A 62676-nucleotide genomic window follows, 5' to 3' on the forward strand; every position below is an offset into this window, starting at 1 on the left:
TTTTACCAAATACTTCTTACTCGTTATTTCTTGTTACTTTTTTTTTTTTACTTGAGTAAAAACATTTGAAGTATTTCTACTCTACCAGTTTTTTTGTTCTCTGCTGCCTCTGCTCCTAAAACCTGGACCACTGTAACCTTGTGAAGGTCTTCAAGGTCAAACCAGCATCAAAGTCGACCCCATTTCTATTTTTTATTAATATAACTGAAACATTTGAATAGGCGGTGGGCTCACTTTCACTGACAGCTGAGCTACTTCTTGATCATTTCAAAAACATTTAGCAAAGTTAGCTTCCCCTAAATAAATGTTCAGATCTAATTTTATTTGTTGAGTAAAAATTTAGTTGAATAAAGTTTGATATCTGTGCTGGAAGTTGTATCGACTGTAGTCAAGCATTCACATATATGCTTTTATTTTGAAGTAGTTTAAGCAGCAGTTCAATTTCCTCTCATTTTTTTCAAAACTTAATTGAAAGAAATATAATCAATTCAAAGGTTATTTGTTTAGCCAAACTCAGTAATTATACAACTGAAACCATGAAATCTGTTTCAAAGAATCACTTCCTGAAGCGCAAACGTCCAGAAACAGCCGCAGTAACAGATTAGGCCCTGCTGAGGGCGATGCAACGTGGTGAGTATCAACATTGTTGAATGTAGCGCTTTAGCAACACTGATGTTTATGATCAGTGTTTTAAGGTTAGCATAGCTAGCCTTTTAGTTAGCGGTTCTCACCGCTGATTATAGTAAAATGAAAACCTTGGTTGCTGCTTCCTGTTAGCTGAAATCCTCCACTTCCTGTAAATTCTTGGTCGTTCCTGGAAGTCTCTCCAAAGTGTCTCACGACCAAGATGGCTTCTCCAGGACCTTCAGTCTTTACTGGGCAAAAGTTTTAGAACAGTTCAGATTTTTCAAGGTTTTTATATAAAGTGGTGCAGCTTAATGTCTCATTGCTCTGAAACAGAAGTAATTGTAGTTAGAAAAGAAATTGTAAAATCATCGAAGTAGCCGCCTTTGGCAGATATAAAAGCTAAACACATTCATGGTTTTGTCTTCAGAAGGTTGTTCCAGAAGTTCCCATCAATGTGTGGCACCTGAACGTTGCATTGGTTTCTTTCTCCTGTCCAGTTTACGTCTTATCCTTTCTCCTAATAAATGGTCAATGTTGTAAAGTCTAAACTCATTTCAAGGCTCTTGAAAAAAACCTTGAAATTAGTTTCAAGGTTTTTATATAAAAACCTTGAAATGAGTTTAAAGGCAACTCCAAGTTTCACCTCCAAGTTTTGGCATAACTTGGATGTGACTTTTGGGTCAATACTTGGTTTAGGATGAACCCTGACCATATGGCTCTGAAGAAGGCCGTGGCAGCCATTTTGGTTCTGGACGCCTTCCACTCTGAAAAGGTTCCAGAAACCGACTTCAGTCTCCGGTCTCTGTGTCCACAGGCGACATCGATACTTTTGAGGAGTGATTATCAGATGCACTGATGGATGCTGGCCAGTTTGATGACAGTTGGGCGCCTCGCCGATCCGCGGTCACGCTGCTCGACTTTCTGTTCGACTCTCAGTCTTTTCTCATCCAAAACATTTGATGTTCGGTGCTTTTCACCAAGCATCTTACCGTTTGACACCAGGCAGAACGTAAAAGTTGATCTTTGGTCGGATGTGACCGGCAGACATGAGCGGAGTGAAAAACAACGAATGTTAGAGCTGCATTGTTACAGAACAGATTTAAATTTTTAACTCGTTTTCTGCTCACTTTACCTTTTTAACCGCTGGTAGTTCAGCAGTTAGCGTCGTACCGATTCAAGTTATTCACTGGACTTGAATGATTTGAATTGAAATACAGAACAGGAGAGAATTGGAGAGTTATTATTATTTATTTTTTCACCTGTAACCTAAAAATGCCTCTTTATTGTTCTTGTCCTTGTTGGCTCAGAGGTCCAGAAACCTTCTTCCTTACGGTTCTGACCCAACACAAAGAGTCCACCAGGAGCCGGTTCTGTTCCCGGTTCAAACCCTCAGAGGATGAACTTTGACCCGATGGACTCCAGGCCTGGTTTCATCTCTTCATTCTAAGAATGATCAGATCCGTTCCAACCAGCTGGACTTCCTGATACCAGGACCGGTTCGCCTTCAGGGTCGGATTATTTACGCTCAGACTGAAGATGAAAACCTGCAGCTCCTGTTTGGATGACGCACAAACTCCTGCATGACTCAGTCTGCTCCCCTGAACAACGTGCCCAAGGCTCCATGCAACCTTTGACTGGACTGTCGACATTCATTGAGATTTGACCTTTTTGCAACTTTATTCTTGAAGGTTTGGTGACGATCCACATCGGTTCTGATCCAGGACGGATCAGTAAATTCAGTTTCACTTTAGGATCCGATTCTAATGGGGAAAATAAATATTCAACACACTTTATCAAGTTTCCCTTCTTATAAACCAGTTACATTTACTTAACTGTTTTAAAATAAAAATTTACTTTTAGGAGTATTTTTACCACTTTTTACTTTTACTTGAATAATTTTATTATGAAGTATTTCTACTCTTAGTTTAGTATAATTTTTGGATACTCTGCCTCCTCTGCAGTTCACCCAGCTCACCTGCTGGTGGCGCTGTTGAAGGCAGCCCGTCCAGGGCAGCTGAGGCTACCATGTAGCTCACCGCCACCAGCGGGGGAAAGGCCGACTTCATAAAACGATAAACGGATACAGGCCATTTCCCGTTTTTATGTAATCCAGAGAATCACAACGTTTGATTTGAAACTAATTATCATTATTTGGATGGAATAAGGCTGCGTTCCAGTTACTGTGGCAGGAGGAAGTCAGGGCTGGAGCCCACAGACTTTACCCAGTTTGGACTTGCAGTAAATGTGGCTGTGAAGAAACAAAGTGAAGAAACCTGAACAACTTTAGGTGAGTCCAAAGATGATGAGAGATTTATTGTTTTTGTTCTGGTTAATCCTAAATTAATTTCCCTTTGGGTCCCGATCGGCGCGGCTCCAGATCTGACGTCACTGCAGCTGACTGTGGTGAGTTTCTCTGGAAACGTCAGAAAACACGAGAGTTAAAGGTAAACCTAAACCTTAAGAAGAACAGAAACCAGGTGATGGGATAATATGTGCACTCAAGCGAAAAATCGTGTTTGACATGAAGACAGATGAGGAGGAAGAAGGAATAAGACAGAGAACTGAGCAAACACAAAAGACAAGGAAGGAAAACATCTTAAAATCTCCTTTTCATTGTGACATAACAGAATAAACACAGTGGTGTGATGGAGGGACGCAAACCTTTTACCTCCAGTCGTCCTGCCTCCGCATTCCGGGCGTACCACACGGCGTGCCGCGCGCCGCCGCGGTTCCTGCAGCACCGAAATGATCTCTGGGATGAACTTCGTTAACCCGGCACCAAGCGGACGGGCCAAACGGATCCTGACCCGCCCTGCTCACTGTGGCGTTCCGCAGGGCTCCGTTTTCAGCCCACTGACTTCTAACGATATTCCTGTCGTTGTTTTGCTGATGAGGTCCAGACGTTTTTCCCTCTTCTTCCAAATTAAATTTAAAAACTGCACATTTTGTCTGGATTCAATTATTGAAGGAAAAACAACGATAGAGATGAAGCAGATTCTCGGCTCTCTTGGTTATGTTAGTGAAATCTTTGGCTGAAAACCTTCAGCTCTGGGAAATCCTGCCTCCTCTCTGGTTCGTTCCTGTTTCCAAACTCAGCCTTATTGTCTGTTTTGTCCAGAAACGTAAATCTGACTCCAGGTTTTAGTTTCTTCTCGTCCAGATTAACCCTAACCCTATTCACTTCTTTTGTTTATATAAGCAGCTACATTTATTAACATTTATTGTAACTTCCAGGAGTTTCTCAGAGCTCCAGTGAGTCCAGAGGCTCCCTGGGATTAATTTCTACAGCAGGAAACCTGTGGGTGTTAAGCCTGAACTCTGAGATCCAGGCAGGGCAGTGGGCGATCATGATCAACTCCAACACCGCCTACACAGTCAAGGTCACAGGTGAAGAAATTCAGGTCTGCTCAGAGGCCTTAAATCTTTATTTTGTTATCCAAATCTGAGATTTTTTTTCTTTTTGTGTGAATGCATTAGGTCGAAGTTCCTTGAACTTTGTCTACAACCTCGTTGAACCACAAGAGGGCACCAATGGCAGCGTCATTCCCAAGGCAGGACGTCCCGGTCAGAACCCAAAATATCAGACATTAACGCTCCCGAAGCGACTCAGTCTCTGATCTCAGACATTAACGCTCCTGAAGCGACTCAGTCTCTGATCTCAGTGGCATCCAAATGAAACTCAGGATTAAAAGCTCATCACCTGTGTTAGCTAAGCCTCCATTCTCGATACCCACTTCATCTACTCAGAACGATTTGTTGAAACAAACTTGAAAAATAATTTGAAAACTAGATGCTGTCATGTTGTGTGTTTGTTAACTGGACCCAGATAAGGTGAGGCAGCAAGTCAATCCGAAGATTTTATCAATGCAGCAAACATGCAAAACCCTTCCAATCTTCAGATCTACAGTGAATAACATCTTTCTCCTACAAAACAAAAAAAACAATCAGATGACTTTATTTAGTGTATTTCAGTTTGGACACCTCTGTAAACTCTCTGAGTGACTCCATCTCTTCTCTCATCGTTAGGCGGTAACGTCACTCTGTGGGTCACCATCACAGGAAGTGACACAGCTACAGTCAGAGACGTCACTCTGTTCGACTTCTCCAGATCGACACAAGTCGATGGATCAGTCCAGGTATGCAACGTTCTCTTTGTAGATCAATTCACTTCTTCAAGAGATTAACTCCAGATTATGACCAAACTCTTTCAGGCTGCAGTAAAATCACAGAAATTAAATATCAATTCAGCAGGAAATAATCTTAATCTGGAATGCCTCAAGTAGGTAAATCTGGTAAAATTACAGAAGAGGATTAAGGCAATGGGAACACAATGTATTCTGGCTTTTTTCCTCAAATTTCTGACTTTTGATCTCAAAGGATTAAAGTCTGATTTCTGAGAAAAAAGCAAATATTGTGAGATTAACTTGAGATTTTTGTTTCTTTTCAGTGGCTCTAATTCTCTAATGTATAAGACACACAAAGCATAGTAAAAAGACTTTACTGTATGTAAATAATACAGTTTTTAATGCATAATTTGGTGGAAACACTGAATAGATTGGGAAGTGAATGAGGAACCAAGCTTTTGTGTTTTGTTTTTTGGACAGTCGATAGGAAAGAGCGACTATCTGGTGGCGTTCAGAGAAGTCCCGCCTGGGAGCTTCCTGGTTCGGCTGACAGGACAGGAGACGAACTCTTCCTCCACACCAAACAGCTTCCAGAGACAGGCTTCCACACAGATCAGAACCTCCAGTCTCTCTGTTACCGTCAGTACCTTTATGTTCACTCCGGTCTGAAAGGTGTGTCCACCACTGTGAAATATGCAAGAAGGGACAAACACCATGGTTATCTGAAGGATACACTCCCTGTAGGGCGGTTTTCTCAAACTGTGGTTCCCAGACCACTGGTGGTCTGTGAGCGTCCCCTAGTGGTCTGCGGGATACTACATGTAAACAACTGTTAATTTGTCGTGACTTGAGCTCAAAGTGCAACGCTACAGTTAGCTTACCAAATTACTGTTTAAAAATAGTAATGGATAAATGGCTTAAGACTGGGTCACAAAAAAAACAGAAGATTTCAGTGGAACGTTTCTCAGGGTGAGTTGCAGAGCTTTCGTTTTTGAACACTATTACGATACATAGTATGTCCTATGTATGCAGATCTAGGTCTGAATGCGATGTGATGGTGACGAGGCGGTGAACAGCGCTGCACCCCACGCTGACTAACTGCATTTTAAAATCTAAAATAAAGTTATTTATGTTGAGAAACATAAATAACATTGCTACCTGCGATGGGTGGCCCATCGCAGGTAGCAATGGGTCACCCCGCCTCTCGGCCATTGACATCTGGAGAGGCACCAGCACTCCTGGTGACCCCAATGGGATAAGGGTTTAAGAAAAAGGATGGATGGATGTTAGGCTACCTACTGACTGAAAGAAAATGTCTGTTTTTGCCAACTCTACTCAATCTATTTTTCTTTTATTATGCTTCTAAATTACAAATAACCCTAAAATGTTTTTAGTGCACACAACACTTAAAGAGTTTTTTTGACTTCCATGTGTTTTCTATCATTGGAAACCTTAGAATCCAAAACTTGTCATGGTTTTATTATGGCCAATCACACTTATGAAACAGCACCACCCTTCACACAAAGATAGTGAGTGACTTATACATTTCAGGTTGTATTAGGATGTTGTGTTATTGCGGGGACAATTTCAAGTTAGGTGGTCCATGAGTGTTAGTTAAATGGGGTAAGTGGTCTTTGGCCTGAAAGCTTTAGACATATAGCACTAGAAAAAAAGGTTTGGTTTAGTTACTTTTTTTAGTACATTTCCTAAAAGACAAAACAAAATAACACATATGTGCACCTATATAGTTTTACTCTGGAGTTTCATAAAATGGACAATGTAGAGCTGACTTCAGATGTGATCTGATTAAAGTGATTACTATGTTGAATCAGTGTTTGACTTTAGACTTGAATTTAATTGAATTGAATTGAATTGAAATCAGTCCTTTTATTGGTCGAATTGATTACTGTGGTTAGCCCAACAAAAGATGATTCAAGTTACCATTTTTAAGCAGAATTACTCCAACAATTTAAAACCAAACATTTTTATTCCTTTCCTTTATGCCAGGCTCAAGCTGACAGCCAGAGCATCGAACCTGGCTCCAACATCTCCATATCTTTCACCGTATCCTCAGAGGAAACTGGGACATTCACCTTACAAGCCAATAACGACCGCGGCTTTGCCACTGCATGTCCTTCTTCGGTGCGGATCGGTGCAGGTGATGGTGGTCGAGCCAGTGACATGGTGACCTTAATAGCTCCAGCTGATGCCGCTTCAGGAACAGATGTTTCCCTCACTATTGTTGCTGAGAACGCTGCTGGGACTGACATCAACTATGTTGTGCTCAGGTTTCCAGTAGCTACCAAGGTGAGACATGACAGAGCTGGGAATGTTCAGAAATCACAACAACTTGTGTTGAACACAACAACAAATTGGAGGGTTATCGGTTTTTACAATTATTTTTCCTTAACCTCGTTTACCTCCTTCTCTGTCCAGGTAACTGACCTGTCTGCTCCAGTGTGCCAGGTAGTCAGAATGTCAGGTGTTTGTCCGGCCTCTCCTCTCCTCTGTGCATCTGTCCAGTGGGAACTTGTTGTTAATTTCACAGATGGAATCACTGGGACTGGAATTGAAACAATTTCTCTCCGCCAAGGGAATGGTTCATTGAGTACCAGCAATGTGGTTGGAGTAGCGGGAGAGAATATAGTAGTAGTTTCTTACAGCTCCACCTGCTGTTCACGGAGTGTACAGCTAGCTGCTGTAGACAGAGTGGGAAATGTGGGCACATGTGCAGAAACCGCTATAGCCGTAACTACACCTGCCCCAAGTAGCATTCCTTCACGTGTGACTAACGTCAGTCACATAACCGCAATCATTCCTGTGCTCAACTCCACCTCTGCTTCTAAACCAACACTTATCACCAACAACACAGCAGTAGTCCCAGTAATGCACAAGACCAGCAATACTCCTGTAACGACAACAATACTAATGTCCAACACCACCCCTGTAACTACAACAATGCTCACGACCAACACCACTCCTGTAACTACAACAATGCTCACGACCAACACCACTCCTGTAACTACAACAATGCTCACGACCAACACCACTCCTGTAACTACACCAATTCTTGTGACCAACACCACTCCTGTAACTACACCAATTCTTGTGACCAACACCACTCCTGTAACTACACCAAAGCTCGTGACCAACACCACTAATGTAACTACACCAATTCTTGTGACCAACACCACTCCTGTAACTACACCAATTCTTGTGACCAACACCACCCCTGTAACTACAACAATGCTCACGACCAACACCACTCCTGTAACTACAACAATGCTCACGACCAACACCACTCCTGTAACTACAACAATGCTCACGACCAACACCACTCATGTAAATACAACAATGCTCACGACCAACACCACTCCTGTAACTACACCAATTCTTGTGACCAACACCACCCCTGTAACTACAACAATGCTCACGACCAACACCACTTCTGTACCTACACCAATTCTTGTGACCAACACCACCCCTGTAACTACAACAATGCTCACGACCAACACCATTCCTGTAACTACACCAATTCTTGTGACCAACACCACCCCTGTAACTACAACAATGCTCACGACCAACACCACTCCTGTAACTACACCAATGCTCATGACCAACACCACTAATGTAACTACAACAATTCTTGTGACCAACACCACTCCTGTAACTACACCAATGCTCACGACCAACACCACTCCTGTAACTACACCAATGCTCATGACCAACACCACTAATGTAACTACACCAATTCTCGTATCCAACACCACTCCTGTAACTACACCAATGCTCACGACCAACACGACTCCTGTAACTACACCAATTCTTGTGACCAACACCACTCCTGTAACTACACCAATTCTTGTGACCAACACCACTCCTGTAACTACACCAATTCTTGTGACCAACACCACTCCTGTAACTACAACAATGCTCACGACCAACACCACTCCTGTAACTACACCAATGCTCATGACCAACACCACTAATGTAACTACACCAATTCTTGTGACCAACACCACTCCTGTAACTACACCAATGCTCATGACCAACACCACTAATGTAACTACACCAATTCTTGTGACCAACACCACTCCTGTAACTACACCAATGCTCATGACCAACACCACTCCTGTAACTACAACAATGCTCACGACCAACACCACTCCTGTAACTACACCAATGCTCACGACCAACACCACTCCTGTAACTACACCAAAGCTCGTGACCAACACCACTCCTGTAACTACAACAATGCTCACGACCAACACCACTCCTGTAACTACACCAAAGCTCGTGACCAACACCACTCCTGTAACTACACCAATGCTCATGACCAACACCACTAATGTAACTACAACAATTCTTGTGACCAACACCACTCCTGTAACTACACCAATGCTCACGACCAACACCACTCCTGTAACTACACCAATGCTCATGACCAACACCACTAATGTAACTACACCAATTCTCGTATCCAACACCACTCCTGTAACTACACCAATGCTCACGACCAACACGACTCCTGTAACTACACCAATTCTCGTGACGAACTGCACTCCTGTAACTACACCAATGCTTGTGACCAACACCACTCCTGTAAATACAACAATGCTCACGACCAACACCACTCATGTAACTACAACAATGCTCACGACCAACACCACTCCTGTAACTACACCAATGCTCATGACCAACACCACTAATGTAACTACACCAATTCTCGTATCCAACACCACTCCTGTAACTACACCAATGCTCATGACCAACACCACTAATGTAACTACACCAATTCTTGTGACCAACACCACTCCTGTAACTACAACAATGCTCACGACCAACACCACTCCTGTAACTACACCAAAGCTCGTGACCAACACCACTCCTGTAACTACACCAATGCTCATGACCAACACCACTAATGTAACTACAACAATTCTTGTGACCAACACCACTCCTGTAACTACACCAATGCTCACGACCAACACCACTCCTGTAACTACACCAATGCTCATGACCAACACCACTAATGTAACTACACCAATTCTCGTATCCAACACCACTCCTGTAACTACACCAATGCTCACGACCAACACGACTCCTGTAACTACACCAATTCTCGTGACGAACTGCACTCCTGTAACTACACCAATGCTTGTGACCAACACCACTCCTGTAACTACAACAATGCTCACGACCAACACCACTCCTGTAAATACAACAATGCTCACGACCAACACCACTCATGTAACTACAACAATGCTCACGACCAACACCACTCCTGTAAATACAACAATGCTCACGACCAACACCACTCCTGTAAATACAACAATGCTCACGACCAACACCACTCATGTAAATACAACAATGCTCACGACCAACACAACTCCTGTAACTACAACAATTCTTGTGACCAACACCACTCCTATAACTACACCAATTCTTGTGACCAACACCACTCCTGTAAATACAACAATGCTCACGACCAACACCACTCCTGTAAATACAACAATGCTCACGACCAACACCACTCATGTAACTACAACAATGCTCACGACCAACACCACTCCTGTAAATACAACAATGCTCACGACCAACACCACTCCTGTAAATACAACAATGCTCACGACCAACACCACTCCTGTAACTACACCAATTCTTGTGACCAACACCACTCCTGTAACTACACCAATGCTCACGACCAACACCACTCCTGTAACTACAACAATGCTCACGACCAACACCACTCCTGTAACTACACCAATTCTTGTGACCAACACCACTCCTGTAACTACACCAATGCTCACGACCAACACGACTCCTGTAACTACAACAATGCTCACGACCAACACCACTCCTGTAACTACACCAAAGCTCGTGACCAACACCACTAATGTAACTACACCAATTCTTGTGACCAACACCACTCCTGTAACTACAACAATGCTCACGACCAACACCACTCCTGTAACTACAACAATGCTCACGACCAACACCACTCCTGTAACTACACCAATGCTCATGACCAACACCACTAATGTAACTACACCAATTCTTGTGACCAACACCACTCCTGTAACTACACCAATGCTCATGACCAACACCACTAATGTAACTACACCAATTCTTGTGACCAACACCACTCCTGTAACTACAACAATGCTCACGACCAACACCACTCCTGTAACTACACCAAAGCTCGTGACCAACACCACTCCTGTAACTACACCAATGCTCATGACCAACACCACTAATGTAACTACAACAATTCTTGTGACCAACACCACTCCTGTAACTACACCAATGCTCACGACCAACACCACTCCTGTAACTACACCAATGCTCATGACCAACACCACTAATGTAACTACACCAATTCTCGTATCCAACACCACTCCTGTAACTACACCAATGCTCACGACCAACACGACTCCTGTAACTACACCAATTCTCGTGACGAACTGCACTCCTGTAACTACACCAATGCTTGTGACCAACACCACTCCTGTAACTACAACAATGCTCACGACCAACACCACTCCTGTAAATACAACAATGCTCACGACCAACACCACTCCTGTAAATACAACAATGCTCACGACCAACACCACTCATGTAACTACAACAATGCTCACGACCAACACCACTCCTGTAACTACACCAAAGCTCGTGACCAACACCACTCCTGTAACTACACCAATGCTCACGACCAACACCACTCCTGTAACTACACCAATGCTCATGACCAACACCACTAATGTAACTACACCAATTCTCGTATCCAACACCACTCCTGTAACTACACCAATGCTCACGACCAACACGACTCCTGTAACTACACCAATTCTCGTGACGAACTGCACTCCTGTAACTACACCAATGCTTGTGACCAACACCACTCCTGTAACTACAACAATGCTCACGACCAACACCACTCCTGTAAATACAACAATGCTCACGACCAACACCACTCATGTAACTACAACAATGCTCACGACCAACACCACTCCTGTAAATACAACAATGCTCACGACCAACACCACTCCTGTAAATACAACAATGCTCACGACCAACACCACTCATGTAAATACAACAATGCTCACGACCAACACAACTCCTGTAACTACAACAATGCTCACGACCAACACCACTCCTGTAACTACACCAATTCTTGTGACCAACACCACTCCTGTAACTACACCAATGCTCACGACCAACACCACTCCTGTAACTACACCAATGCTCATGACCAACACCACTAATGTAACTACACCAATTCTCGTATCCAACACCACTCCTGTAACTACAACAATGCTCACGACCAACACCACTCCTGTAACTACACCAATTCTTGTGACCAACACCACTCCTGTAACTACACCAATGCTCACGACCAACACCACTCCTGTAACTACACCAATGCTCATGACCAACACCACTAATGTAACTACACCAATTCTCGTATCCAACACCACTCCTGTAACTACAACAATGCTCACGACCAACACCACTCATGTAACTACAACAATGCTCACGACCAACACCACTCCTGTAAATACAACAATGCTCACGACCAACACCACTCCTGTAAATACAACAATGCTCACGACCAACACCACTCATGTAAATACAACAATGCTCACGACCAACACAACTCCTGTAACTACAACAATTCTTGTGACCAACACCACTCCTATAACTACACCAATTCTTGTGACCAACACCACTCCTGTAAATACAACAATGCTCACGACCAACACCACTCATGTAACTACAACAATGCTCACGACCAACACCACTCCTGTAAATACAACAATGCTCACGACCAACACCACTCCTGTAAATACAACAATGCTCACGACCAACACAACTCCTGTAACTACAACAATTCTTGTGACCAACACCACTCCTATAACTACACCAATTCTTGTGACCAACACCACTCCTGTAAATACAACAATGCTCACGACCAACACCACTCATGTAAATACAACAATGCTCACGACCAACACAACTCCTGTAACTACAACAATTCTTGTGACCAACACCACTCCTATAACTACACCAATTCTTGTGACCAACACCACTCCTGTAAATACAACAATGCTCACGACCAACACCACTCATGTAACTACAACAATGCTCACGACCAACACCACTCCTGTAAATACAACAATGCTCACGACCAACACCACTCCTGTAAATACAACAATGCTCACGACCAACACAACTCCTGTAACTACAACAATTCTTGTGACCAACACCACTCCTATAACTACACCAATTCTTGTGACCAACACCACTCCTGTAAATACAACAATGCTCACGACCAACACCACTCATGTAACTACAACAATGCTCACGACCAACACCACTCCTGTAAATACAACAATGCTCACGACCAACACCACTCCTGTAAATACAACAATGCTCACGACCAACACAACTCCTGTAACTACAACAATTCTTGTGACCAACACCACTCATGTAACTACAACAATGCTCACGACCAACACCACTCCTGTAAATACAACAATGCTCACGACCAACACCACTCCTGTAAATACAACAATGCTCACGACCAACACCACTCATGTAAATACAACAATGCTCACGACCAACACAACTCCTGTAACTACAACAATTCTTGTGACCAACACCACTCCTATAACTACACCAATTCTTGTGACCAACACCACTCCTGTAAATACAACAATGCTCACGACCAACACCACTCATGTAAATACAACAATGCTCACGACCAACACAACTCCTGTAACTACAACAATGCTCACGACCAACACCACTCCTGTAACTACACCAATTCTTGTGACCAACACCACTCCTGTAACTACACCAATGCTCATGACCAACACCACTAATGTAACTACACCAATTCTCGTATCCAACACCACTCCTGTAACTACACCAATGCTCACGACCAACACGACTCCTGTAACTACACCAATTCTCGTGACGAACTGCACTCCTGTAACTACACCAATGCTTGTGACCAACACCACTCCTGTAACTACACCAATTCTTGTATCCAACACCACTCCTGTAACTACACCAATGCTTGTGACCAACACCACTCCTGTAACTACACCAATTCTTGTATCCAACACCACTCCTGTAACTACACCAATGCTTGTGACCAACACCACTCCTGTAACTACACCAATTCTCGTATCCAACTCCACTCCTGTAACTACACCAATTCTTGTATCCAACACCACTCCTGTAACTACACCAATTCTCGTATCCAACTCCACTCCTGTAACTACAACAATGCTGACGACCAACACCACTCCTGTAACTACAGAAGTAGCTGCAACCAACACCAGCCATGGAACTCCACTTGCTCCTGTTAGTAAACATGTCCTTCATAATTCAACTCCTGCCCAAACTACGAACAGCTCTGTCGTCACTACAGTTTTTGAAACTGCAGGTGTAACTAACTCAACATCCACTGGAGGGGAACCTGTATGCTTGTCCTATTTTCTGTCCATTGCAGCTATGTTTTGTTCAATCCAAGTATTATTCATTAATTAGGCAAATTGAAATGTATGTAATTGACTTCAATGTGTCTCTATAATGCGATTAAATTGACCAAATATTTGTATTGAATCACTTCTATATTAATTTAGAGAATGTAATTGATTTCTGTTTGGGAGTAAATCATTTGAGCAGATTTTAATTGTAGTTTACGAAGCACTGTTAAAATTGCATTTAATTTGTATTATTTTAGCTTCTGTTTAATATGCCTGCCTTTGTTGTTTGAGAGGTGGAGGGGGAATTCATGCAAGAACTGTTAAAGTGATACTGTCAACTAAATAAACAAATATACTTACAATTGAGAGTTTTCTTATTGAATCTTATTGTAGCAGGTGCCACTACTTGCAGTGCCTTGAATTAATAAATGCATTATGACCAAAAATCTCTCTCCTATTCTACTTTTAGAATGGGATAAAGCGTAACATTTTTACAAGTAACTAGTAACCATGATGGACTGGCCTCTTGTAATGGGCTTTGCCCTGACCTTTGACACCGTATGGCATGGTTTTATATTAGTTTGAACAACATGTGTAATTTTATTTTAGGTTTTATTGACTGCCTTTTCTGTTTTATGCATTTTATCTTTATACATTTTTATGGGTTGCACTTTGGTCCAGCATCATAATTTTAAGGACTATATGACTGAATCTTGATTGGATCATATTGGAGTTTTATTTTTGCATGACTGGAAAATAAATATAATTATTTTTTTTACCAGTTTGTGGCAGAAAGGGTCTGTTTTTATTTTTAATGACAGCAGCAGCTCAGCCCTGTACTGTGCAGTTCAGGGCTGAGCCCCCTGTGCTGCATAGTGTTAGGAACGCCCCTGGATAAAAAAATGTGAAAACTATGAATGTTATTTAGTTCCCAACTCTAATATGCCTCAATGTGTGCGTTAGTGCAGTGTTTACCAACCCTGGTCCTCAAGGCACACTGACCTGCATATTTTAGATGTTCCCCTGCTTCAACACATCCCATTCAGATTATTTCAATTCAGCAAAACCCTGCTGGTCAGCGATCAACTGAAATTTGTTCTGAAGCAGGAGATTGCCTAACATGCATGGCAGTGTGACTTTAGGACCAGTGCTGAAAAACACTGCGTTAGTGTGTGTGTAACCTATTCACACACACTCACACGCCTCAGGGTGTGCGTTAGTGTGTGTGCGCGCGCGTGCGTGCGCGCGCGTGGTTAAAAACTCTTCCTGGTTCTGCTCTTATCTCGTTGTCTTCACTTTGACTTTATCGTTTGATATCCTCCATGTTCAAAGCTCGTCATGCTAACTAGTCTTGTTAACCAATTCCCCTCCTGAGGCTCAGACTGCTGGTCAGTTCAAGTTAACAGCATTAAATAGTCGCTTAAGTTAGCCAAGGCAGACTGTTAGCGGTGGCTCTCCTGTCTCCAACAGGTAAGCATTTCGGTTTAAGCTTCTTTTTTTGTTATTAATCTGGGTTAAACGGTTAACTAGGTTACTTTAAAACCGCCCCGACTCTGATCTAAGTTAGTCTTCTTTATTGTTGTGAGTCGGTTTTCTTCTTCTTCGGTGTTTATAAACTTGTTTAATTAGCCTGGCGTTAGCCTGTTAGCAGCCTGGGGTAATTTCCAGACTCACCAGCCGGACTTCATTAAGAGAATACTCCATTAAATATTTTGTTCTTTCGGTGAAAAGTTTTCTCACGTAAAACGCACATACTGACTTAAGACTGATAAGATGCGGATATGTTATAATTCGGCTTAAATAAAACTTGAAATTAAGGTAAAACAATTAAATTGTTTGTATTAAGTTTCCTCCATCAGCTTTAGATGGATTTAAGTGTTGCATAATAATTGCCAAATAATGATAATCTTCGTTAAAATATCAAGCCGAATTTATCCAAGGACATTTTTGATTTCATTAGGTGTATTCGTTTTTAAAAGGTCTTGTCAAGTGTTCGGTTTCTGTTTAAAAAAATGAAAGTAAAAGTTTTCTCTGTGGTTTAGCGTGACGTCATCTGTAAACAAAACCAGTTTGTGGTAAAAAGGATCTGCTTTTATATTTAATGACAGCAGCAGTTTCAGCCTGTACGTTAATGAACGGGGAATTCCTGTAAAATCCCACTTCATTAATCTGTTTATATTGGGTTTCACAAAATCAGTATTAGTAAAAAAAAAAAAAAAAAAAAACTTATAAGGAATTATATAACCAATAAATAGAAGTGATACTTCAACTATGTAATATGGAATCCTGCCATTAAGTTATGTAAATAAATTCACATAAGAGATATCAATGTGCTTAATGGAAGTGATAAAGGTCTTTCAGCTGTAATAAAAGTCGTAGCTATAGTTGAAGTAAAATATTTTATCTCTCATAAATGAGTCCTGAGAGCAAATATTAAAGCAGAATCGCGTCCAAAGTTCAGCCTTATACTCCTTCAGGCTTCTCTGTAATCATCTAAAGGTTTTAGATTGATAGTTTCTAAACTTTCTGAAGTTTTTCTTTTTCTTTTTTCTTTGGCAACTAATTTGTTTGAAAGTTTTTTGTGTTTGACAAAAAGTTTGACTGACAAACAGTGAGATTCAAGCTCCTGTAACAAAACCAGGGACAGTAAAGTAATATATCTAAAGCATGACAGGGTCGCATTTGTCAGAATAAACAGAAACAATAGTAACTAAAAATTAACAGGTGGGGTCAGAGGTCAGACAATCTACTTATAAAGCACGGTAGAGGCTCTTCATGATTTGTGACATGTTTTGAATGCAGACGTGTAGAATCATGTTTTACTTTGGTTAGCATGAAGCTGGTTGATGCATTTCTTCTGTCACATGACCAAACAAATATCACACGACCCCCCATGACCTCTAGAAACAAACGGCAACAAGATGGAAATCAATATTGGTTGTTAACATTGACCCAGTTTCATTTATCGATGTGTATTGATCTGCTGCTTCAATGTGATTGGCTTTTTACACAAACATTTCTTCAATCCAGAGTCAGAAACTCTGGGTTTACCAATCCAGCATCAGTGGGTTTAGTTGAACCAGAACTCCTGAAGTAACTCTGGGATACACCAGACTTCGCATTGTTTAGCCTGCTTCATGCTCAGGATTCATAATGAAGGTGGTTGCCCCTAGTCCTAGTCAAAGCCTGTCGGAAGGGTTTCCCCTTGAAAACCTGTTAAGCTTGGTGGTTGGGGTGTAAGTGCAGTCCACCAGCGGCCCACCGTGTTTTTGAGTCAAAAAATGTTAAGTTACAAGAATTTGGATGTATGAAAGCAGGTATCATAATTTGTGAGTTAAGCCTGGCGGGGGATGGGGGTGGAGATTTGGGGGCGGGGGGGATTAAGCCTGGTGGCTCACCAGTCTGATAATGCTCTGAGGGAAACTGCGTTGGGATTGTTCCCACCTCGTTTTTGGTTCCTATGCAGCTGATGACACATTTCTGCTCAGGCTTCCTGTGTACAGAATAATGTGAGTGCTTCATGGTTCTGGACCAGGAGTCCGGTCCAGATCTATGACCTCCCGGGTCGGGCTAACAGTTCTGCTTGTCGTGGTCAGGATGTTTGCCTGCTGCTGTAACTGGCTCTGCATGGACACCACGGATGTGGACCCATCAGGCCGAGCTGACAGGAGACACCAGTCCTACACCAACTCGGCCTTCAACTCCCAACCGTCTCCGCCTCCACCTGACCACACCTGTAAGGCCTGCGGTGGCTCCTTCGACACACCTGCCAGGAAGGTAACTCCGCCCCCATCACTTGCAGTCTAGAGGGCTTTTCTCCTGAACCTCATGGACTCTCAATTCAGGAATTGATCCGATGAGTTCAGGAGGCGATCCGATGAGTTCAGGAGACGATCCGATGAGTTCAGGAGACGATCCGATGAGTTCAGGAGACGATCCGATGAGTTCAGGAGACGATCCGATGAGTTCAGGAGACGATCCGATGAGTTCAGGAGACGATCCGATGAGTTGAGGAGCCGATCCGATGAGTTCAGGAGACGATCCGATGAGTTGAGGAGCCGATCCGATGAGTTGAGGAGACGATCCGATGAGTTGAGGAGCCGATCCGATGAGTTGAGGAGCCGATCCGATGAGTTGAGGAGCCGATCCGATGAGTTGAGGAGCCGATCCGATGAGTTGAGGAGACGATCCGATGAGTTGAGGAGACGATCCGATGAGTTGAGGAGACGATCCGATGAGTTGAGGAGACGATCCGATGAGTTGAGGAGACGATCTGATGAGTTTGGTTAAACAGATTAAAGTTAGAAATGCAGGAAGTTCAGTTTGCTGTTCCAGCTGGTAAATGTCCTCTGTCTAAAGAGATGGAGGACAGAAGGTGTAAGCTGAAACTGACATTTAGTTGAGGTCAAACTGTGAAATGTTTCAGGTGAAATGGCGCCCTCTGGTGGAGCAGCCTCAGTTTGACAGTTCTGATTTTACTGATTTTTCATGTTAAACTGGCTGAGTTTCCTGCTGTCCACTTATGTCCCCACCTGTCTCCACCCATCCCCCAGCATGTGTGTGTTGACTGTAAGAAGAACTACTGCAGCGGCTGCTCCGCCCAGCAGGGGCTGCGGCCGCGCCTCTGCCACACCTGTCAGCGTTTCTATGGCAACCTGCTGGAGCGGGCGGAGCTGATGAAGCTGAAGGTGAAGGAGCTGAGAGACTACCTGCACCTGCATGAGGTCTCCACCCACCTGTGCAGAGAGAAGGTGACGTGTCATCGTGGTTTCAGCAGCAGCCAATCAGAGAGTGGCTGCAGGTGTTGTGGACGTGTTGGTTTCCTCCAGTTAAGCCAGTGCTTCCTGTCCCCCAGGAGGAGCTGGTGGAGCTGGTGCTGAGTCAGCAATCGTCCCCTTCTGGCAGCTCCGCCCCCGACACCCCTATCGTCCAGCCTCCCACCGTGACCTCTGACCCTCCGGACCCGACGCCTCACATCTCCGTTTCTGATTCGTCCTCTGATGCATCGAGTCCGGGCCCGCCCACTCCGGAGCCCGAAGCTCCGCCCCCAGACTCAGAGACTCCATCCTCTGATGCTGAGCTGGAGGAGGACGACCCGGTAAGTTCCGTAGAAGATCTGGACGACCGACCCGGTTCTGCTGACCGACACGGTTCCACTGACTGACCCGTGTCTTCCAGGCCTGGGACCCGGAGGAGGCGCCGGTGTCAGGGCGCCGGGCTTCGCTGTCGGACCTGAAGAGCGTGGACGACATCGAGGACCTGAGTGTCCGGCAGCTGAAGGAGATTCTGGCCCGGAATTTCGTGGATTACAAAGGCTGCTGTGAGAAATGGGAGCTGATGGAGCGAGTGACCCGGCTGTACCACGACCAGCAGAACCTGCTGGGTGAGGAGAGACCAACAAGTTTCACCATGTTTACAGGAACCATTAGAACATCTGGGTTCTAATGGTTCTGATCCAGTCAGACCAGTATCAGGTTCAGGTTATGTTCCAAACTGAGCAAGAAGTGTTTGATTGGTGATCTGCAGTGGCACACTTATGCTAACCCTCTGGTAGCAGAGCTAATGTTAGCTTAGCAATCAGCTAATGGTTAGCTCCTAAGATAATATTTCTGGATGAAAGCTGAGAATTAGCTCTGTAATAAAGGCAGAGCTAATTCCGTTTTTGCTTTATTTCGAGCACTTTACTTCCTCCAAGTCCATTTTTCTGGGTAAATTCTAATGCTCTCATTTTCTTGGCTTTTTTGTAAACTTTCAGTTGAATACAATTCAATATATATTTTGAAATTTTTATTGACTGTTAAGAATTCTTCAAGCAGCTAATCTTTTATATTCCTGCTCTTATTTTGAAGTGGATGAAGACTGTTTATACAGTTTCTCTCATTTTCCCCCAATAACTTTTGTATATCAAGAAACAAACAGTAACAAAATAAAATGGACAGTAGAGAACAAGATATAAATGTTATATGTAATTTTGCTATTATATGTAAATTATAATGGCAAAATTAAATTGCAGCTTGTTGTCTGTCGATGGCAGACATGTAATTTGAATTCAAGTTGGTGCTTTAGCATTAGCTTTCACTAAAATTAGCTTCTGCTAACCACTGTGTTAGTAGAGTGATTTAGCATTAGCTTCTGTTAAATACCATGGAAGTCCAGCGCATCATCGTTAGCAGAGCTGATGTTTTTCTGAATCGCTGAATCCCATTGGCTGCTTCTCTGATGATGTCATTGTTTTTCTGTTTCAGCGGCTAACTCTGTGAACGCTGCAGGTGAGTGTGATTCTGTGGGTCCGGGGAACCGCTGCATGGTTCCATGTCTGACTCTGTCCCGTCCTCCTGCAGGTGGCGGCGGGCCGGCGCCGGGCCAGGAGGAGAACCTCTGTAAGATCTGCATGGACTCGCCCATCGACTGCGTCCTGCTGGAGTGCGGTCACATGGTCACCTGCACCAAGTGCGGCAAGCGGATGAGCGAGTGTCCCATCTGCCGGCAGTACGTGATCCGGGCCGTGCACGTCTTCCGGTCCTGAGCCGCGGTTCTCCAGAACCAGCCCTCGCCTCCTCTTCAGAACCGACCGCCTTTAAAGCTGCAAACCAGAACCTGCTGAGGAGACTTGATGACTTCTTCCTCTTTTCTTCTGCTGTGATCGAAGCGTTTGGTACTAATGTGACACTGTGAGATTGGACCCGACCCGTTTTCAGGTCCTGGACCAGAAACCCAGAACAAATGGAGCAGGAATCCTGCAGCTCCTCAGACTCTCCGCTTTGCCTTAATCTGAATCACGTTTGGGTCACGATTGGACCCAACCGGGTCAGAACTCTGAGCTTTTTAATGTTTCTGGTTAATTCTTCCTTCAAAGTGCCTTTTGGGAATGGTTCCCACAGTCCAGGTGTAATGGACCAGCTACTGGACCCGGCCAGTGGAAGGGGGCGTCTCCATGGCAACAGAGACTGTAGCATGTGCTTCTGTCCGACCCGTTACTCACTGTGCCTCAGAACCATGAAGAAGAGTCTTTGAACCAGACAGGAAGTTGGACTTTACCTGAACAAACCAGCACTTTTTTTTCCAGAGTCAGTTTGTTTTCCAGATAGTTCACGGGTCAGAACTGTTCTGATGCTACGAGGGAATCGCCATGGCAACCAGTGGCTCGGCATTTCATTATGACACCCGTCACCAGGGGTGCTGGTAACTCCCAACAGAACTAACGGATGCAGGACCTTTTAAAAGTCTGTAATAAACTGATTCAGCTCTCAGGTAACGTAGTTCAGGTGTGCCGTGTAGCCCCGCCCCCAGCCTCAGATGATAGGCTCAACAAGAAGAGTCTGAATCTAACCAATCTGTTCTCATTATTTATGTTGAAATTATGGGATTTAAATTGTTTAAGTGAAGTTTCTGACCTCTTACAACTTTTAATGAATCACTGAACGAAAGGGAAACTAGAATCTGATCAGGTTTTCACTGCTGAGCCACCAGGGGGCAGCAGAGGTGGTCCTACAGCTGCTTAAAGGGAATAAAGTGAAGTTTTCTGGGAATGTTCAGAGCAGGTTCCTTCCTGCTCTGGACTTTTAGGAACTGGGAGGTTCTGTTGAATGTCTGAAGTCTAACAGATGATTTTATTATGTTTACCGGCAGCCTGTGTGAAGTTTTCTTCCGTTTGCACTAAAACCTTTTGATGCTGAATCACTTTAAACTTTCCTCTCTGGGGTTTTATTTTGCTCTTGATTTTTCTCTGATTGTGTTAAATCTATTGTTTCTGCCTGCTGGTTTTGGATCAGAACCGGACCCTCCTGCTGCAGAGTTAAACTGATCCAGCGTCCGGCCCTCACAGGGGCCCCAAGCCACAGGTTGAGAACCTCTGTAGATACTCCAAATGAAGCTGGAAGCTAAATAAACGTCCAGATTATCCTGGAATCAGAGGGATTATTTGTAACAGATTTTAGTTTATGGATTGAGCGCAGAATAAATTTGTAATGAAACAGATCTGAGTCGTCGTGTTTTCATTCAGGCAGCGTTTTAAAAATGATTAAAATAAAATTGAAGGTATTTTAGAGGATGTATTTTTTGAAATCTTTAATTCAATTTATTATTGATCCCAAAGGGAAATTAAAGGTAACTTATTAATTCAATAATCTTCAGAGTTAAATTAGATGCTGACGGTTGTTGGTAGGACATTTCCTGTAGCAGTCTCTGTTACAACTAGTTTGAAGAAACCTCTGACAGAAGACACTTTTTTCAGTAATTTCCTTAATTTTATGTAAAATGAGTCTTTACATTTTAATCCCCAAAGAGTCTACAGTCGTCCCTGAACAGAACCAGAACAGAACCAGCTTTCTTCATCAGATCGTTAAGCCTTTTCTGGGATTCAGAGTTTTTTCTTTTCCCTTTACCTTCCAGTTGCTGTTTGTTTCTTTTTTTGTTCCTCCCATTGCTGGATCCAACAACTCCCAGGACAATTTTCAGACCTACAGAAACAACCTTTATGATGAGACCTAAATGGATTTACCTGGGAATGCTGACCATAATTGAGAACTGTCCAGATGAGCTGCAGAAGGTGCCAGGAAGGGACGGGAGGAGGCGTAGCCTGCAGCTGCTGATGTGAGCTCAGAGTTTCAGCCTGAACAGACGGAGCATTTCCACGGACGGCTGCAGGTACGTTGATCTGAACTCCCTGAACACATGAAGATCTGTCTCTCTGCAGGTCTCTGTTTCCCTTCCTCAGCAGAGTTTTTCTCTCTTGTGTTGTTTGTGTCTATTTTCTGTGCTTGATGCTGCCTGGTAAAACTTTACAGGCTCTGGCTGCATTTCTGCAGCCTGTCAGCTCGCCATGTTGTTCAGGAACTGAACCATCTTGAACCATTTGTGAATGATTGGACTGAGAGAAAGTTATTTGATCAGGAAGAGATGGACAGCAGCGTTTGAGGGCTCACCAACTCGGGATCAGAGGACAGAAAACGCTGAAACCTGATCTTTATGCACCAACAATCTCTGCATGGGGGAAATCTCCACTCCTTCCTGAGTTAAACTAGTCAGTCAGAGCGTTACTGTAAGAAACGGAGCGTTTGGATGTTGGTTCAGGGATTCAGCCGTCAAGCAGAAACCAGAACATTTGTTCTGTTGGGTCATGACGAGTCTGGACTGGTTCTATCCCTAGATGCCTCAAGGCACTGGATCGCTGTCGTGTGATTGGCTGGTTTTTGTGTAACACCCTATCTTCCCTGGACTCCTGCCCAGGAGTCTCCTCCCAGGGAAAGCTGCCTAAAGCAACCAAGCAGAGGAGGCCTCCCAGTTCAGCACCTCAGCTGAACTCCCGCTTTAGAAAACATTGACATTTTTCATTCCATTGTTAGAACCTAATAATTTCTTCCTTCACATTCTTCATAACCCAGAACTGAAGCAACCAACATCAGCTCAGTAACTCAATATTCTGAAATTATCTTTTCAGATTCTGCTGTTTATCTACAAATCAGCAGCTGATAAAACTAGAAAGAGCAGCTTCTTCCATAGACCAGAGCAGTGAAAGAGCTAAGAAGGTATTTTGTAATCAAAAGGTTTCTCATTATATTCTGCCAATCTAGCGAAGATCACCAAACTTTGGGAGGAAAAAAACATCTCTTGGAGATGTACAGGAAGGCAGCCATTTTTGGTCAAAGGGTCATGTTTGGCCATTTTCATGTTTACTCACTTTCACAAACTCCTTGGATTTTGAGATATTGGCTTCATTTTCCATCAGTATACAGTTAAGGGATGGAAGATTTAAAGTTATCAAAATGTTGAGTTTTTGAGCACGATTATGGGGCTTTTCACATGCAGACTTTAGAATCACTCAGGACAGTCTTGAGGCATTGAGGATCAAAAATTATCAAAATCTTTTAGCTGCATCAGAGCAAAATCTGACCATAAAACATCAAGGTGGAAAAACTTCCACTGTGTGTCATTACCGACCTGCGCTGCTCACCTTCACATGGTCACTTGGTGACATCTCAATAGCCCCGCCCCCTTTAAACAGGAAGTCACCTGTTTTGCTGATGAATGTCTTCCTTTTACTCTTTGATTCATAAAGGTCACCAACTGACATAAAATAACATGATGCTGAGTCCTCTCATCATTAGCTGGTGGCTCAACCAGGGGGGCATGGCTGAACGGCGAATGCCGTATGCATACAGGTGGCTCTAAATTACACATGTATCATCCGAATGACACCAAACTGGATATCAATGACCTTTATTAACCTCTAAACAGGCCAATAGGATTATATTGAAATTTGGCTCCAGTGCGCCCCCTAGATTATTCCAACATCCATGTCTCCGATAAACAAACCAGTCCAATTTTTTGTGTGTCATCATCAGGAAGTACTGCTGAACACTTTGGTGTGGTGCATTAATGACACCTCTTAAGCCCCGCCCACTCAGATTATTTGGTGTCTCCTCCAGCACCTCCCTGCGGATGAATAACATTTAAAATGTATCCACTAACTCTTGAGAACAACCTTGACAACCACTCTTGACATGTTAAAAATCCTACAGGAATTTCTCATCTATCACTCACCATAAATCAGGAAGTGATAATAACTCCTGTCTTGGTTTCCAGCCTAATTTTAAAGTCTTGTTGCTGGACTCGTACTGACCTGGAATGAAGGCTATTTTGAAGGTTCGCCAAATTGCCTAGTCGAATATGGTGTGAGACGGTTCTACAGGAATGGGATGGCAGACCCGGTGCTCCGGCGGCCGCCATGAGGCGGGAGCGGCACTGAGCTGCCAGGGCCGTACGAGGCTGCTTCAGCTCTAATTGTTTTTGTTTCTTTCTGATTCACAGTTCAGATCTGTAATGAAAGCTGGAAACACAGACAGACAGAAACCAACATCTTCCTTTCAGAGCCTCTTGCTGAACATGGACCACACCCTGATGGCGCTCCTGCTGTGGCTCTGCTGTTCAGGTAGCTCATCAAACAATGTTTGGCTCAGTTAAACAAAATCATGGAAGACATGTCATCCAAAGTTCAGCCTCTGGCTGCAGCTGCACTGATAAAACCTGCTTTCCCTTTAGTCTTCTGTTGTTGCTAATGAGATGGGTTGTGCTGAAATGTACTGAGATAGGAGAGATTAATGACCAGAAAAGGAAAATCTCACTGTGGTTCAGATCCTGATCCTCTCATCTCTGATTCTCCTTCCTGACATTTGTCCTAGGTGTTCATGCAGATGAAACCCACAGCCTGAAAGGTTTGTTCAGTTCTAGACTTGAGTTCAAAATCAAACTTAGCTTGTTAAACAGTAAAATGATGAATCTTCTGTCTGGTTTCTGTTCAGAGTCCATCAGGTTGGTGGGAGGATCCAGACGCTGTGACGGTCAATGGGAGTTGAATCTGGGAGAATGGAGACCAGTTCACATCGAAGGTTTTAATAATGGCCTGAAAGAAACTTCAGTTATCTGCAGACAGCTGGACTGTGGCTCAGCTGTTTCAGCTAGATATCATGAGCCGTCACATTTAATCCCTGTATGGATGGTCACCTCAGAGTGTCTTCTGTCTGGATCTGATCTCAAGGACTGCGCAATAAAAGAAAAAACATTTGGTTCTGCATGGTTCACCTGCTCAGGTAAATCTGTCACAAACATCGAACTCTTCCTCACTGGTGAGTCTGACTGAGATGCTGAGCTATGTGAAGACTGGATCTGGGTCTCAGTTTAATCATTTAACCTTTGTTAAATGTAAAGAATCAAATTTCCTGACAAGTCAAATAAATCAGTAAACTAAAACTTCTCTTAGTTTTCAGACGTTCTAGTTCCGAAGAACTAGAACGTCTATGACGTTATGACCAGTGAATATGACCAGTGAATATGACCAGTTAATATGACCAGTGAATATGACCAGTGAATATGACCAGTGAATATGACCAGTTCTTCTTGTCTTGTTTTAACCTCAGAAGTGATGGCATCACTTTTACATCTTCACACTCCTGTGTGTCTCCTCCTGTCAGGTTGGTGATGTTTGGCGTTAGCTAAGAGCCTGTTCCAAAGTCCTGGTAGGGTTGGACGATATGGCGTTTCATATCGGTCAATATGGATAATTATTGATTTGTTTTTTCATTTAAAAAAAATCTGAAATACTACCTAACATTTCCTGTGACTTTTCCTGCTTCTTCCATGTTGTTTTTTTTATTTCAAGCAGTCATGAGGCGCAGTGGTGAAACCTGAAACTGCTGCTGCGCAATTTACTCAACAGGTTGTTTCTAGATAACCAAGGAGTGAGTGATGATTTCAGCAGCCTAGCTTAGCTAACTGTGAGACGTTGAGCAGCTAACGTCTTTCATCTGCCTACATTCCCCAGAATGCTGTGCGATTCTGGATCAGAGTTCAATGAAATTATTGAAAATTCTATCAGACTTATTATCTGTTGATAATAGATAATATGATCATGTACCTACCTCGATATATATTGTCATTGATTTATAGTCCAGCTCTTAATCCTGGTCTATTTTATCTCCAATTGTATAAAATTTGCATAATTCACCAGCAGTGTGGTTTGTTTGGCATGATGTGTAGTGCCATAACTCCTACAAAGATAATGTGAGTGTAACCGGATCCTTTTCTGCGTTGTGCTGGTTATTGAGTGAACAGGCCGTGACACAGTTTATCTTTTAAAAGATGATTCTCGGTTTATTTCTGACGAGAATACAGACAAAACAACCGTGTTAAAGGCTGCCCGCTCCAAGTCCTACACAAAACAAAAGTATATAACAAAAATTAACTTAATAGATCTATAAATAAACTGAATATTTAGATGGAAAAATAAAACGCACACACCTCTCCCGCAGGACAACATGACAAAAGGGGAGGGGCTAAGGGGCACAAACAATTTAAAGACAATACCACAGAAGAAGAAATAAAAGGGAGGGGCTTCAATCTTAAAGTAACACGGTTAAAACAATGACAGAGGTGTTTCAGTAAGATAAGGAACAAGACAAATAATCAAAAAAAGACATTTTGTGTAATTATAACAAAAGAGAATTACAACCAGGTTACATGAGTACAGTGTTGGAAACCCACCACAACCGCATGGAGAACAAGGACTGAACTGCACACAAAGAACCACGCAGACCAGTAGGGAACTGGGAATCCCTGAATTGTTACCATTGACCAATGGGCATCATGTGCTCCCATGAAGGAGGGATTTTCACACAGTTGGCGAGTCCCTGTAATGTCAAAGATTATGGTCCATTCACTTCCAGGCAAACAGCAGCACTGGAGTCGAGGACGATGGGATGGAATAGGGTTAGAGGTCAAGAGATTTGGATTTTGTCTGGATGGAGCGGTGGATCTCTGGGTGCCGGGTTTTGCTTGGCCGGCCCGGGTTCTCCCTGACTGCTGTCGCTTCATGGACCACCACTCTGTGGGTTTCCTGGGGGCTCTCTGAAGGCCCACACAGGTCTCAGCTCTTAAAACCAGAGACCTTCCGGGTTCCCTGACCTTGGTCAGCACAGTAAAGGTCTGCAGAAACCGTTCATGCACAACATTGTGGATAAAATATTTTCTTTGTCTCTGCAGAGTCTGTCAGATTGGTGAACGGGGGAGATGGCTGTTCAGGCAGACTGGAGGTGAAGGTCTCGCAGTCTAACCAGTTTAACCAGAGCTGGTCTTCAGTGTGTGAAGCTGACTTTGACCACCAGGATGCAGAGGTGGTGTGTAGGGGGTTCAACTGTGGGTCTCCTAAAGTCCTAAAGGGAGGGCTCTATGGAGAGGTGGAGGCTCCAACGTGGTCACCACAATTCCAGTGTGGAGGTAATGAGTCTTCTCTCCTGGACTGTAGAAGGTCCGACTCAGCCAGAAACTCCTGCTCACCTGGAAAAGCTGTTGGACTCACCTGCTCAGGTAGAGGAGGAGCCACAGATATGGTTGGTTTAATTTCTGCTCCATGTTTTGCTGATGACTTTCTGCTTTCTCTTTAGAACCGTTGAGGTTGGTGGGGGGACCCAGGCCTTGTGAAGGTAGACTGCAGATAAGACATGAGGGAAAATGGCGACTGGGGATGTTGTGGAACTTAGAGTCTTGGACCCTGAACCACACAGAGATTATCTGTAAATGGCTGGGCTGTGGCTCTGCTGTTTCAATGGAAAGAAACACAGAGACATTCCAGCAAGAAATGTCAAGGATCTATCCTTACTGCATTGAGCGAGTACCTTCTGCTAGGGAATGCATGTTTCCTACAGAACATTCAACTGAAGCCATCAAACTCAAGTGTTTAGGTGAGTCAAACAGTGACACTTCTTCTCTAACTGGGTCACAAGTTCTGCTGAGTAACATGAAAGTAAACATGAAGGATGAAAACTCATCTGGAGTCAGAAACCAGCCTGAACGTATCAGGCTGATAGAGGAACATAACAGGTTCCTCAAGCAGCCTTTAAAGGTTCGTTTTAATTTTCCTTCAGGTCAACAGTCTGTCAGTGCTAAATAAACCAGAGGTTGCTTTTTCTTCTGATTTCACAATCAATCAATCAATCAATCAAATTTATTTGTATAGTACATTTCAGCAACAAGGCAGTCGAAAATTCTTTAAATCATAAAAATACAAAAATACAAAGTCGTAAAGGGTTCCTCCAGCCAATAATCTCCCTTCGCTTCGTGTTTCCAGAACCAGACAGAGCCACAGATGGGAACCTTCGTCTCACAGGTGGTTATATGCAGAGGAGGAGAAGATCTGCTCCAGACTGAAGTGAATTAGCTGAAGTCACCTGCTAGCTCACTTGTTCTGATGATTTTCTGATTCTGGTTCACTTTCAGTTTTTACACCAGTTTTTATCTTCTGTCTGGTTCTCCTGCTGCTGTACTGAGCGTCACCTTCTTCATCTTCGCTCTTTGCTTCACCTACAAGGTATTCCTCGCTGCAGAGCTCCTGCTCATGTTGAGCTGTAGAAACCCCTCAGTAACTGTGCTGCCATGTCTCTGCAGCCCACCAGGTGGCAGCAGTCAGGCCAGTGAGCTGAAGATGCAGCAACGATGGACGAGTTCTCCTGATGGAGATGTTCGCTTCACCCTGACCTCAGAGGAAATGTTCAGTTTCCTGAACTCCTCTCCTCAGTCATAACACATATGGCTGCTTTTTAAATCAATTCAATTTTGTTTTTCACCTATAAAAAATATTTTCCTGTGCAAGTGGCAGTAATATGAGTTTTGATCTTTCATGTTATGATGTTATTCCTTTATAAAAAAAAACCTTCAGTGTTGGCTTGATAGATTCATGCATGTGTAACCGGATCCTTTTCTGCGTTGTGCTGGTTATTGAGTGAACAGGCCGTGACGGAGTTTATCTTTTAAAAGATGATTCTCGGTTTATTTCTGACGAGAATACAGACAAAACAACCGTGTTAAAGGCTGCCCGCTCCAAGTCCTACACAAAACAAAAGTATATAACAAAAATTAACTTAATAGATCTATAAATAAACTGAATGTATTTAGATGGAAAAATAAAACGCACACACCTCTCCCGCAGGACAACATGACAAAAGGGGAGGGGCTAAGGGGCACAAACAATTTAAAGACAATACCACAGAAGAAGAAATAAAAGGGAGGAGCTTCAATCTTAAAGTAACACGGTTAAAACAATGACAGAGGTGTTTCAGTAAGATAAGGAACAAGACAAATAATCAAAAAAAGACATTTTGTGTAATTATAACAAAAGAGAATTACAACCAGGTTACACATGTTAGATTAATCCTTTAATCTCCATGCCAACCATTCAGCTACAAAACCGTGCAGTACCAGCCGCTCTGCGGTACCGCTTCTCCTCATCTACGTTTTTCCCTTGGTGCTATATGTTGTGTGAATTTGATGTTCATTTTCACTGTCATGCTGATGAAACCCACCGCTACATCACCACTAATCTCTTGTCCATTCTTCTACCCAGACCCTTTCTGACTCCACCTCTGAAATAAAAACCTGGTTCACCCTAAATTTCCTTAAACTAAACAGCACCAAAACTGTCATCGTCTCTGCGATTCATTATCATCCCAACTCAAATATCAATTCACTCTGGCGTTTCAAATCACAACACATTTGTTGGCAATTGTTTATTCTATGAGTTGCATTTTGCTCTTTCTGTTCAAGTGATTTCATTATTTTTTTACTGTTGTTTCTTTTAATTGTAAAATGTCCTTGAGTGCAGAGAAAAGGGCCTCCAAATAAAATGTCTTTTTACTATTTGTAAGTTTGGATTCAAACGCTTTACGTTCAAAAGAAGTGTTTTTTCTACGTATTTGTATGATTTTCTTATTTAGTCTTTGGATTATCACAGTTTGCACATAAAATATATTTTTTTCTCCATCTGATGACATTATCAGATATTCAGCTCTTTTGCAAAGGTATAATGGGCTCTTTGCATCTCAGCTTCCGCGTTCGGGGTAAAGCGGCTCGATTGTTTCCGATCCAATACAAATATCATTTACATTAGCTGCTTTCAGGGCTTGGCCAAGGTTTGTACATCGATCCGAAGCCCCAACAAGTCAGCTGGAGAAAGGTTTTAAGATGTTCGCCTCGTTATACATTCACTGACACGAAGGTGAGTTTTACTTAAACTTTGTGGCTAACATTAACGTTAGCTTATGCTAGTAGGCAATATTCTCGGACATTGTTCTTGTAAAATGTGCTATTTAAGTATCTAAACATTCTAACGGAAAATGTATTTATCTTATTTTCAAGTATATTATGTGTGTTTATTGTCGTTAGTGTCAGAGACTAACGGGGAGGTTACGGTTCGGGCTTTTTACTTCCGAAGCCTGAAGAAGCTCAACAAGCCTCATAGCTTGACAGTAGCGCAGCTCTGGTGTCAGAGATCTGGTTCAGCTGTTCAGGTTCAAAGTTGCTGCTTTTAGAAAAATATGACCGTGTTGCTTCATGTCTCCGTGTTATTTCGTTTTATTACCTTTGCATGTTTCTTGTGAAGAGCTCAGATAGGACGGTGTTTACAGCAGGATGTACAGGCGGATCAGTTGCTCGGCTGTCTGGCTCTGGTCTGCTCTCTCGTTCCCATAAACTCTTTCAGGCTGAATATAGAAGTGATTCCATGGAAATAACTCAGGGAGGCTCCTTTATTTACCATCCGTGTCCCCGGTAGTTTTAGGCTGATCCGGAGTGAAGTGAAGGCTGCAAACTTTGCTGTTCGGCGTTAGCTGGTAGCGACAGATATTTACAAGCCATCTTCTTAATTCAGGATCGCTTGGAAATTAACGAAAACTTAAAAGCCCATTATATTAGGAAGACAACAATGTTAATAGTATTGTTTTTTTGCATCTGAAATACGACTTAGTCTTTTCTACCAGTCATGGTAACTCAAAGCGGAAAAAAGTGAGCCGCATTAGCTCCTGGAGATGTGACGTCAACGCCTTAGGTGCAAAGAGCCCATGAAGTACGGTAGTTGTTTGTTTTGGCACTTTAGCTATGATAGATTTTCATGAGTTTTAGAGATAAGGGAGTTTTTTCTTTATCCTCATTGGCTGGTAGTTTCACTTCCCTACTAGCTGATTGGCTGGCTGTTAATTCAGTGGGCGGGGTTCAGTTTGAACCACAATCCCGCCGCCTACATCGGTATCAAATTTCCTGCTGCCATCATGGCGACCAGCAGAAGCTTGTTGTGAACAAAACTTTCTGAACCAAGTGAGATTCATTTTGCGCTTTTGCTGGGCATTAAAAGCATTTCCGAGGCCGTTTTATTTATGTTTTTGTTTTCTTTTGAAAGTTTAGCCACTTGCCGGTATGGCTGATAGACCGGAGAGGAGGAGGCAGCCAGCGGGGCGGAAGAGCCGGCAGAGCCAGCCGAGGAAGAGCTCCAGCGCCCGGGTACAGTCTTGAGCTACAACTGTTAGCAGTTAGAACCGTTAGCTGGTGCTCAGAACAGTTTGAGATGTTCTAACTGTTCTGAGAAGCTAGAACCGAATTATCTTTTGAAAAAAAAGAAAGAAAAAGCTTTTGTCAATTGTCCGAGTTTTAAAAAAGTTTGTTAAATAGATTAATCGCAGCAACAAGGGAAAGTTAAGACAACAACACACAAGTAGGCCACCGGTGTTGCGTTAAATTCTGTCTCCCTCACATCCGAAGCCAGGTTCGGGTTCAGGATCCAGTTAAAGGGATGTTTCACTCTTTTCAAGCTGAGAGCAGCTTCGGTGTTTATATTTTCCACTGAAAGCATTTTTTTAAAACAGCTCCCATGTTTTAAACCCCAACAGTTCAAATCATTTCTATGCTTTCAGTTTATAACAACATCTGGGCTTCCTTCACCTTTCCACTTGCATCCACTGAACACAAAAGGTCTTTTAAAGCTTTGGAAATATTAGGTATCAATAGTTTTTTGTAAAATACTGTTGAGAGTTTCCATCCTAATCATGCAAGACAATTATTTATTCTGGAAAATTTAACCTCTTTAAAGCCAATTTAACAATTAAATCTTTTTTTTTCATTTAACTTTAAATTGGGATTATTTAGGCTCACTAATCTTAATCTCCATTTTATTTGCCTAAATTGGTAAATTAGTACATGGAGGTCAGCAATTGTTGCCTATTATAGACCCTAATAGTATCATTACAGTATCATCAGTTTTATAGTTGGTGTAATAAAATAATTAAATTTTTTTTTTACTTTGTGCGCTCAAGTATTTTTCAGGTCTGGAAAGGATGAAGAAAATATTTACAGATTTGATTCTTTATCTGAAGGTTGTTTTTCACCAAGTTGTAAATCCTTTTCAGTTTTTTTAATGTTTTGTATTTAAATCCTGACCCTGAGACGACGACTGTCATCAAATTCTTCTAGATGTTTGTTTTTAAGATCAAAAAGTAGCTAAAATGAGCAGCACCAGCAGGTGATGTGGATTAGCAGTTGTTCACGCCACTGTGAAATACATTTTCTGTGGTTTAGAACCGTTAGCTTAGCATGTCTCTGTAAACAGCGACAGTCTTCAGTCAGAGGCCTTTTTTGGATGGTTGCCGTTATCAGCAGGTTTAGATTCATGTGACGGTTTGTGACTTCAGACGGTGAACGGTTTGATCTTTAGCAGTCTTGTCTGTTTGCTTCAGGTGACTCTGGAAAAGGTTCTGGGGATCAGCCCGGTGGTCAGCAGCTTCCTGACCTCTGACCCTAACTCTGGCCGTATTGCCTATCCTGCAGGGTGAGTGCTGCGTCGGGTTCCACCTCCTCCTCAAACCATCTTCATCAAATCTGACTAAACTGGTGTCAAATGTTGGTGCAGCAAAAAGTTTTGTTTCCACTTTTGTGTTCAGTGGATGCAAGTGGAAAGTTTTGTGCCGCAGTAAAATGTCAAAGATGTTAAATGTTTCCAGAGGTCATTAAAGGTCAACCTCATCTAATTCACTTCAGACAAATTTGGTGCCAATCAATCAACTCGCCTCTGTTTGTGCTGCTTTTGAAAATATTGATCATGACCTCTCTAAACTTTATTAATAAATATCTTTAAGATGATAACGGCACAAACTGAAAGTTTTACTGCACAAACATTTGACACCAATTTAGTTTGATTTGAAGACGGGGGGGTGGGGGGGGGTCCAGCTTCACTCGGTACGGAGACATTCAGCCGCCACGCATTCTGTGACAGATGTGATGATGTTGCTGTTCCTCCTCCAGGTGTGTGGTGGTGCTGTTGAACCCACTGAACAACAAGCAGGATCACATCATCAACGCCTCCAGGAAGCCCTTCACCGCTCTGAGCTTCTCTCCTGACGGGAAGCACCTGGTGACCGGAGAGGTGAGGGACAAACCGCACGCCTCTTGGTGTTTGGGTTGTTTTGGTCTCCTCACGTCGCCCCCTGCTGTTCCAGAGCGGCCACATGCCCTGCGTCCGGGTGTGGGAGGTGGGCGGAGGCCAGGTGGCCGAGGTCCAGGCCCATAAGTACGGCGTGGCCTGTGTGGCGTTCTCCTGCAGCGGCTCCTACGTGGTCTCTGTGGGGTTCCAGCATGACCGGACCATCAGTGTGTGGGACTGGAGGGTGAGGAGACGCACACACACACACACACACACACACACAGGGCTCTGAATCCCTGCTGCTGGGTCCTGGCTGGTTTCACACTTAATGATCCTTTAAAGCCTGTAAAACATCCAGGGTAAAACTGGGAGTTAAATCTGTACGTTTGATTGGACAGATGAATTAAGTCACATTTTGACAAAACTACCGACAACCTGATTGTCTGATCCTGATGACAGGAAGTGAAAGAAACAGGTTCTCTAGGAAAATATCCCTCCAGAACAGACTTATCATAGTTTCTTCAGATATCCAGGAAGTCGGTGCATCTTTAAATTCTTGTATCTATAATTAAAGTCTTAAAATGTCTTTGATAAATTTTTTAAAAAGTGAGTTGCCATTAAATAAGTTTCACATGTTTTTTGCCTCAAGCTGATTGAAGCTGTCAGGAACCAGCTGCTGTTATACCTGTAAACGTCATTTGGAGAAATGATTCTCCAAATGAATCATTTCATTTGGAGAAATGAAATGATTCATTTCATAATGAATCATTTCGGATTTCATAATCCGGCCCGACGTAATCGGGCCGGATTATTTGCAAAATCCGGCCCGAGTGGCAAAACGGGCAGGACTCGAGGGCAGTGCGGCTTTTCACTTTATTTTCTGTTCATATAAATCTTACATTTCATTCATGATGGAGGTAAATATTCCTATATTTGAGTTACGCTAACAGAAGGTTCTGGATTGTTTTCTGCTGCATTATTATGTCATTGTTTATGTCTTCCCATCCCTGCTTGTTGCTAACATTCTGCCTTACCTTGACCTTTGACCCCGAGCAGAAAGGCTCCATCATCGCCACCAACAAGGTGTCCAGCAGAGTCTTCTCCGTCTCCTTCTCCCAGGACAGCAGCTACTTCGTTACCGCGGGAAACCGACATGTAAAGTTCTGGGACCTGGACGGCTCCAAGGACCGGCGGGTCAGCTGACGCCTCCTCAGCCAATCACAGCCCGGCTTCCTGCCGCTCGCCTGGCTCTCACCTGCTCCCTCTGTTCCCAGGTGAACAGCACCGTGCCACTGATTGGCCGGTCTGGGTTGCTAGGTGACCATAAGAACAGCGTGTTCTGCGGAGTGGCGTGTGGGCGGGGCCCAGCGGCGAGCAACACGTACTGCGTCACCGCCGCCGGGGTCCTGTGTCTGTTCAACAGCGGCCGGCAGCTGGAGGCCTGGGTGAACCTGAAGGTCAGAGGTCGTGGCGTTGGCATGTCGGGGGGGTTCCTGGGATAACTCCTCCTCTTCTCCTGCAGACGGCGGCGGCGAGCGGCCTGGCGGTCAGCGAGGACTGGGTGTTCTGCGGCTGCGCAGACGGAGTGATCCGAGTTTTCCGGCCGGCCAACCTGCAGTACGTGGGAACGCTGCCGCGGCCGCACCGCCTGGGCGTGGATCTGACCCGGAGCGTGCCGCACAGGTCGGAGCGCCGCCGCCGCGCCCTCTGACCCCGTGCCGTCACACCCGTTCTGACCTCTGACCTCCTGCTCCCCCAGCAGCCCGCCCCCTGCCGGCTCCGAGGCGGCGCATCCCGACACCCTGGCGCTGACCTTTGACCCCAGAGGGCGGCGGCTCAGCTGCGTGTACACGGACCACAGCGTGTACGTCTGGGACGTGGCGGACGTGAAGAACGCCGTGAGGCTGCACTCGGCTCTGTACCACAGCAGCTGCGTGTGGAACATCCAGGTCAGGAGCATCAATATTCTGATCGATCATCAATCATCAATCGGTAATCATCAATCGGTAATCATCAATCGGTAATCATCAATGATTACCGATTGATGATTACCAATCGGTAATCATCAATCGGTAATCATCAATCGGTAATCATCAATCGGTAATCATCAATGATTACTGATTGATGATTACCAATCGGTAATCATCAATCGGTAATCATCAATCGGTAATCATCAATCGGTAATCATCAATCGGTAATCATCAATGATTACTGATTGATGATTACCAATCGGTAATCATCAATCGGTAATCATCAATCGGTAATCATCAATCGGTAATCATCCTGTTGGTTTATATTCACTCTCATCTAAATCACCGATACGAAGGTCTGATGTCATAACTGCACAGAAAATGTTCAGATTTACCTGAAGAAGCTTTGGAAGCAGAGAAACCTGGACTGGACCAACCGGGTTGATCAAATATCAACGATATGAACTTATTAATAAATCAGGAAAGCAGAAGGACGATGTTTTCTTTTTAATCCAGTTACGGTTTGGAATGTTTTGTTTTCCAGGTTTATCCGGAGCTGCAGGATCCGTCTCAGGCCCGTCTGCCGCCATCGGCCTTCCTCACCTGTTCCTCTGATAACACCATCAGACTGTGGCACTCTGACGCCCCCATCAGGCAGAGGAACCAGTACAGCCAGGTGAGACCGGACCGGTTCAGGCTCAGCTCATCACAGTGGCTTCAGATGATTCCATGAATCAAAATTAATTCAAGCTAAAACACTGAAGGAAAGTCGAAGCTGAGCTGGACGTTTCTTTAGTTATGATACCCTTTTAAAGTCTTTATTTGGTATTTTTTATCTTTGTAAACTTCTTTAAAACATCAATTTGAAACTAAGAAGGCTTATTCTACTCTTTCATTTTAACCTCAACTTTGCAGTTTCGTGCCAGATGAATTTTAAAGAATATCAGTTTAATATAAAAAAAGTCCCAGGACTGTTGCAGCTCTCTGGGCTGCTAGCTGGGCTGCTAGCTGGGCTGCTAGCTAATGTTAGGCCTAAATCCTGGCTTGAGGGCTTGTTCCACTGCGGCGCGGTTCGCTGCAGTTCAGTTCATTTTCAGGAGCGTTTCCAGCGCTAACGGACTCAGCCTGGCAGAGCGGGTTGAACCCAAACGGCTAACGCTAACGCTGCATCATGCTAGTGTGACGTTTCTGTCCTCCAATCAGTGGACGGTGGTGTAGCTCCATTGGACCGATTCTAGGTCCAGCTGTGAAAATAAGTTTGTTCTACAACAATAAGAGAGTGAGCGGTTATTGAGTCACAGCAGTTATCAGAATAAATATTTATCCACCAACGAGCTTCTGTTTGGGTTTGGGTTTTATCCAGAAGACCCTGATGGGTTCTGGCCGGTAGGGAGTCGGCTGTGAACAAGAATTGGTTCTGCCTGACGCTCCGGTTCTGCCGGGTCCGGTCAGTGGACCTGGTGGTTCCTCCTAAGGCTGCAGCAGGTCGTTCTGTTTCCAGGACCTGCTGAAGATTCTGTATGTGGGGGAAGACGTGCAGCGCCTGCAGGCTGCGGGGGCCGAGGCTGATGGGCCGGACGGGAAGGCCGGGATCCGGGTGCTGGGAATCAGTCCGGACGGGAAGCACCTGGCGGCCGGAGACCGCTGTGGGAACCTGAGGTGAGAACCCGCAGCGCAGACCCTCAAGATGCAGAGCCTCATGTTTCTGATCAGAACCGGACGTTAGCCGTTAGCTAACAGAACCGGAGCGGCTTCAGATTCTGAAGGTTCAATCTTTACGTTCTCCTGAGGAGTCGGAGACTTTGTTCTGCAGCTTGGTGTTTATCAGGTTTCCTTCCTGTGGATCCGTTTTTGTAACTGAGTGGTGCCTCCTGTTTCCAGGATCTTTGATCTGGAGAGCCTCACTGAGCTGCTGAAGATTGAGGCTCACGACTCCGAGGTTCTCTGTTTGGAGTTTTCTCCTCTGTCCTCAGGTGAGATTCAAGCTGCTGCTCCACGTTGCCATGGTGATGTCTGAACGCAGAACTGGATCCTGTAGAAAGGCTGACTTCCTGTTTACTTCCTCTTTACTTCCTGCGACTGGTTCAGGAGTGAAGCTGCTGGCCTCAGCCAGCAGAGATCGGCTCATCCACGTCTTCAACCAGGAGAAGAACTACAACCTCCAGCAGACCCTGAACGACCACTCCGCCTCCATCACTGCCGTCAAGTTCACCGGTGAGGGTGGGGCCAGCAAGGCGCCTGCTCCTATTGGCTGCTCCGGTTCAATCCGCTCTAAGCCAACGATGCGTTCAGGGAACATTCAGCTTCTGCTTGTTTTGGGTTCAGGTCAGAGTCCAGAGGTCCAGCTGGTGAGCTGTGGAGCCGACAAGAGCATCTACGTTCAGACGGCTGAGCAGGTTGGACCCTGAACGCACCACAGCTGCATTTTACTGCATCTCACTGCATCTTACTGCATCTCCCTGCATCTTACTGCATCTCCCTGCATTTTACTGCATCTCCCTGCATTTTACTGCATCTTACTGCATCTTCCTGCATCTTACTGCATCTCCCTGCATTTTACTGCATCTCCCTGCATCTTACTGCATCTCCCTGCATTTTACTGCATCTCCCTGCATCTTACTGCATCTCCCTGCATCTTACTGCATCTCACTGCATCTTACTGCATCTCCCTGCATTTTACTGCATCTCCCTGCATTTTACTGCATCTCCCTGCATTTTACTGCGTGTTAGGAAGGCGTTGCTGTCTGAGTAGCAGGAACGCTGAGCTTCATGCTTCCAACCTCCACTTCCTGTTTCCTGCAGCCGGGCGCAGTGTCAGTCTGTTTTACTCAATCAAGTTGAACCAATAGAATAAATTTGATACAAATAGGGTAAAATAAATCAAATGACCAGGATAAGAATAACAATGCAATTCTTGGAAAGAAGCCGTAATGCTGAGAGGAAATAATGTGATAATAATAGAAGCACGCTGCTGAGACGTTGGGCATGTTGTCGTTGCTCCTCCGTCTGATTCTGGTTTTGGTTCTTTCCCAGACGCCGGACGGGTCGCTGTTCTCCCGGCGCCACCATGTGGTGGAGAAAACCACACTGTACGACATGGACCTGGACCCCACCGGTACGCGTGTCTCCGTGGCGTGTCAGGACAGAAACGTCAGGTAAAGACCGACTGGAGTGCTCTGTCTGTTTGACCTTTGACCCTCTGATTCAGTGCTGCCTCCTCAGAGTTTACAGTGTGGAGACGGGGAAGCTGGAGCGCAGCCTGAAGGGCTCGGCGAGCGACGAGGGAGCCCTGCTCAAGGTAACCGGGGTCCGGCCGACCTCGACCTCTGGCCGACCTCTGGCTGACCTCTGGCCGTCTGCAGGTTCACTCAGACCCGTCCGGATCGTTCTTCGCCACCAGCTGCTCTGATAAGAACATCACCATCTTTGAGGCAGAGACTGGAGAGTGCGTCGCCACGCTGTTCGGTCACTCAGGTGAAGGAAGAGGAAGATCAGCAAAGAAATGTTCTGACTGAAGCTTCTAGAACGGGGGGGGGGGCAGCTCCAGGCCTGGAGGGCCTCCTGCAACTTTAAGATGCGTCTCTACTTCAACACACCTGAGTCCAATAGCAGACCTGAGTCGTTAGCAGAACTCTGGAGAACCTGACTGCACTGAGGAGGAGATTCAGCTGTTGGATTCAGGTGTGTTGGACCAGGGAGACATTAAGAGCTGCAGGACTCCGGACCTCCAGGACCAGGATTGCCCACCCCGGTCTAGAAACTAGAGCTGCACCGATCAAAGCTTGTCTATGAACGAGAGGTCTCACTCCAACATAAACTGATGCATTTCTGACTAAAACATGTTATCCATTCAGTAAAGTTACTAGTTGCTACTTTATCCCACAGAATAACTGAACTGGTTTGTTTGCTGGGTTTCCATATTTAAAAAATGAGAATATGGTTAAAAAAAATTCCGTATTTTTTTACATATAGAGACGTTACACCGTGACGGAAAAGTTTCTAGTGATTCAGATGATTATGACCACAATATTACTAACAGGTTTCAGTGTATTCGTAGAAAGTTGAGTGGAAGGAAAAAGTGCCCAAACAGGATAGCTTCTAACTTCATTGCAGACAATGGCGGCTCCTGCTGACCTTTTGACCTCTGTGTGTTGCTCAGAGCTGGTCAGCTGCATGCGGTTCAGCCAGGACTGCAGACATCTGATCTCAGCGTCCGGAGACAGGTAACCTCTGACACGGCAGCCTGTCCGGCTGTGACCTCTGACCCCGCTCTGACCACCATCTGCTGTTCTGCAGCTGCGTGTTTGTGTGGCGCCTGGACCCCCAGATGAGCAGCACCATGAGGAAGAGGCGGGCCCCGGGGCCGAGCGGCCCCCGGCAGCCCAGCATCAGGTGGGTGGCGTTCCCAGAGGCGACAGCAGGGGGCGCCGGCCGCTTCAGCTGCTCTGTCTGTGTTCCAGGAGGGAGACCTTCATCACCGTCCCCGCCCCCCAGCTGCCTCTGGCGGAGGAGGAGGAGGATCAGCGGACCCCTGGGAGACCGGAGCCCCCTGCTGGTGAGTCTGAGCAGATCGACCAGAACCCAGGAGGCGGAATAACTTCATTTATTTATTTCCAACAAGTTTTTAAAATTAACAGAGGGATTAAAAAACTCAAATATCCCCCAGTGGTCAGGAGATAGAAATGGAGACTGGATCAAGAACGCTTTGTCATGTTGACCTGGTGGCGCTGCTGGCAGAGCAGGTTCTGGAGAATCTCTGCTCCCTCTGAGCTTCATCACGGAAACCTCCTAAAATATTTAGTTTTATCACGATGGTGGCTCTCTGCTTTACATCAGGGCTGGAGATTCATAACTGGAAGCATCAGGAAGATTTTGACTAAATGTTTGTTGGTGACTGTAAATCATTTAGATCATTTGGATCGTTTAGATCTGCCTCGAACGGTTCCATATTCATGAACTAAGCTTTGTTTTTCAGAGACGCTGCTGCTGGAGACCAACGGGAAGATGCCCATGTGGTTCCGGAAGCTGGTCGGTTCCCTCTGATCCCGACCGCATCGGACCGGTTCTGGATTCCGGGCTGGTTCTGTGTGGATTCTGTAACGTCGGGTTTTGTCTGCAGGCCGACGCCGAGGCCTCCTCCGTCGACCAATCGGAGGTGGAACCCAGCCAGGTGCGCAGCCGGTGGGCGGAGCCTCTGAACCCGCTGGCCTTCTGCTCCGGCCTGAACGCCAGCGGGAGCCATGAGGAAGAGGAGGAGGAGGAAGAGTTCCACCCTCAGAGCCTAGACAGCCTGCTGGGAGACGAAGAGGAGGAGGAGGTGGGCTGGACACCTGGGTGATGTCATCAGCTGTGTGTGATGTCATCAGCTGTGTGTGATGTCATCAGCTGTGTGTGATGTCATCAGCTGTGTGTGATGTCATCAGCTGTGTGTGATGTCATCAGCTGTGTGTGATGTCATCAGCTGTGTGTGATGTCATCAGCTGTGTGTGATGTCATCAGCTGTGTGTGATGTCATCAGCTGTGGGTGATGTCATCAGCTGTGGGTGATGTCATCAGCTGTGGGTGATGTCATCAGCTGTGGGTGATGTCATCAGCTGTGTGTGTGTGAACTCTGTGTGGCGTTCAGGTGCTGCAGGCATCCAGGGGAAACCAGACCTTCATCCTCCAATCAGATGGCAGCCCCTCCCTGTCCGACAGGTAAGCCCCGCCCCTTTGGCCCCAGCCTGGTGCTCCGGTTCTGTTTGGCTCTGAACCTGGACTTCCTGTTCCAGGGACTTCAAGGTGGAGGCTGGGGCCGATCCCGCGCTGGAGGTCAGAGGTCAGGGGGCGGAGCCTGTGTGGAGGACGCACCCCAGTCCGGACTCGGCCTGCTCCGAAGGGTCGACAGGAAGTCTGGAGCCGCAGCATGACACCGGTAAAGGGCGCCGGCGCCGGTCCATCTGCAGAGTTACAAACCAAAACCTGAAGATCCAAGAGACCTTGAGGTCAGAGGGCCCATGGGGGGGGTGGCCAGTCGGAGGCCCCATGGGGGTGGCCAGTCGGAGGCCCCATGGGGGGGACAGGGCCCTCAGCTGTGTCGCCAGTCGGAGGCCCCATGGGGGGGGTGGCCAGTCGGAGGCCCCATGGGGGGGTGGCCAGTCGGAGGCCCCATGGGGGGGGTGGCCAGTCGGAGGCCCCATGGGGGGGGTGGCCAGTCGGAGGCCCCATGGGGGGGGGGGCCAGTCGGAGGCCCCATGGGGAGCGTGGCCAGTCGGAGGCCCCATGGGGGGGGGGCCAGTCGGAGGCCCCATGGGGGGGACAGGGCCCTCAGCTGTGTCGCCAGTCGGAGGGATTGATTTGAATGATCTTGTGTGAAGCGTAGTGAGCATGTTGTGTGGGCCACAGCTAACCCGCTAAAGGAAACAGAATCTGTCGCCTTCCAAAGGATCCATCATGGCTGCCTGAAACAAAAAATAACCCGAAAGGTTCTGCAGAATTTAACGTTTGGATCTAAAATATAGGAGTTTAACTTGGGATTTCAATATAAAGGCGTCATGTTTAGAAGTAAAGTGCGTTTTGCTGCAGGATGTGTTCTGATCCGAACTGCTCCTCTCCGTCAGACACCGACTCCCTGAGCCAGGGCAGCTCTGTGGGCAGTTTGGGTCCGGAGGACGACGAGGACCGGAACTCTCTGAAGAACCACTTTGAGAGTTTGGCCTCCAGCCTGGCTGAAGGTAAGAACCTCCTGACCCGACCCGATTCCTGCTGCTGCTTCCCGCTCTGAGTGCCGTGCGGTTCTGCAGAACGCTTCGATACGGACCTGACGGCGCTGCGGCCGGCCCAGGAGAAGCCCTTCCTGAACCCGCGCCTCAGCATCTCCACCCGCTTCCTGTCCCGCTTCCAGGACCGACTGCGGTCCATTCCCCGCGGCCCGGCGCGGCCCGAGTGCCGCACTGATACCGACGTGGTTCTGGTGTGCTCCAGGGTCCGACCCGGCCGGATCACAGGCAGGATCTCTGAGGAGAGCAACTCGAACCTGAAGACCGGATCAGAACTCCAGATGAAATCTGAGCCCAGCGGCGCCATCGGGGTTCCGGGTTCGACTCGGGGAGAAAACAGTGATAGAGGTGAGTTCTGATCCGGTCCGGTCTCCGTTTATTACATGGGTTCCTATTTAACTGTCAGTAGACCTGAACATATTTACTAATCATAACCGGTTGAACGCAGATCGTTGTTTTAATGAATCCTCCATTTCCACATTTCGTTCATTCATGTGGTTTAAAGTGATTCAGTCTGAATCCTGGTTATTTTAGCTCCACGTTGTTTTACTGGTTTTGATGCCGTTTCTTTAAACCTCTAACCCCTTCGGCCATTTTGCTGGCTTGAAGGGGTTAGAGTTCAAGCCAATTGGCTAACGACGCAGAAACTTTTTATTCCATAATAAATAAAACCTGTCAACAGCAGATTTATCCATCCAGCCTCCACAGCTTGAAAGTGATTTAGCTAATGCTAACACTACGTCACTGACTGCGTTTGGATCATGTTTTCCCCAAGACAAAAACGATGCTGGACTGTTTACGTAATAATTTAAAACAAATGATTCGGTTCTGTCCTCAAGAAGCTAACAGCTAGCATACATTGCTAACGTTAGCAAAGGTATGATGCTACTGCTAGCAAAACAGCAGCCAGGACATCACAGACACAATAAATGAATGTCTAAAATATAGCTTGTCATTTTAACATCAGCAGCTTTTCGCTTTGCTTTGACTGAACCACTTTTAGCTTCCCTGAACTTGGATTACAAAATTACTGTAAGACATAAAAATGGCGGATTAAAGGAACATGTTAGTAGCAAATGTGATAGTTGAAAAAACGTAGAACAGACTGAAAGATGTGACCCGAACAAAATAAAACCGTATCTGAGCAGCTTCTGGAGAGACGAGATTCAACCTTCCTGCCCCCAAGGACTCAAATATACAGCAGAATGGATTTCAGGGTAACATAACAAAGAACCTGTAAATGTTACTCAGATGGCATTAGGACCTTTAACTCTCTGCTTGTGGTTCATAGTTTCTACAGAGAATTATAAAAACCAAGTGAGGGAAAGTTTTAGGATTTTCTGTTTAAACCTGATGTTGGTCATAAACCAGGCAGCAGGTCGGCTTGTTTGGATTCATGAGCTGAAGGCCAACCTCAGCTCGTCTGACCCAAACGGTCCGGTTCTGAACTCTGAGGGACCAGAGCCTCTTCAGGAACTCTTTTGTTTGGACGCAGGCAGCCGGACCGGCTGGACCGGTTCTGCTTCAGATCAGATGGAGGTTGACGTGCCTCCGCTCAGACCGGTTCTGAACACTCGGATCGTCCCCCCATGGTGCTGATACCGATCAGAACTGGAAGGCGCCGGTCGGGTTTAACGGATCAGTTTGTGGTCCGTCCAGCAGGGGGCCAGGAGCGCCTCCCTGAGGAACTCCAGATACATTCACATGTGCCGTTCGCCAACAGGGAGTGTTTGTGTGACCGCAGTGGGAGGTAGAGCGGTCCTGAGTAGCAGAGCTTCCTGTGGGATTTCCCATGAGCCCTGGCGGCGGGCGGCCCGCAGACGACACACGGTGCTGGTGCTGCGGTGCAAGAAGACGCTGGGAGGTGTGTGAGCGGCTCGCGGCGTGTCTCTCACGGTGCAGCTGAGGCTTCTGGGTGAAGGTTTCCCTCCTGATCAGCAGATGATTTCCAATCAGTCGCATCAGAACCAAATCGGTCTGATAATCATCTGACAGAGCACAACTTGGCCGTTTCCTCTCTGACTCACCTGAGTCAGGTTCACTGCCTCACCTGTTTCTGTTTCCACCAATCAGACGTCACGTCCAGGACGGCCAACAGCGACGCCGCATCTTCAGTAACGGAGGAGTCCCGCCTGGCGTACCTGGACATCTCCAAACCCGCCTGCTGCCCCCTGGAGGAGAACAAGGAGAACCAGCAGGCTCCGCCCGCGCCCCCACTGGCTCCGCCCGCGCCCCCACTGGCTCCGCCCGCGCCCCCACTGGCTCCGCCCGCGCCCCCACTGGCTCCGCCCGCGCCCCCACTGGCTCCGCCCGCGCCCCCACTGGCTCCGCCCGCACCCCCACTGGCTCCGCCCGCGCCCCCACTGGCTCCGCCCCGCTCCCAGCAGGAGCAGAGCAGCAGGTAGGAAGCTCCAGTCACCCAACATGGCAGCAGCCTCCAGATCCTCAGGTCAAGTCACATTTCACTTAGAGAAATTAATTTCTGCCATTTTCTAGAATAAAACTAGAAAACTGCTTCTAAAATTTTTTTTGTGTGCAAATTTTAGAAATTTGGAGCTCAAACATTTGAGATTATTTTTCATATTTAGTTTTAATTTGGGGTTTTTAACTCCTATTTTTTTCCATCTACGGCAGACCTGATTCGCCGTCATGTTAAACTCTGAGTCCATACAGGTCCTTGAAATCCTTGAAAATTATTTAGTTTCAGTTCAGTTTTTTCAAGGACTGAAAAGTGCTTCATATTCAAACTGCACAGTTTTGTAGTAAAGTTCAATGTAACGTTTGATTAAAGGCCTAAATTTGGAGAACATTTACAGTTGAAACCAGATGTTTTCGTTCACCTAACAGTTTTTTCTTGCTGTTGAAGTTGAAGCAGACAAAACTTTTCTCGTTTTAGGTTTTTTATATTTACCAAAATTATTTCAATTTGCTAAATTCTAAAAAATTGCCAAACATATTTTTTATTATTCCTATTCAGATTAAGATCTGCAGATATATTTCAGTTCATCCTGTCCCTGCTGCAGAATGTAGAAAACTCACAAGACATTACTAATAATTGATGAATATTAAACAGGGAATTAAAACTGTTTTTTTGTGTGTGTGTGTTTAATCTTCAAGGAATTTGAAAAGTGCTTGAAATTTCCTGTGTGAAAAGTGTCTGAACCCTGAATTTTAACTTTAAAAACATCGTTTTTAAAGTTAAACATTATTATTTATCAGTTTTGTCCTTTTCAGCCCGCAGATTCTGGCCACGCCCCCTGCAGTGACATCACGGCTTGCAGGAAGTGGGTGTAGCGCCGGCAGCCTCGACGAGACGCCGACCAATCCCAACAGGACACTAATCCAGAGCCCCGCCCCCCTAGCGCCACCTGGGGGATTGAAGGGGGCGGAGCCAGGAAGTCCGACTGATCCAGGTGAGCTTCTGTAGTTCAGTGATGTCAGTGCGGCCATTTTGTTTGGCCAGCGTCTTTTAAAGCTTTTATTGATTTAAACTTTTGAGTTCTGATCAACTGAAGGAGAGTTTGAGTAAAAGCCAGTTTTGTTTGTTTTTTGTCATTTCTAAAGTTTAAGAAAAAATTGAGGAAATAAAATGATTAAAGTTTTAACTTTGAAGCTGACCCTGGTTCGGTCCGATCCGGCTCGCCTGAATTCAGCCCCAGATTTTAGAAAATCTGAAATATTTTTAAACTGAAAAATGTTTTGAAAAAACCTGGATGAAGGCTGAGGTTACTTTATTTTATTTTTTTAGATATTTTTGCTGCACCTGATTCGTCGGTCTTTGCCCCGCCCACTTCCTCCTCCTCTCCCATGTCAGAGAGGCTCCGCCCCCAGGCAGACAGTGGCACCTGTCTGACAGGTGAGTCCTCGGATCGTCTCCATGGAGACGCTCTTCGCTCTGAAACGATAAAATCAGGTTTTTATTTTTGTTTTTCTGCTTCAGATGAAGAGGGGGCGGAGCCGGTCAGCCTGCAGCAGTGTCAGCAGGCCGCCATCGCTCTGCGCCAGGCAACACAGCGAGCCGTCCTCCTGTACCGCCAGGTTGGCATCGTTCTGACGGCGGCCATGTTTAGACCATTTGGATCACTCGTCTGATTTCTCTGATTCTCCGTTGACGTTTTTTCCCAGCAGGTTTGCGGCTCTGAGCGATCAGAAAGCTGCTCTGTCCTGCAGGAAGCTGCCGCCACGGCTCACAGGGAGCTGCAAGCTGTGCTGCCGGCGCCATGCTGCGGCGCCCCCTCTGGTCAGACGCAGGACGAGCAGACGATGTCGCTCCTGGAGAAATACTCTGAGCTTCTGGTTCAGATGACTCAAAACAAACTGAATAAAATCTGAACGGTACGAAGCCGACAAACCCCCGGACTGAAAGCACCTTATTGTTTTACCAGCAGTATTTTATTTTTACTTTTTAAATCACTGTTTTTGAAACTGAAACTGTCTTTTAAATTTGGAATAAACTGTGTTTTAATGAACATATTTCACTGAACTTTATCCTGTTAGAGCACATGTGTCAAACTCGAGGCCCGCGGTCCACATGTGACCCGCCATGTCATTTTATGTGGCCCTCCCACCGTTTTATAGAGCCAAGATTAACTTAAAATAGGTTTTGAGCACGAATTGACTACAAACTACATATCCCATAATGCATTCCGATTGTTACCAGCCAACATTACTGCTTCTCGCCACTAGAGAGCAGCAGAGTCACCTCAAGCTGCTTATTGTTTTCCCCAGCGAATAAAACATCGACAAGCTAACATCAAAACGGCCAAGAAAAGAAAAATCGATTTACAAGTAAGACTGTGAATGAAGATGTGTGAGTTGGTGTCAGGGCGGCAGGTGGCGCTAGACGTTATCTTGACTGACAACATAAAAAAAATCGGTCATGTACTATTTTTATCCGTGAAATTACAATCATATTAACATCGGATATTTAGCCGCATTTTATGCTGTTTAGTTAATATTCACCGTGAATCCAGATCCCATCATAAATTAAGCAGATAAATGTATCCACATTTTTCTCCGTAGTGACAAAATCCACTGACTGAGGCCCCAATAACTTTTAATAAATTAAATTAAGCGACTTCACTTAAATTAGCATCACTTCACCCGCTGGGGTCTGAACAACTTCCTCCTGGTTCCCATCTGCAGAAAAATCTGCACTAATTCATCAGTCAGTCGGATCTGTCTGATCCAAACAGATCAACTGAACTCTGTGTTTTACCCTGAGCGGTCCGGTGTGCGCTTTTACCAGGATTTTTTTTATTTTATATATATATACATATATTATTTTTTTGCGTGGTTTCGCTTCTCCTAAACGGACAGATGATGTTACGTCTGCAGCTCCTCCAGAGCGCCGCTCTCCTGGGTAACGTGAACCCAGAAGGATCCATTTGTTAAATCCGCTGGATGAGTTACTTCCAGAGGTTTCTAAGTCATCGCAGTCCGCAGTGGTTGAGCAGCGGACTGCGCATGTTACAGTCTAACTTCTGCATCGTCATTTATTTCCTCAAGATAAACTACCGGCTCCTCAAATGGATTAACACAACGTTTCATTCTCTTTAGTTTTCTCTGGTCTGGAATGGAGACTTGAATTTAACGGCCATTTCAATCAAAGGTTTTGAAAGCGCTTCCAGACGCTCCAAAGCTTATTTAACAATATGAGGTGTTAATTTATTTTTAACATTGTATTTCATACATTTATGCTGGGGTGCCCAAGTCTAGTTTTTCAGAGCTACCATCTGCAGCTTTAGATGGTTCCTTCTCTAACACACCTGGACCATTGACTCATTATAAGCCTCTGAATGATGGAAGTCAACCTTTTGTCTGGGTGTGTTTTAGCAGGGATGCATCTAAAAGTTGGAGTCTGGAGGACTGGACCTGGGGACTCCTGATTGGTTCCGTCAATGTGGCCCGTTGACGGTTACGAATATGCTGAAGTGGCCCTCGGTGAAACTGAGTTTGACACCCCGGTGTTAGAGGATTAAAAATTCAGATTTTACTCAGAAAACTGTAAACTGGATTTTGCTGCAGGTAGAAAACAAAACATCAGGCAGAGACGGACTTCATCGTTCTGTCAACCCAAAGCAGGAGGATGGTGACGATGAAGCACCGAGAAAAGAGCAGATTTCAGACGAACTAAAGGCGGTCCAAACCTAAATCTGTCCTAATTCATGCTTTTTCGCTTTTATCCCTTTTTTTGTTCTTTTTTTTCATTAATTATTTCCCCTTTTGGATTTATTTTTTCACATCGTTACCTTTCTAAAATAATAGCCAAAGGTTTCTTTTGTTTGTTTTGCCAAAAGGCTTTTATTTTGTCGTAATTAACATTATTTTAGGAAAGTGACCATATATCTTGTCCCTGTACTCAGAAAAAAAGAATTTGACGGATAAAGTTTTGGGGGCGTGGCCTTTTAGGGCAAATCAGGAAGAGGGCTCTGATTGGCTGGAATAAACTATCGTCCCGCCCCATTCAAGTGACGAATGTGAAAATAACAACAAAAAGTTGAAAAACAAAAATAAAGTTGAAGACGACAAACAGGAGAGAGGACCATGGAGGGGACCGGAGGAGCGGGGAGCCCCTGAGGACCAGGCCGGTGTGAGAGCGTCCCTCAGCGGGGAGCGGCATGAGGCGGCTCGGTCAGCGCGGATCATGGCGGCAGTGATACGGGATGGATCCTGGCGGGGCGTCGCGGCGAAGCAGCCGGTCCGCGGAGACCTGGAGAGGGCACATCATCCAGCAGCTGAAGCACCGGGACCGGATCCAGAGCGCCATGTTCCAGGACCTGATCCGGTTCTGTAAGAACCTCGGAGAACAGCTGGCTCCAGTCGGCGCCGAACTGCATTCAAAAAAAGGCCGATTTAACGGCGCACTCAAACGACTCGTTTTTGACCTTAAATCTGACTTTATCTCTACAGAGTCTGGTTCCGTTGCAGAACATGACCTGCAGCAGTCGAAAGAATTGAGAACCGAACCGAATCTCAAACAGAAAGTTCCACTATTTTGCCGACATTTGGTACAGGAAGTGGTTTAAAACCCAAACCACAGGCTGGTTCACTTCCTCTAACTAGGAAGTGACTCATGTGTGACAGATAATCTGCAGCTGGTTCATCATCTGCCCTGAGCAGCTGGTCACACAGAGGTTTACCTGGTGGAAATGGGTCTAAAATGGGCCGGATTCTGAATGAGGTTCGGTGCAGGCGGTGACAGGTGTTCCTGCAGTTTTCTATCGGTTAAGCTACTTTGAGCTAAAACTGGTCAAGTTCTGACCCAAGTCTGGTATCTTTTCAGACACTGGGCTGCTGGAGAAAACCAGTATGACCAAAGGGCTCCTCAGCAGCTCCGGCAGGTAACTCACCTGAGCTCCTACTGTTACTCAGTGTGCAGGTGTTTCAGTGCCTGACGGTGTGTTTGGTTTCTGCACCCAGACCTCCTGCTGAGGGCTGCGCCCGTTCCTCTCTGCAGCAGCTGAAGAAGACGACAGGCGAGGTGAGAAATGCTCCTCAGCTCACCTGCAGATAAAAGGAAACGCGTCATTATTTATCTAAGATAAACAAAATATAACGATCCTGTCGAGTTTGACAACTGAAGTTCGGCTTAAACTGGGATCAGAGGAAACCTGTGAATCTGAAGGCCGTCCGTCATTCTGACCGATTCAAATTCCCAGACCGGACAGGTGGTGCAGACATTTTAAATTTGATGGTCAGAATACAGAGCAGACTGAAGCTCTGGGTTTGGTGGATCAGGAAGCCTGGCCTCCAGAGAGTCTTCCCAACTTCTGATCAGGAAAATGTTCCCTGATTTCCAAACTTTGGCTTAAGTTTAATTTGTAATTCCAGTTTCCATTGTGGCAGCAGAGTCCAGAGACTGTTGCTTAAACACAAACAGGAGAACAATTCAGGTCCATGTGGACCAAGGATGAACGTTTGAGTTCAGACCAGAACCGGTGAACTGTTATAATTTAAACTGTGGATCAGCTCCAAGTCATACAGCAAGACGAAAACTTTCTGTTCAGTTTGAGGTTTCCTCTCTGGACTACATGCAGGAACACCTGAATGGATCATTTCCTGAATTTAACTCCATGTTTTAGTTCATCTGCTGCAGCAGAACAACCTGCAGGAGGAAATGAGAGATTTATTTAGTTTGGAGGCGACTGATGGGAGCTGAATTCAGACCGTTGGTGTCGTTGCAGCTGGCCTACAAGGTGGTGGAGCTGCAGCAGCAGATTAAAATCAAAGAGCGTGTCCTGCAGGAACTACAAACCAGGTGAGTCTCTCTCTCTCACACACACACACACACACACACACACACACACACACACACACACACACATGCACTGTCTTTCAGGGACTTTCCATTGACTTCCATTCATTTCTAACCCTAACCAAAACTCAATTTACACCTGAATCCTAAACCTGACCCCTGACCCAAACACAGCATTTCCTCTTGTTTGGACCAGGCTTTGGTCCTCACAACGTAATGTGTGTCAGGAAAATGGCCTCCACAATGCATCAAATACACACACACACACACACCTGAGCCCGCCTGCTCACCTGTTGCACCTGGACAGCCTGTTCTGACGGTGCAGCTGCTGCTGGTTCACCTCAACCACTTCAACCAACAACCTTTAATATAATTTTACTTTAGCTTGGTGCTGATTCTAATAACCTGATGCAGTTTTTCCTCTTAAACATTTAGCAAACACTCATGGATCCAAATAATACAATGTCTTGATTTAATAGAACCTGAAATGAAAATTTTAGTCTTTTAACTCACTTATTGTTGTCGTCTTTGTTCTTCCTAATGAAAAGAGTGCTGCTGTTTGGTAAATGTGAGTGGATGTGGAAAAACCACCAACAAGTCGACTCAAAGTGAATTCTAAGCCTGATAAGTATTTTATTTTAGGTGATAAGGTGCAGTTAGTCAGCGCGGGGCGCAGCGCTGTTCACCGCCTCGTCACAGTCCTGTTGCGTTCATCGCAGCCGCATGTCGGACTGGATGCTACGCATCATAACACTGTTTAAAAAAAGCAAAAGTTCTGCAACTCACCCGGAGAAACTGAAAAATATTCCTGCAGACATGGATTCCTCTGATCATATAACTCGTCCTGCCATTTTCTTTCCACTGTTACCTTTAGCTTTTCTTTGAGGGACCCAGTCTTAAAACATTTATTCACCATCATTTTTGAACACAGTCCTTTGGTATTTTAACTATGTGTCCCAATTTGAGCTCACATCACGTCAAATAAATGGTTGTTTACATGCAGTACCTCACGGACCACTGGGGGGCAACCACAGGCGAGAGAGAGATTGCTCTAAAGCAGGGGTGTCCAAAGTGGGTCCTGGAGGCCCGGCATCCTGCATGTTTTAGTTTTCTCCCTGGTTTTACACACCTGCATCAACTGATGGCTCGTTAGAAGGCCCAAGCAGAACACTGACTAGCTGAGGAGGTTGTTGCTACCACTAGGGACAGAACTGAAACGTGCAGGATGCCGGGCCTCCAGGACCCACTTTGGACACCCCTGCTCTGAAGGTTTACACTAGATGTTGGGGAGGGGGAGCTGTGTCATTGTTTCCTCCATCTTCGTCCTCGATGATGGGTGAGAACAGGAGGCTCTCAGGGTTCGTCCAGTTCAGTCCGTTTTACTAGATCGTCCTGTTGGTTTGGGCAGGTGTGCATGCGTAATCAAACCAAAAATCAAACTCTGGTCCGCCAAACCTCATCTGGGTTCGGTTGAAGTGAACTCTGGTTCGGTTTGAACGCATATGTGAATGCCAAGGGGACCGGAGACCGCTCCAAAAGCAAGAACTGGACTACAGCAGAAGGCATTCTGGGTAAATACAACCAAAGCTAACATGCTAGCCTAGTGCTAGCAGGAGAAACGGCTCCTGGTCTTTAGCCTAAAGAGAAATCCTCCAACACTAAAATCTGACGCCTCCATCTTGTTTCCATCTGGTGAAGAAGGAAGTTGCTCTCAGTGTCTTCAGAGGTTTTTGTGTTGTTTCCTTCAGTGGCTCTTGGTGCAGCGCCCCCACAGGCCAGGAGGGGAACAGGTTGGTTTGACTCGGAGCAGAGAGAGACAGAACCACAGCAGCTATAGGAAGTTCTGGTTCCGGTAGAACCGAGTCGACTGGACCATCAGGAGGAAATCAGCCTAAAGACGCTTCTCCTCCTCTGTTCTCAGACTACAGAAGGAGGGCGGTCGGCTAGCAGAGGCGTCCGAAGCTAAACGGGCTCTGGGGGATGAGGTGGAGCAGGTCAGACAGAAGAACAAGACGCTGAAGGCGGCGTACGATGCGCTGCTGCAGCGTCAGAGGGAGGCGGAGTCCAAACTCAGGGAAGAGAAGGAGAAAGAGGAGCGCGTCCTGGAGGACATGATGCACCAGAAGAAGCAGGCCGCCGCCCGCATGAACCACCGCAACGAACGCCGCTCCAGGTTGGAAACGCTCCCGCTCCACGCCTGCTGCAGCAAGAAAAGGCTTTAAGAGATTTTTTAATGATTGTTTCCATCAGAGCTCGACAGGCAACCGTGCAGAAGCAGCTGCAGACGGCTGCCAGGTCAAAGGTCATCGTCGACAGGTGAGAACTTCACTAAACGATAAATGAGGTTTAGAGGTTTAACAGGATGAAAATCACCTCAGAGCGTTGTCTTCCCGTTCGTCCAGCGCTCCGACTTCCAGGTCCACGTCTCCGAAGCCGGAGGATCAGGACAAGTCCGGCGGCCGAGGAGCGACTCGCCTCTTCAGGTCGACCCGCTCCGCTGCTCCGCTTCCAACCGCGACCTTTCAGCTTTCACATCGCAGAATGATTTACATCATTAGTTCAGCCCAGACTGAGAGAAAACACACAGAAAGTTTAATGTCTTCATTCAGTGTTTCATAGGAAAACTGTAACATTTAGAGGAAAACTGAGTCAAATTGAAAAGTCAAATTTTTAATCAAGCCTTTGGAGTATTGAACCTCTTTAAAGATGTTAGAAAACAGATTTCTTTTTATTTTACGGTTAAATTTTTCATATATTTCTGCTTCTTTGCATCTGATTGTGTAAAGTCTCACTAATCCAAACCTCTGCTGCCTTCCTGATGTGGAGACTTTAGCAACAAGCTAACGCTAGCCCTGCTCCTCAGGTCGGCGTCGGCCTCCTCGCCCAGGTTCTTCTCCTCCATCAGAGAGATGTTTGAGTGAGTTTTTTGGGTTTGGGTTGTTTGCGTTTGGTTGATGTGTCTCTGATGGAAAGTTCTTGACCTCAGCAGGAAGAGAAGGGGTCACTCGGTCCGCAGCCTGGAGGAGGATCTGCTGTTTCCCGTTGGAATCTGTCTATCAGCCAGAGTTCCTGTCAGACCGCTGCAAGTCCTGGTAAAACTCCAGTCCCCATGATGCATTTCTGTCCTAACCTGCTGACCTCCATGTTGGTCTCCATCCCTGAACGCTTTTTCCTGACTTTACTGTCGGCCTGAACATTTTCTGTAGATGTTTCCAGTTGACTTCAACACCAAACCCTAAAAATGTTTGTTTCAAGTGAAATAATCTGCCAGTGGAACAAGAACCTTTTAAAATCAGAATTAGGATAATTATTTACTTAAAACAAGCTTCTATATCCTTGTAAGTTGGTTTTGTCTTGTTTCAAGTGTAGTAAGGTATTTGTAGTGGAAACTAGACCAAAAATACTTGGTCATATTTTGTGTTTTTGCAGTACAGGGTCGACTGAATGAACCCAGTTAAAGCCTCTCGTTGCTGGTCAACATGTCCACTCATATTAATGACTGAAGCAATGAGGCAGGGCGTCGACGTGACGTATCCCACTTTCTGACGCCAAACTGTGACGCTGAAATACTGGGGCAGGATGACCTCATCAGTTGGTCAAAAACTAAAATGTAAATTATTCGAGGCTAATTGACCAACTAGCTCATCAAACTTCCTACCATCCATTCAGATTGTGAGAAATGAAGGAACCATCAGTTTTCAGACAGCTGAAGTTGTAGTGTCTTTTTAAGGTTGGACATTTCAGGACAGAATAAATATGTTCCTCATTGTCTCTTTAAACAAGTGAAATCTAACCTGATAAGCATCATCTCATTTTATTAACATTTTATCTCATTTTATTCAGGGCTGAACAGTAAAACACAAATATTACTGTTTGTTTTTACAGTAAAATCTCACTCTGTCATCCCATGAATCACTGAAAGAAAAAATTAAAGCCACAAACAATTTTTCCAAATTAGAAAAATCCTTTATTGTTCTGCAAACGTAAATTCAGAAACATTTACATCGATCAGGTTCAAGTGGCGTCATTACGTCTAATATTTAATAACATTAAGTTAAAGGAACAGGCAGAATCTGAGTCTGACATTTGTCTCCATCTGGTGGTGGAAGGAAGAACTGCAGGAACCAATTATATTTTCTAACCATTTAACCAGCAGTTCCCTCTGATTGGACCTCGTTGGGTCTCTGTGGTTGGATCTCTCTGAGTGTTTCTGCGCCCCATAAGGAGCTCCTCTATCTTCAGCTGTATCCCAGCATGCCCCTCTCCGACCTTTATGCATTTGCATGCTGACTGGTGGGTGTTGCCGTAGTAATACCTGCATCCTCCATAGGAAGCCCATGAGCAAGGCATCAACGCGGTGCGGTTCAGCTTCGGCTCGGACCTGCTGGCCACCGGCGGGACGGACCGGGTCATCAAGCTGTGGGACGTCCGGGCAGGTAAGGCGGCTCCGGTTGGGTCAGCTGACCGACCCAGGTCTGTTTCTCGTTTCCTGTGGTTGTGACCTGGCTGATGATGTCACCAGGCTCGCTGACTCACAGAGCCACGCTGGACGGCAGCACGGAGGGGATCACCTGCGTGGAGTTCGACCACATGGTGAGCGGACGCCTCAGCCGGAGCTCACCTGGCGCCACCAGAGGGCTGCTGACGCCTGTTTGTGTCCGCAGGGCCGCAGGATCCTGGCGGCGTCGCACAACAAGTCCGCCCTGCTGTGGCGCCTGGATGACTCTGTCCCCAAGGTAACCTACCAAAATGAAACCCGCCACAGCGGCCTGGTAAAGGTGGAAACCCAAACGTGTGTTTGTGGGTCAGGTGACTCTGACGGGTCACAGCAGGAAGGTGACGGCGGCCAGGTTCACCTGCGTCCCCCACCAGGTGGTGACAGGAAGCACCGACCGGACCGTCCGGCTCTGGGACCTGAACAGAGCCGCCTGTGAGTGTCCGTCTGTTCTCTCCTCTGATTGGCCGAGCTGCTGCAGATGTACCGGGGTGTTTAAGGCGGACGCTGTGTCTGCAGGTGTGCAGCAGGGGGAGGTGGCGTCGTTCTGCAGCGACCTGGTCTGTTCTGACAGCAGCATCATCAGCGGACATTTTGACTGCAAGATCAGAGTCTGGGACAGCAGGTTCCTCTTCCTCATCTTCATATTCCTATAAGCCATTTCCAACATGGCCTCCGTTTTTTAAACCGATTATTGTCATAAAACGTTACAGATTTTATGGATAAACTTTGCCGCATTACGTCTTTTTGACTTTGCTCATCTGTTTCATGCAACATTTTGATTTTAATCATCAACTGGAAGGAGATGAAGATGAGAGACAAACGGAGAGAGAGAGAGAGAGAGAGAGAGAGAGAGAGAGAGAGAGAGACGGGCATCTTAATAGTTAGCATTAGCTTCCGCTAATTTCTTTCTGTGTGTAGCCGTTTAGCGTTAGCTCTCACAAATCCTTTTATACTTGGCTGTTTAGTCTTCGCATCTGCAAAATTTTTGTTTAGTGGTTTAACATTAGTGTAGCTAAATGGTCTGGTCCGGTTTCGGTTCTGACCCGATTCTGGTCCGGTTTCGGTTCTGACCATCAGGACAGTGAACTGCGTTCAGGAGCTTCCCTCTCAGGGCAGAGTCACCTCGCTGGACCTGAGCTCCGACCGGCGCCAGCTGCTCAGCTGTTGTCGTGACGACTGCCTCCAGCTGCTGGACCTGCGCTGGACCAACGACCGGATGTGCTTCAGGTAGAGCCGGCCCGGTTCTGCTCCAAAGTTCTGTTGGGCTGGCTTCCTGTTGGTGACGCAGGCTGTGTCTGTTTCAGAGCCGACGGCTTCAAGTGCGGCGGCGACAGCACCAAGGCGGTCATCAGGTCAGTCCTGCGCCAGCCATCAGTCCAATACCCGACCTGGGCCTGAAACGGTACCAGAGTATCACCAGGCTTTAGTTAGATGGAACCAGAACCACCAGACAGCAAGTTCTGATCACAGTTTGTGTTCAACACCGAACTGTGTGATTTTTCTGCTGTTTCCATGACAACAGCAGCAGCTCCATGCTGGTTCTGCAGGTTCTAACCGTCATGTTTGGCCTCCACAGCCCAGATGGATGCTACCTGGCGGCCGGGTCCACTGACGGAGCCGTTTACATCTGGAACGTCTCCACCGGGGGCCTGGAGGCCCGCCTCCCCGACCAGCACAGGTGATCAGCTGGCTGATGATGTCATCAGGTCGGGTTCTGCTCGCTGCCTGGGTCCAGATCGGTCATCCGAGCCGATCTGGTTCAGGATGGCTCCTGGAATCCAACAGGAACCATCAGTATCCATGATGGTTTCCATGGAGAATTCAGAGCAAAGCTGATGCTTCACGCAAAATAATGTTAATGCTAATGTTTAGCAAGCTAGCTTGAAAAACGGCGCTTGTTTTTCAAGCTAAATATTTAGTTTGCTAACTAAATTAACTTCCAGCTAAAGGCTTAGCTTGCTAACTGAATATTTAGTTTAGATAAACTAAATGTTTATCTTAAGGTTCAGTATTCAGCAGCAGCTAACATCAGTGTGATTAGCTTCCTGACGTTAACGTCTCCTTTTCGTCGTCCGTCCTCCTGCAGCTCGTCCATCACCGCCGTGTCCTGGTCTCTCTCTGGAGAACACTTCGTCAGCGTGGACAGGAGCCGGCGGGCCGTCCTCTGGAGTGACATCTGAACCGGCCAATCACACGAGACTTCCTGTGGACACGCATCTGAACCGGCCAATCCAGCAGCAGTTCACGGCCTGAGGATGATGGGTCTGAGAAATGATTCAGGGAACGTTTCCCCTCATCCCTTGGTAATGAGGAGAAAAAGGGAAGTTTGGAGTTTTTAAATATTTTCTAACAGACCTTTGCTGCAGTAACATTTTAACAAGGGAACGTCGACTTTTTACTAACTTTCAGCTTTTTAAACATGAAAACCGTTAAACTTTGAGATGTAGAACAAACTCCCAGGATGGAAAATACCAGCAGGTTTTAATGACATTTGAGCGAATGTGTTGATTGGTGCTTCGTCTGAAGTCAGTGGACCAGACGGACATCAGGAGCGTTCACTGGACAGGTGTGCTCACCTGACACAGGTAAAACTCACTCAGCTGTTTAAACTTGAAGTCTCTGAAAGTCAGAGATGAGTGGAAATCAGGCAGAAGAATGTTTCGTCTTCTGCAGCACTTTACGGACAGAACCTTCCAAGGAACTAAAAGTTCCCCCAGATTGAACTGGTTCTTTAATTTAAGGGATAAAAATGGCGGAGCATCAGCCAGCGTTCAGACTTCAGGGTTACGGAGCAGACGGTCAGTTTGCTCTGATTGGTGCTGAAGGAATCTGATTAACAGCCAGAGCTGCAGGTGGGTACCATGTGGTTCTCCTGAGATCGGACCAGGTTATGACACGATCAGACCGGACTCACCAGCTGCAGCTGATGGAGTTCATCTGACATGAGAGACGATGAGGAGCAATTCCTGATTGATTGTGACCAACAATTACAGCTCCAAAAACCCGATAAACATCAGATAAACTGCAAACCAAAACCCTGTCCACACGGATCTGCCGTTTCCAGAAACAATATTTTTTGAATCGGAGCTCCAGAATGGTTTTGGCTGCCAACTGTCGCGTATTTTTAGCCCAATTGTCCCGGACTTTGACTGCAGTCTGCAGTTTGTATTGTCAAACACTAGATGGCACTGTTCTCCTTCAGTAAGTAGAAAGCAGCGAAGCTCTGAGTCTCAGAATGAGTCCTCCAGTCAGGCGTCACTGCTAACTATAACAGTTTATTTTATAAAACATAAGAGACTAAATCTACAAAACAATCCGTGAGTTTAATGTGAGTGAAGCTCCTGACATGGAGAAGAGAACAATTTCTCAGCTGTTTTAATCACGTCTAATTATAAATAAGTAAAATGCGTTTCAGAAAAATGCAGATTTGTATTTAGTTTTAAATTGTATTTGCATAATGAAGGCAGCTTGAAGTTGCAGTTTTACCGCCAGCAGGAGGCGGAAGGAAAAGAAACATTGTGTTGATTAAATCCGTCGTTTCAAACCGTCATGAAAATAACGAGATTAAATCCTGTTTACTTGGATGCGACTCAAATGTTGGGGAAATGATAAATACTGCAGGATGATGATGAATTAACGGAGCTGACCCGTTTCCGGTTCTGAGCTCAGCTCCCCACATGCGCATCACTCACAAACATGGCGCCGTTCGCTGCTTCATGGCTTCGGTGGCAGCGCTACAGCGCCACTCAGTGGCCAGGCAGACATACTACACCATTTTATACGGAGCCGCTGCGTCTTGTAGCCTGTTAATTGTTTTACGGCGTTTGTTTACCGCGTCTAAATTCAACCGGTAATCTTTAATTTCCTGGAATCCAACAGGAGCCTGCAGCGCCCCCTGCTGCTGGGTTTTAAAATATACTAAATAGCTTTTTCTTTAACAAAATAATTTTGAGTTGTGCAGTTGCGGCGTCCTGCCAGCAGAGGGCGCTGCTCCAAAGCGTTCAGCTTTCCCTGCCGGCTGAAACCGGTTCTGCTGGTTTTACTCTGAAACGGACCAGAACATTCGGTTCGGATCAGAACTGGACCGGGTTTGGGTTTCATGAAGCTTCAACTCAAAGCTAATTGGTTCTGCAGGTGCTGCAGAACAGGTTCTGGTTCTAGTTCAGATCTTGGCTTGGAAATCGGGTAGGTTCTACAGAACCAGGTCTCGACCGATTAAGGAAAACTTGAGAGGTTCTGAAGCCAACCCAGTTCTGTTCTGGAACTACTTTCTGGCCGGTTTCATCATTTGTGTTTGTTAAACTGGATCTGGATCAGAACCAGCTGTGGAGATCAAAACTGGTTCTTCATCCGGTCTGGACTCTCAGGTTCTCAGATTAAACGTCTCTGGTTCCGGTTCTGGTTCTGTTCTTATGATGTTTGGTTGAAAAGGGAAGATGATGTGAAATATTTGTATTTTTGCTGCTCTGCCTTTTGTTCGGTTCTGTTGGACCTTCCGGGTTTAAAGGGAACATTTGGATCATCTGGTTTTATCCTTCATTTATTTATACAGCTTATTAACTGGACTGTATGGCAAGCCGTTTTCAACTTAATGAGTCCTGAAAGTTGAAACTTCCTCGGAAATAAAGAAATAAATCCAGAATTTAACCCACAGATTGTTTCTACTGATCTGGTTCTTCTTTCCGCTCTCTGTTGGACCAGCGATAAAGTGATCATGAGTCCATGAGTCGCTTGGAGAAACTTGTACGACAGCCAGGAAACCATGCGCAGTTTAAAGCATTTAAACGCCTCATCTGGTCCAAACCCATCGTGTTCGATACCTGATGGATCCATCTCAGAGTAACCCAAACTGACAGCAGCAGCAGATAATGGCGCCGTTCGCTTTTTCTGTCAAGACTTGAACAAATCTTCCTCTTCATTAATCAGTAAGTCCATCTTCTTATGGTGTAAAAACGGAGCAAATGGCAAAACACAAAATAATACAAACTCAAAAACAAATGCAACAAAAAATGTTGCAACCACAGGAACCAGGAGAAATGCTGCAGTTCTAGTGAAACCAGCAGAAACATTAACTTCCAAGCATGAATAAAAGGTTGATTACCGGCTCCAGACTCCGCCTAGAGGCCTGGAGGACTTCAGTGGATCGAGTTTTCTGTCTGCCGCTGTTTGTGGATTTTCCTGTTGCTTCGGTTTTCTGTTTGCATCGTTCATGTTTGCGGTTTGTTTTGTCTGCTGGTTTCAAACGAGTCGAAACAAAAAACACGATGCTTAAAAAACGACAGAAATAATATTTAAACAAAACCACAACCTGAAAAAAGTCAAAGATTATTATACTTTAAAATTTTCATACGTAAAGCATAATTAAAATCCAGAATCTTTCTGCTTTTCTAAAACATCTCCAAGGGAAAACTCATTTCTGTCTAAATCTTTCTTTAAAATAAAAACTCATTCTTCCTCTAAATATGGCGTCCATTCGTTCTTCTCCAGTGGATCATAAAGCGGCTGTTATTCCTCTGCGGTTTTCTGTCCAATTAAAATGAAAAATGATTTTAATAAGTCTGAACTGATTTCTGTTCTTCGTCCTTTCGCTCGTCTTCGCCTCCGGGACAAAACTGCTGAAGTCGGCTTAGAAAAGCACCAGGTGATGATGATGATGAGCTTCGGCCCTGCAGGCTGCTTCACACCGACATCGTTAATGAGGGACCAGCTGCTGCCTCCAAACAGATGACCTTTGACCTGCAGGCGATCGACGCGCCTTAATTTACTGCAAACTGTTCCTCCGTTCGCACCAGCAGCTTCATCTGTCGACTTTTATTCTTTGAAATCAGTTTGGTTGTGAAAATGTTTTCAGTTCTGCTCAGAAGTTTCCATCATCCAGAGCTTCACAGCGAGCGATGGGTGAGGAAGAGGAGCAGCAGGAGGAAGAGGAGCAGCAGGAGGAAGAGGTCAACCCGTCACTGAAAATCATCCAAACGCAACGAATTTTAAAACAAGGATTGTTTTTCACATAAACTAGATTAATTTGTACTGAAATCTACATGTTTTTTTTAACAGTATATCCTCTGAATTTAAGGTAAATCAGCCTGAAAATTATAGATTTATAATATTTCAGGTGCAAAAACAGCAAAGAGCCAAACAAATGGAAACAGATTCAAACTAAAAATATGAAAACATACAAGAGAAAAAATATACTTTATTAAATGTCTGAACAGAATCATTTAAAATATAAATAAATTGAATTAAATTTCTATATTTGCAGCAGCTGAAGCTTTCATGGCATCTCAGGAGAAAATCACAAAATGAAGAGATTATCTGCATAAAAACTGGATTTTATTTTTTAATTTAAATCTTTATTTAAAACACTAACATTTCACCTTAATTCCTGCATCATGTCGTCATGTCGGAGGAACTTCCGTAATAAACAACGTGAGGTCCTGACACCCAGCCCTGCGGTTCTCCGCAGATCTTTCCTCAGGGTGGATGGATCTGAACAGAAAAAACTTCAAAATAATAAATGATTAATAAAATGATCCCTTTGTTCAGTGAATTTTGACCTGATCGTTTTTCCTGTTTCTCTCCCTGATCTAATTGATGCTAATCAGTTTTCAGCAGGTCGCTGCAGCTGGAGACACAAATAAAACGAGACCTCTGGGTGTCTCATGTTTTAACACCGTCCTGCTAATGAGGCTGACAGGAGGAGGAGGAGGAGGAGGAGGAAGAGCAGCGTCTCTCAGACATCAGAAGGTTTTTTTCCTCCTCTGATCTGACGGCGGCTTCCTGTGAGACGTCCTCCCCTCTGTTTCCACGGTGACGGCATCCCCCCCCCTCCTCTTCCTCCTGCTGCTCCTCTTCCTCGCCCATCGCTCGCTGTCCGGCTCCGTCGGCTCGTCGGTGTCGTCAGGATGGGAGATAAAGGAACCAGGTGGGATTTGTTCCGTTTCTCTGTATCGGTTCTGCTCCGGTTCTGTTCGGGCGCGCGCGGTGCCGTGGTGTTACGTAACGGATCGGAACCTGCAGGAGAGTGACGTCTACGTGATATTTTTCTAATTTCTGCGTCTCATTTTGACGGCTGGCGGTGAGACGGGAAGCTGAAGGACAGGTTCGGTTCGGTTCGGTGAATCCGCGCTGCTGTGTCACCGCTGGACCTTTAACTCTGAATGCATGAGCGCACGCGGTTCCGGAACAGAGCCGAGGCTTTGATTTGAATGGATCA

At 45.5% G+C, this 62676-nt stretch overlaps 4 protein-coding genes and 2 long non-coding RNA genes across 13 annotated transcripts; 4 read left to right on the top strand and 2 right to left on the bottom strand.

Moving 5' to 3' along the window:
* The first annotated feature begins 15459 nt into the window (after positions 1 to 15459).
* rffl (ring finger and FYVE-like domain containing E3 ubiquitin protein ligase) lies at positions 15460 to 22225 on the top strand. Its single transcript, XM_015006907.2, has 7 exons — positions 15460 to 15718; positions 17845 to 18025; positions 18802 to 18999; positions 19104 to 19346; positions 19427 to 19631; positions 20494 to 20517; positions 20590 to 22225. The coding sequence occupies exons 2-7, from the start codon at positions 17846 to 17848 to the stop codon at positions 20772 to 20774; spliced, it is 1035 nt and encodes a 344-aa protein (XP_014862393.2). The 5' UTR covers positions 15460 to 15718; position 17845; the 3' UTR covers positions 20775 to 22225.
* A 394-nt stretch (positions 22226 to 22619) lies between these two features.
* On the top strand, positions 22620 to 30440 carry LOC106929768 (CD5 antigen-like). The gene is made up of 9 exons (XM_015006896.2): positions 22620 to 22894; positions 25058 to 25178; positions 25429 to 25461; positions 25549 to 25836; positions 27785 to 28108; positions 28186 to 28482; positions 28869 to 28907; positions 29018 to 29108; positions 29186 to 30440. The coding sequence occupies exons 2-8, from the start codon at positions 25070 to 25072 to the stop codon at positions 29065 to 29067; spliced, it is 1140 nt and encodes a 379-aa protein (XP_014862382.2). The 5' UTR covers positions 22620 to 22894; positions 25058 to 25069; the 3' UTR covers positions 29068 to 29108; positions 29186 to 30440.
* LOC148155702 (uncharacterized) lies at positions 26870 to 27214 on the bottom strand. The gene is made up of 2 exons (XR_015765027.1): positions 27044 to 27214; positions 26870 to 26954 (listed from the first exon to the last, which is right to left on the bottom strand). It is a non-coding gene; the product is annotated as an uncharacterized LOC148155702 (long non-coding RNA).
* A 1347-nt stretch (positions 30441 to 31787) lies between the features above and the next one.
* wdr62 (WD repeat domain 62) lies at positions 31788 to 47177 on the top strand. 7 transcript variants are annotated; one of them, XM_015006888.2, is made up of 32 exons: positions 31788 to 31885; positions 31968 to 32068; positions 33298 to 33389; positions 33863 to 33983; positions 34057 to 34224; positions 35037 to 35174; positions 35255 to 35437; positions 35503 to 35663; positions 35740 to 35929; positions 36495 to 36626; positions 37452 to 37609; positions 37832 to 37923; positions 38039 to 38164; positions 38276 to 38346; positions 38984 to 39105; positions 39173 to 39248; positions 39313 to 39424; positions 40110 to 40173; positions 40247 to 40342; positions 40411 to 40505; positions 40926 to 40978; positions 41070 to 41267; positions 41577 to 41647; positions 41722 to 41864; positions 42550 to 42663; positions 42733 to 43056; positions 44432 to 44572; positions 44782 to 45109; positions 45943 to 46121; positions 46457 to 46564; positions 46649 to 46746; positions 46834 to 47177. In XM_015006888.2, exons 2-32 carry the CDS (start codon positions 31985 to 31987, stop codon positions 47038 to 47040), a joined length of 4245 nt encoding a protein of 1414 aa, XP_014862374.2. In that variant the 5' UTR covers positions 31788 to 31885; positions 31968 to 31984; the 3' UTR covers positions 47041 to 47177. The 7 variants fall into 7 exon arrangements, with proteins under 7 accessions (XP_014862374.2, XP_014862376.2, XP_014862378.2 ...); XM_015006890.2 differs by having other exon boundaries at positions 46837 to 47177; XM_015006892.2 differs by having other exon boundaries at positions 44453 to 44572.
* A 1805-nt stretch (positions 47178 to 48982) lies between these two features.
* Positions 48983 to 50153, bottom strand: LOC148155703 (uncharacterized). The gene is made up of 2 exons (XR_015765028.1): positions 50061 to 50153; positions 48983 to 49541 (listed from the first exon to the last, which is right to left on the bottom strand). It is a non-coding gene; the product is annotated as an uncharacterized LOC148155703 (long non-coding RNA).
* Positions 49359 to 60116, top strand: atg16l2 (autophagy related 16 like 2). 2 transcript variants are annotated; one of them, XM_015006886.2, is made up of 18 exons: positions 49359 to 49500; positions 49994 to 50051; positions 50131 to 50191; positions 50895 to 50968; positions 52887 to 53138; positions 53216 to 53281; positions 53368 to 53448; positions 53829 to 53882; positions 53952 to 54057; positions 55296 to 55401; positions 55488 to 55558; positions 55630 to 55701; positions 55775 to 55895; positions 55980 to 56085; positions 56541 to 56690; positions 56768 to 56815; positions 57040 to 57141; positions 57550 to 60116. In XM_015006886.2, the coding sequence occupies exons 1-18, from the start codon at positions 49374 to 49376 to the stop codon at positions 57641 to 57643; spliced, it is 1749 nt and encodes a 582-aa protein (XP_014862372.1). In that variant the 5' UTR covers positions 49359 to 49373; the 3' UTR covers positions 57644 to 60116. The 2 variants fall into 2 exon arrangements, with proteins under 2 accessions (XP_014862372.1, XP_087867672.1); XM_088011546.1 differs by having other exon boundaries at positions 53955 to 54057.
* The last annotated feature ends 2560 nt before the right edge of the window (positions 60117 to 62676 follow it).

Source organism: Poecilia mexicana, unplaced genomic scaffold (assembly GCF_051168715.1).
Source record: "Poecilia mexicana isolate PSO_F unplaced genomic scaffold, ASM5116871v1 scaffold_13, whole genome shotgun sequence".
Taxonomy (NCBI): Eukaryota; Metazoa; Chordata; class Actinopteri; order Cyprinodontiformes; family Poeciliidae; genus Poecilia; species Poecilia mexicana.

What these genes read in the sequence shown, in the direction of transcription:
- rffl (XM_015006907.2), top strand. Translation starts at nt 17,846, where the DNA reads ATGTTTGCCTGCTGCTGTAACTGGCTCTGCATGGACACCACGGATGTG. An exon ending in CCCACCTGTGCAGAGAGAAG is followed by an intron (nt 19,000 to 19,103) that starts GTGACGTGTCAT and finishes CCTGTCCCCCAG; the next exon opens with GAGGAGCTGGTGGAGCTGGT. An exon ending in AGCTGGAGGAGGACGACCCG is followed by an intron (nt 19,347 to 19,426) that starts GTAAGTTCCGTA and finishes CGTGTCTTCCAG; the next exon opens with GCCTGGGACCCGGAGGAGGC.
- LOC106929768 (XM_015006896.2), top strand. Translation starts at nt 25,070, where the DNA reads ATGAAAGCTGGAAACACAGACAGACAGAAACCAACATCTTCCTTTCAG. An exon ending in GCTGTGGCTCTGCTGTTCAG is followed by an intron (nt 25,179 to 25,428) that starts GTAGCTCATCAA and finishes CATTTGTCCTAG; the next exon opens with GTGTTCATGCAGATGAAACC. An exon ending in TGGGAACCTTCGTCTCACAG is followed by an intron (nt 28,908 to 29,017) that starts GTGGTTATATGC and finishes GTTCACTTTCAG; the next exon opens with TTTTTACACCAGTTTTTATC.
- wdr62 (XM_015006888.2), top strand. Translation starts at nt 31,985, where the DNA reads ATGGCTGATAGACCGGAGAGGAGGAGGCAGCCAGCGGGGCGGAAGAGC. An exon ending in TCAGTGTGTGGGACTGGAGG is followed by an intron (nt 34,225 to 35,036) that starts GTGAGGAGACGC and finishes GACCCCGAGCAG; the next exon opens with AAAGGCTCCATCATCGCCAC. An exon ending in CCATGTGGTTCCGGAAGCTG is followed by an intron (nt 40,979 to 41,069) that starts GTCGGTTCCCTC and finishes TTTTGTCTGCAG; the next exon opens with GCCGACGCCGAGGCCTCCTC.
- atg16l2 (XM_015006886.2), top strand. Translation starts at nt 49,374, where the DNA reads ATGGATCCTGGCGGGGCGTCGCGGCGAAGCAGCCGGTCCGCGGAGACC. An exon ending in GGAGCGACTCGCCTCTTCAG is followed by an intron (nt 53,449 to 53,828) that starts GTCGACCCGCTC and finishes CCTGCTCCTCAG; the next exon opens with GTCGGCGTCGGCCTCCTCGC. An exon ending in CGCCTCCCCGACCAGCACAG is followed by an intron (nt 57,142 to 57,549) that starts GTGATCAGCTGG and finishes GTCCTCCTGCAG; the next exon opens with CTCGTCCATCACCGCCGTGT.